General features: G+C 43.8%; 1 protein-coding gene across 1 annotated transcript; it reads left to right on the top strand.

The window, feature by feature from the left end:
* Window positions 1-27,461: 27,461 nt before the first annotated feature.
* PXDC1 (PX domain containing 1) lies at window positions 27,462-54,125 on the top strand. Its single transcript, XM_072853210.1, has 5 exons — window positions 27,462-28,032; window positions 41,303-41,394; window positions 41,679-41,796; window positions 45,720-45,831; window positions 52,450-54,125. Exons 1-5 carry the CDS (start codon window positions 27,777-27,779, stop codon window positions 52,565-52,567), a joined length of 696 nt encoding a protein of 231 aa, XP_072709311.1. The 5' UTR covers window positions 27,462-27,776; the 3' UTR covers window positions 52,568-54,125.
* Window positions 54,126-71,659: the final 17,534 nt, after the last annotated feature.

Genomic DNA, 71,659 nt, shown 5'->3' with positions numbered 1-71,659 from the left:
CTGAGTGACTGTTATTTCACATGCACCCCTTTTTTCCTTTGATCCAGATGCATAAAGGAATGCTCTCCAAGGGGTCTTTGGAGACAACAGGGCTATTTAAAGATATTTAAAGGCTATATAAAGATAAATAACATTTCCTTTCAAATAGTTGTAGCTCCAAAGTAAATACTTTGTATTATTATTAGTTGACTCACTATTTGAAAAGACCACTCTCCCTTTGTGTTTTGAAACAAATTGGATCTGGTAGATCATCAGATAATAAGCAACAGTGTATCTGAAATACTGCCTGAAACCCTCTAGCAGGTTTATCACTTAATCAGTGGCTTGCTCCCTCTACTATGGAAGAATAAAGGCATGAATCCCTTAGAAATAGATTAAAAGTAGATTGCTAAGTTTAATAGTGCTGGCAATGAATGGGGGCCCAGGCTTAGATTTTACAGCTTATTGGGTGTCCTTCCACTTTTTGCATGGCCTATGTGATGTGGATGGCTGAAGTTCACCTCAGGCTGTGACTCAACTGAAATCCCCTTGCACATCATTGAGATTTTGCTCCGCAGACCTAAGTTACTCTTGAAAATGACGTTTAGGCCTCTTAATGCCATGGAAATATCACCTAATTAGTTTTAAAAATTGAAGCTGTGGTGCTTTTCTCTGCTTTTGTGCCCAGCCCTCCCTCCTGTAATTGGATCCACTAGAAGTTAATTAAGTTCTCTGTGTAAATTACGAAGCTACCTCAAAGTTTGTATTAGGCTCACAAATAGCAGCAGGAGTAGGTAACACTTACTGATGACTCCTCCTTTCTGCCAGAGGGGAAGATGTGTTTACTACAGGCTGGGAAGGCAGCTGAACCCCTCCAGGAGGTAATGTCACTCAGCACTGCTCACCAAACTTGGCTCTCCCGGCTCTCCTGAGCCATTCCTATGGTTACCTACTCAGGCTTCCTCACCGTGTACTTGCTTTGATGCTAAGAGACAGTGATAATTGCAGCATTGTGAAATACTCAGAAGATTGGCTTGGCTGAAGGACATAAATCCAGGAGGGGAAATGCTGGGAGGATGAATGATTTCACAGACCAAAGGCTTCCCATGTTAACGTGATAGCAATAACACTTCTTAACTCCGAGCATTGCAATCTCAAGTGAAGGGAAACCCTGGCAGTCTTTAATGAGTGATGCATTCAGACCTCATTTTCCCTTTGCTTTGCGGTTGGTGCAGAGGATGGAGACTGGCACTAACCCTCTTCCGCATGAGTCAAAACAAGAGCTTGCGTGGTGGCTAAACCTGTGAGATCATGGAAGGGTGCAGGAGCAGCTCTGGGTTATTATTTCATCAAGCTGGCAGATGCGAAGAAGATCACACGATACAATTATCTCAGCCTCCAGGTAAGAAGCAGACACTTTGACTCCCCACTGTTGACTGCGTAGCATTAATACTCACTGGAGACAGTCTTTTCTAATTTCTTTTTTTTTTTTTTTCCCCCCTAAGAATTATGGTGTGAGTGCTGCATCCTGATGAAGCTTCTAGACTAATTACTTGACACTGAGTTACTGATGCCAATTGAAAACAGCAGGCAGAGAGAAATACTTAACAGAAGATATTTTTCTTAACTTGACAGCTGTTTCCCACAGAAGAGCAGCATGGTCATGACTTTTTCTGTTCACCTGCCAGCCTCAAGTGAGGTTTGTGATTCTTTGAAAGTTATACGAACTCTGGATGAGAGACACAGCAAGCAGCAAAAACTCACAGAGGAGGTTTGAAGTGATCAGGTTAAAAAAAAGTTGACTGTGCATCATGTGGGTTTTCCAGCAGCTGTTAGCAGTGATTTAGTTGACTTCTGGGCAATGTGTAGAGAAATTAAAACCAAGTACATCTCAAAATTCTTTCTTCAGTGTTTTCCAAAGCCCTTATAAGCTGAAGAAACTCAGCCGAGCTAATCCAGGCGTCTGTGCTGCCAGTTTTTATTATAGTTGTCCCTTGTGACTCTTTCAATTACAGGATTGCTGCTGCTACTCTAGCATTATATTTACCAACATTGTAAGATGCTCCATAGACACCGCACTAAATAATATAATGGTAGCCAGCAAACTCCTTTCCTCATATGTTAGTGTTTTTGAACAAACAAATTAACTGAAGTAAAAAATCAGCACATTTAAAGGTTCAACCAAGGCAACAGTCCCAAACATAGCACTTACTCTCCCTTGCTATAGTGCAAACAAGCAATTCACACGTCTTCTGAGAAGACGCACAGTTCAGTTAATTGTGTGTTTTGTGAATGAGATAACAATTCATATTATGGTAGGAAAACAATAATATGATTTCCCTAATGAAAGTGGCCATGGGAACTCTTTCTAATTCTTTGTCTTTGCTGGTGTGCCTGGGTTAGGAAGCTGTGAGTGGCAGAATGAGAGATTTCTTTTAGATTTCATTTCTGCCTAGAAAAATTTTGGATGCTATTTGTTGCTTGGTATCCTTGAGTATTAGTCAAAGTATTAATATAGACGAGTATTTTCCTCCCCTGTGGAAATATTGGTCGATCTGTGTTGGAAAAGCAATGTTCAAGCTCCTGCAAGCTATTCAGGAGCAAGGAATAGTTCTTGGTTTTCCTGTGAAGAAAGCATGGGACTCTGGGCTTGAATCTGGAGCTGCAAGGAAAGTGTCCTCAGAAGTTAAAGACGTTAAAAGAGGAGAAACAATAAAAATTGGGGGCTGCGACACCTCACTTTTCCCCATGCGGATCATTCACTATGGACAGGACAGCTCAAAACCAGTGTGGCTGCACAGTGCCATGACTACGAAAGCCATCACTGCCAGCCCTACCCTGTGGGGTTCGCTTTGAGCTGAGTCACTGAAAATAGTGGCCCCTTGACTGCTGGAGGAAGCACCTGCCTCCCCTGACCCATGCCGGCTCTGCAAAACAGAAAAACCCACGAAGCTGGAGGGCAGGAGTCAAGGGTGAGAACATTTCCATGAAATAAGAAAGAGTTTTGAAACCATGCAGAACAGGAGAGAAAGCAGGGAAGAACCCAAAGGAGGAACAAATAATAAAATCGAGGTTTCTCCAGAGCTTAGTTCTCAGGTATCTGTTTCTTGATTTTGTTTCATCAAAAATCTGAATGCTTTGTAAACTTCTTTACACAAGTTCATACTACCTGAATGTTAACTGTATTGATTTGAATGTGCTTATAAATGAATCATGTGGATGTCAACAGGCTGGTATCTCACTCTCATGGGGAAGTCCACAAGACAGGAACCACCTCAGCAAGCCCAAAGTAAAGGATTTGAGAAGGATATTATCTTGACTGCCTGATCAGAGGCTCATGACAGAGGGCATATACCAAAGGCTGCTGGTTGCAAGACTGTGCAGTGCATGTTTCTTTTGGCTTTCTCTGTGGAACTTGCTGGAGAAACATGTTGCAGCTCTTGACCCAAGGGCTGATAATAGTGAAATTATCCGAGTGAGCTGGCTGCAAGCCAGTGGAGGAGGGGAAGGGAAAGACCCCTGCAGCGATGTAAAACCTGCAAAGAGGAAAAGCTAGTACAACAAAGACAAATGCTGGTGCAGGCACTAGTGCTGTTTCAGAGGCTCCAAACTAGGATCTCAAGCAAAACATGGAAGTTTGTCTTTCCTTTCCTGCCTCAGTGCAGGAAAGCTCCAGGGGAGCTATGCAAGAAATCTTTTTTCTAATGGAGGTTTATTAAAGAGATTACATTGCCTGGGGAGGGCTGAAAGGCTATTTTAGACCATGGAGGACCAAAGTGGAATTGAGCCCAGAGACAGAGGGAGGGCTTCTTGTGGACTCTGCAGGTTTGGGATGGAGATATGAAGACAGAAAATAGTGACTGACTTTCTCAAAAGAGAGTAAGCACGCAGCTCAGAAGAGAAGTGGGATACCTGCTGTGGGTGAAGAGGCACGGCACCAAAGAGGGTTTCAGAAGGGCAGTGGGACTATACTGATGGATGCTGCTTCCTTTTCTAAAAGATTCCTATAGTTTGCAGTCACAGAAAGAGAGCTGCATATTCTAGATGCACGGAGTTGAGGTTTGAAATGAGCACAGTTATTTTTGTAGCATCTATTGGGTTCTGTTTTGAGGGTTTTCACATCATGTAAATGTAAATTTGGCATGGGTTTGGGAGAGCCGCCGTCCTAGACTTTAATGCCTGTGCCATATTCTGTAACATTTAGTCGTCCTAATGAAATGTGCTGCCTTCATCTTCTGTCCTGGACTGCAGTGCAGCATAATGAATTTGACATAAGAGATGTTTGGAAATCAATCTTTAGCAGAGACCTGAGATTTCCAGATAATACATTGCAGCAGGAACAAATTCTGTGAGGGACTTCCAAGACGAGTGAGACGTCCACTGAGGTTACCAAGCCAAAGTTAACCCTGGTGTGAATACCGTTCCAGCAGATGCAGGGGAAGTTACACAAAGGCTGTTATTTACCCTGGCATATGCAAAGTCCTCACTGCACCTTATTTAGTAAACTTGAAAATGTCTCAAGGGAGGGAAAGAGAGGAAATTCCATGCTTTCCTTTGCAGCTCAAGGAAATTACCATAGCTTGCCCTAAAGAAACCTGCAACAAAGGCTTGGCTGCACTGAAATCAGTGGCAAAGCTCACCTGATTTCGTGAGCCAGCGCTTCACATCTGGTGTTTTTCTTCTTGGCAATTAACCTCTCTGACTTTTTCTGTCACGCCTCGAATCTTGCTCATGACTGCACTTCTATTGCCTCCAAACTGGAAAGTGCTGTTCATGGGCTGATACATTTATTGCAACCACCTCCTCCCTATTTTATATGGAATCTCATATTTTTCTTGCCTCCTGCTATTTTCTTTTGCCCTGGAGAGAAATTCAAGTTGCACACTGTGCTTCTCCCCTGTTGCATACATACATGTATTTTTCCAGATGTCAATCCCCAGGTGCAGGTGGTGGTTCTAGGTAGGATCTGAAACTCTAAGAAGATGGTCCACCTCCTGTGGAGCTGGGGTCTGACCTGAGAGGAGCCTTGACACAGCCCTGGAAGTCTTTGCACAGTGGCTGTTGCCACCTCAGAAGAGTTTTCTGGAAGTCTTTGTCAAAACTAATCTAGAACCATATTCAGATTTAATCCTTGGTTTCCAGCTCTACAGCTCTGTGGCCTTTGTAAGATTAGCTGGACTGCAACGGCTTACCCTAAAAGCCTGTTAATCTGAACCTTATCTGAAACAAATGCTTTATTTTGAAAAGGTGTGTCATTTTCTATCCGATCACTGGTGCTGGCTCTTCCTTTGCACACAACTGTCTCATCTTGTTATGCATGCGTACGTACATCTAAGAGGTCACCTCCTAAGAACTGGCATAACTTGGTTTTGCATTTGAACTACAAGGTCACACGCTTTGTTGCTCTCATAGGCTGTATCTCATGGCACTTGGGAGGATTTTTGCACTGCAGTACTTCTTGTGACTACAAACTTTCTGCGTGTCTTACCATCCTCCTTTTCAGAGTGCGTGTCCTGCAGCTGCCTGGCAGGGGCTGTGAGCGCTGCCCTTTGCTGTACAGCAGCCTCCTCTCTGCTCTCACTGGGGGGGAGTACGTCTGTCTCTCACTGCTCCTTTCCTCCCTTCCCTGCTCCATCCTGACACGGGTTTCTGATGTGCCCCAAACTGCCCAGTTCTCCACTATGCCATTTGGCCTTTCAGGCTGTCACCTTTTAAAGCATGCCAGGAGATGAGCAGAGCTAAGGTAAGAGAAGGAGCAGTGGCAGACTGGTGTATTAATGCCTGCCGTTGTGTGATCTGCACAACTACAGATGTGGCCCAGGCTGCCAACAAGATACTAGCCATGCTTTATCTCACCATCTTGTTGGGAGGGGACCTTAAACCCATTCCCACTCAGATCAATAGGTTTCTGCCCATAGATGTCTCCAGCTTTCCTTACAGTGTTAGGACTGATCAAATTCAGCAGCGATGGAAGTTACAGAGCACCCAAGAACATCAGCTCGAACATGAGAAGATTGTTTCTGTGGGCCCTTCTGCATCAGTGGCTCTTAGTCAGTCTCCATTACTTAAGGTATCCAGGGCCTTCATGGAGACCCTTTTCATTTTAAAGCAGCAATAAGAAATTAATGGATATGGATAATAGGTCTCAAAAGGACATGCTGAATGTATTGGAATAAATGCTTTGCTGTTAGTAAAATTTTCAGAGACGGCATTTCTATGGTTTTCCTCTTGTATCTTACAACTAAACTGCCCCGTTCATGTTTGCAACAAAAGTGTAGGTGAATGTTCAGGTACCAAAAATGCCTTTTCATGGGCTTGTGTTAACCTTCTATGCCTTGTGTTCTAGGAGTCTTCTCTTTCCTACATTGTAAGCTCTGATGCTCCCTTGCATTACTAAGTTCACCAAGGCCAGGTTTGCAGTTGATGGCGTTTGCAGTTCTGCAGCTTGCAGAACTCCCCAAAAGCAGTAGGCCGATATCCAGCAGTACGAAGAGATCTTTCTTATCTTTCTTCCTTGTTTGGATTCCCAAATGTATACACCAGCAAGGCCAGTGCACATATTGTCCAGTATTTCCTATTAAAAAAATAGCTTAAGCTTATAACTGCAAATGGTCTTTACATGATGGTATAGTGTCCTCTACCATTAGACTTAAACTTTCAGAAGCACTGACCTGAAAATAAGCTCTTTTTGGATCAAGTGTCCAGAGCTGAAAGCTGAGTCTGCCACTGTTGCAAGCCCCAGAGCACCAACTGTCTTTGGTGGCAGCAAGTTCGAGCTGAAATTATAAAAGGTTGTTCTTAAAAACTCCAAACTTTCCACATTATTTTATTTTTATGCTGTTTTAAATTGTATGGTATGTGATGGCTGGCTAGGAATTATCAGAGTTGTGAGTATGAGTTTGTCAAAAAGCATCAATTCATCTTTTGCTAGACAAGAAGGAAGTGACATAGCAGCTATCAAAAAAACTCCCAAACCTGTCCTTGCAGAGTGGCCTTAAAAGAACTCTTTCAAATTATAAAAATCTGGTTTGTATATGTGCAAAGAACTTCCTTTTCCTCTCCTCCTCACAGAGGCATTCATTGTGGTTCAGCATGCCCAGGTTGGTTCTGCGCTGGACTCTTGGTGTACCCAAATACCTCAGTTGTCCTCAATAACCAAGATTCAACTTGAGAATAGTTTTATTGCTGTACATGGACCAAATCCCATCGTCCAACATGGGATGTTAATGCAATTCCAGGGATACATAGCGTTCCTCTGGATTTGCATCCATGAAGTAGAGGCTGAGCCTGACTTTGAAGGTGTTCCAGGCTCCTTTCTGATGTCGGCAACTATCACGCTTGGTGAGGGTGGAGTTACGTCCTTGCTGCTGAAGGCAGAAGTCACCCACGAGTCTTGGCTGAACACATATGAAATTTGAACCCCTTGAAATTTCAACCCTTCAGTTAATTTTATTGAAGAAAGAAGTAACGGGCAAAGTTGAATCTCTCTTTCTTTATGGAGCTGCTTACAGAGCAGGGTTGTGCTGTGCCTGGGAATGCTGCGTCTGACTCCTATGAACAGGAGCAACTTCTGATAAGGTGTTCTGCCAAATGAGCTCTCAAAATGCTCATGCTGTTATGGAGTGCCGACTGAAAATAGATTTCATTTTCTGCAAATATGAATAAAATTATGAAGGAAAATGAATAGGGTAGTAAAATGCTCTTAAATGTCCTAGATTTCTAAGGGAGAAGATAAAAGAGTCAGTGCATATATGTGTGTAAAGAGACCATAGTTTCCTTCTTTTATTTTATTCCCTCTTTTTCATTCCTGGTGGAGAGAAGAGAAGCTGGTATTGCTTTCTATTACTTTTTGTGTTCTTTTCCTGGAAAACATTTTGGATATGAAATTGAGGAGAAAAAACTTTTGATGGATTTCAAAACAACCAACCAAATACAGAAACTTGTTTTTCTGCTCCTTTTTGTAACACATCTCAAAATGAAAATGTAGGCAAATGAAAGTGGGAAGAGTTTCAATGAATGCTCATTTTTAAACATTTTTCTTTGGGTCTACAGAGGGAGGGGAGGGCTACTTCTTTGTGAGGAAAAGACTGCTTTTATCCTCCTTTCAGTTTTTGAAGGGGAAGGTCTTTGTAGCATTTACCACACAGGAGGGAGTTATTGCCCAGAGCTGAGCACAACTGAGAAAATAATTTTGACCTGATATATAGAAGTAGTGTCTAGACAGAGAGCATTTGAAGTGCTTAAGGGGAAACTCAGAGTAGGAACCAGTTATGACAAACTGAGCTTTTGAAGTGACAAATAGAAGCAAACATGTGTAAACTTAAGATCTGATAAAGTAAATGTGAGATTTGCTGCTGACTAAAATGAAGCTAGAATACAGGACCAGCTAAATTAGAGTGTGGTTTGTTTCTGCTGCCCTCCTCTTCCAAACAGGAGCCAGAGCAATTGCTTGCAGGGCTATGCTATGCAACCAGAAAGGTGAAACCACTTTTTTTTTACAAAGCCAAGGCTTTCTTCTTTTACCTGGTCCAGTCTGCAGTCTGGATTAGTCTCACAAGGATTTTCATCAGGATGACCTAGAGGTTAATGAACTGCTATGTGTGGGCAAGAATGGACCATAATGCACTAAACTGGGCTCTGCTCTGCAGGCAGCTGAAGGGAGCTGTATTCGTGGGGCCCTGAATATGCCATTTTCTGGGACGTTTTGCCTTAGCAAAGCTAAATGCATACTTCATGGTGCTGTGGGTTGTAAAGACACCAAGAGAAACGTTGCCTGCATCTGGAGGAATTGAACTGAAGAGTGATTTCTGACTATCCGTGCTTCTGAAATGTTAGAAGTGGAAATCTGTTATTGGGATGAGAATTTTGATTATGGAAGAGAATTATCAAAGGCAAAGTCCTATAGCCAAACCAGTCATTTGCACCCCCACAAAACATCCTGAAGTTTAGAGGATCACATTTGAATTCTTGATCTGTATCAAGGCATTCAGGCTTGGTCTCTGCTAACCTAGTGAAGAGCCTATGGCGCTGACACAAACTAAGGAAAGTTACTGAAATACTGGAGTTTCGTAGACTCCAGAGAAAATCATTTCACAGATAATGCTGCTTAGAAGGACTCATTGAAAGTTTCAGGAGAAACTTCTGTTGCTGGGGAGAATTGGAGGTCGATCTCCTTGATCCTAGTTCAGTGTTTTATTCTGAATCAACCTTTTAGAGTGTCTGTCTGTGTTATACTTGAACTACTTAGTGAGTAGGAACACTTGTCACTGCTAAAATACATTATTACATATGCTTTCTCTGTATCTTCCATCATATTTAATCAGATGTGGTGTAATTCCTTGAATGAAGGGTTTTACAAGTACATAGCATGATTATAGTTGGTATATGTGTAATTGTTAACTATTATTTATCTATTTCAATTTCCTTCTGTCTGAATCAATAACATAATGATGCTTTTATGAAATCACAATCAATTACTGTGGAAGTGAGTCAGATGTCATCTTCCATTCCAGCATTTATGACTGACTAAGTTAAGAAGGACATATAAGCTGACTAGACTCAATACTTGGGGTGAAGAAAAGCTCTTCTATTCCCATGATCTAAAAATACTGTTCCTAGTTTTATTTGCAAGGGGCACACCACAGTGGAGGTCCAAGGTGATACCAAGAGGGCTTTGGGGCTCCAGAGCAACTTCAGCCTTGTTGCTCTCCTCTCCTTTTGTCTTGTTTCCTTAACTGCAAAATGCTGATGATCCTGTCATCATGTTTTAGCCCTCAGTTTTGCCTTCTGAACTATTTAGGCCCCAATTAGGAAAGTGTTGTCTTCAGGCAGGATTTAAAAAGCGCATAAGCCAAAATCCAGTGATGTCAGAAAGATGAGAAAAGAGCATGCGTAAGCAGGGGTTTTGTTTATCTTTAAATAGGCACACCAAATCAGAACTTTCTTTTCTTTCTTTCTTTAGGCCCTAATGTCTTTATTATTATTTTTTTCTAGAATGTCTAAACCTACACTAAGACAAATAATAAATCCTTATGATCTTAATGAAAACGACAACATGGAGCATGCACTAGATACTGTTCTTCCCTAACTTCTTTTGGACCACATTTTTCTGCTGCTACATGGTATAAGGACTATTTAATTTTGAACTACAGTAAATTATTGAAGTTCTTGAGTTCTGACACTTTGTCAGATATCATCTTTAAGACTATGTGGATGTATTCTATCAGATGTCATCTATAAGACTATGTGGATAGTGGAAGATCTTGCACCCAAGCTTTTTGGTCCCTTTACTTCTGAGGAGACTGGAGCAGCAAAGGGAGAGGTCAGCATGAGTCTGGAAGCATTAGGTGATCCAGTGCAACATGCTGTAATAATATTGTATCATGCTTGTCTGAAATAACTTGATCTCTCATTTTTGGGGGGAATAGATGTCAAGGAAAGACCTTACTTCATTTATTAGTCCAAATGACCCTGGAAGAGTTAACATAGTCCAAAACCAGGACTTATTGCCACTTAAATGACTACTTTGTTATTCACAGTCAATGACCATAGGAGTTATGTGTCATTTAAAGCATGGCAATAGTTTAACAGAACCTGTTTCCTTCTATACTGTCCCATCTTGGCTTTCAGGGAATGACTTCATCATGTATCACAGGATGGGGAATGACCATAAACATGGCAGAAGAGAAGATGATGATATTACAGGCTTTAGCATTTCCGGTACGTTTAATTCTGTTTGGGTACAGCAGGGATATTGAGGTTTAATCCTTGAAAGCAGATTAAAATGAAGGTAAATTATGGGGCATGAAAGCTACCCAAGGAGAATGTCTTTGAGAATAAATCTAAGATTCAAATGATTGTAATATCTTGCTGAGATTTACTCAAGGCACAATCAAACATAACAACAACATAATATTGCCTTTTGCAAAATAGTATATAAATTATATTCCAAGTGCAATGTACTGTATTAACAGGTGCTTTTGGGTTGTGGCTATAGTCCTGTACCAGAATTGATGAGAGATAAGAAGGAATGACCTGAGAGACTTCTAAAAAGGCTTTTCCAAAACTGTATTATTTCTAGGCAGGTCTTGGTAACAATCCATGGCAGATGATCTGATCCAACCAGAATTACAGGGTTACGGGCATGATGCAAAACATAATTTGCAAGCAAGGTATGGATGCATAACAAAATATATGTGATACAACTAGATAGCAGTAGCATTAAAATGTGCTTCCTTTTGAACCAAGTGGTAAATACTTATCATGCCTGACCTGTATCACTGATCTTTAGTGTATCACTATGCATGCCTATACAGTATAACACATGATGCTGCATAGGCGTGACAATATGTTGTAATGACAATATGTTGTAATGTTGCTGTTCATGAAAGCTTTCACTTCAAGTATAGTGAAGGTGAAATTGCTCCTAAATGCAGCTGGGACCTGCTATTACATCATGCTTCGGGACAGTATGCGAGGGGTTGCCAGCAAATACACCACAGGTTTTCTTCTGCTTCCCACCATGACAAGAGAAACTGGTGCTTTCTCTTTTGACTTCCATTGTCTCCCTTTGCATGCAATATGTTTTTTGCAGACAAGCAAACCTGAGCAATGGGATTTCCCTTTTTAAATGTTATTTATTTTTCTTTCTGTCACTGATTGTTAGTAGGAACCCCAAAAATTCACACTGAAAACACTACAAGAAAGGGAAGAATTAAATCCTCTGAATGCTAATAGTTTCTTCTTACATTTACTAGGATGTACATACAGTGTAAAAATACTATTTTTAATCTTTGTTTTACACAGTCATTCATGAACATCGGCCTTCTTCCCCATTGTAAACACTAGATCTGTTTCTGGAACATCTTTCCCTGTCTAGAGAGGTATGTTGGAGACACACAGCACCCTCTTGAAAAGAATGCAGTCCATACACATAATAAAATTCTTCATTAGCCCCATTTATAACTTTGGTTATAGTGAATGATATCATATTTACTCTGAAGGAAAAAGTTTAATTATCCCTTGTGTTTTGTAAGGAAAAGCTTTGTAAACTTCTTGTAATTACAGGCTGCTAAATATTACCTAGAATTGACATTTGTTCTTCTTGAACATAACAAATTTATTTTCTGTTTATTGAAAATTCCTGTATTGTTTACTTAACTAAAGACTTGAATGTTTCTTTTTGGGTGAGGGTGAGGCAGAGGAAAAGAAGAGTTTTGCACCCAGGGTTTTTCCCTTTGAAATGTGGGAGTTGTGCGTCATTGCATGCCAACATTAAAACGAGACCTACACCAGCACGAGGCCAGGTTCAAGTCCTTGGAGTGAAATGCTAAGTGTGAAATCTTGTGGTAGAGCCCTTGTCAACTTCAGCAAAGCTGGAATTTTATCCCGAGGCTTTACCATCTCCTTCATGGTCATGACCATTACAGCTTTAAGACTCAAGGAAGCATGTGCTTTTTATTCCCCCTTATTTTGAATGATGGAGTATAATTACAGTCCCTATGCTCCAGATTCAATTTTTCCTATTTTGCAAAAGTGCTAAGACTTCAAAGCAGAGACGATTCATGGGCAGGGCTTTCTACCACAGAACTGCCAAAGAAAATGCCACTTTTTGACAGGCTGGTTTCTGAAAAGGCATTATATGATTTTAGTATTTTATTCTTCATGTTGTTGTTAAAGCTCTAATCCTCCTACAAATTCCCCAAAGCATTTTTCTTGTGGAGTGGAGGGGGTTCATTCTGGAATGCTTTTTAAAATACAGATGTATATGAAGGAGTATTTAAACTTGCATTACCCAAGCAGGAATGGGAGTTAATTTGAAAACAGAGTGTAGCATTTCAAAGCATGGAATGAGGTAAGTTTTCAGCACAGAGCTTACTCTTCACCCTGTAAGTTGCCATATAGACAGTCTTTCCAGATCAAAAATCTATAATACACCCAGAATCTAGTTTAAAACTCTTCGTCATGTGGAACCTGATCCTGCATATCTTTCTCAAGCTGGTCATCACCGATCTAGGTCATTATGAAGAATTAAACCAGGCCCATGGTTTTCAATGTTAAAAGAGCTAATGCAGCAGTATGAGTTGCAAGTGGTTTCTGACTCCTTTCATTTCTGTGGGAAGGCAATACCCTGTCTGGCCCTTTGATGGGACATGCAATAAGCACTCTGGACATTTCATGCATATCCCCATACAGCTGAGAGGACTTTAGAAGTCCTTGTGCAGATGGTGGGGAGCAGCCTTCCCTGCTCAGGTCCCATGGGCCCCTTTGGCCAACTTATGTGGCACATAAATTTAGGAGCCGAGAGTGTTATGCAGCTTCCTACCTGTGCCAACAAAGAGTGATATGCACTAACTGCTTTCTTTTGATGCCTTTTCATTCTTCTTAAGCAATACCTAGCTTGATTTTTTTTTTTCTTGTACAGCTGTTTGTGCTGAGATTCAGCGGGGCGTGCATTTCTCAGTCCCCGTGGTGTAGATCAAGAGGAATTTCTTTCTTGAGGAGTTGTTCAGACTCAGGCCAGTGTAAACAGGATAAGAATCTCCCTGGATGACACTAGTGGATTTAGTCTGGTTTTGTGTTTGTAGAGCAGGGGAGCAGGGATTTTCTTGGAATAAACAGGCAAAAGTCCTATTTCAAAAGCTTCAACAGCAGTTAAGCTTTAATAATACACTCCCTTCTTTGCTTTGCTATGAATACCTGCCAGAAGAAAGGAAAGGATTTCTTTCTTCTGAATCCCAAATGCATTAATTTCTGAAGTGACTGGTCAGGACAAAGTTTGAGTGTCAGATAATGATATCTGGAGTAGATTTTAGTATAATGGCTCAATATTACACATTGTTGAGGAAGAGGAGGGGTGTTTGGTTTTGGTTTTATAAATTGCATCTGAAAAATCCTGCTTCCTAAAACTTTGCAGTTCTACTGTGGCAAGGGGTGGATTTTTTTTTACTTGTTTGCGTAGATATCTTGCCACTTTTATTGCTTTGTAATTTTTTATAAAACCATTTAGGTTAGAAGGGATCTCAGGAGGTCTCTAGTCCAACCTCCTGCCCAAAGCAGGATTAGCGATGAGAACAGACCAGGTTGCTCAGGGCTTTATCCAGTCAGGTCCTGAAATCCTCCAAGGACCGAGGTTGCACAATCTCTCTCTTGGCAACCTGAGCCACTCCCTGACTGTCCCAGTGCAGAGTTTTCCCCCTTCTATCCCTGTTTCAATTTGTGGCCCTTGTTTCTCTGCTGCGCACCTCCCTCCTTATCTCTTCTCAAAGGTGCTGGGCGTCTGCTGTCAGGTCCTCGAAGCCATCCCTTCTCGAGGCTGAACAAGCCTTGGTCCCTCAGCGTCTCCTCACACACCTGTGTGCCAGCCCCTGGCCCTCCCCTGGTCTTGTCCTACGTGACTGTCCTCGTTCTCGCCCTGGGGCCAGAACTGGATGCCATATTCTAGGTGCAATCTCATGAATGCCAAGTAAAAGGAAATAATCGCTGCCCATGATGCTGCTGGTACAGCCTGGGATGCTGCTGGCCTTCCTGGCCAGCTCAATACCACTCCCAGGTCCTTCTCCGCAGCACTGCTCCACGGCCAGGCATGCCCCAGCCAGCACTGAAGCCAGGGGTTATTCCTCAGAGTATTCCTCCCTGGCACAGAAGCAAGCCCTTGAGCTTTCTGAAGAGCGTTTCTTTAAGGAGTTAAGAGCTCGGTGATGCTTTCTGAGCACAAGAAACCTGTGGCCTAATAACTGTGATGAATTCTTTCCAGCAGTCTTTCCTGTCCTTGGGAACAGAAAGGTGGTGATGCCGCTTCTGTTAAACACGTGTGCCCTGGGAATGATCTCCGTGGGAGACTGAGATGATGCACAGCCGGGGTTTCTACTGCACACTGTGTTTCTTGAATCCTATTAGGAAAAGCAAAGCAAAGTGTTACTTCTGTTTCTAAAATTATCATTAGTTGTTAAAGCTAGCATTACTTTCCAGAAATACCATGGTGCTATTAATAAGGCAAAAAGTACGGCAAAGAAAAATGCACTTCTAATTACTTATGTAGAGATGAACTCTTAATTCTGTAACTGGCTTCCACACTTTATTTTGAAGGAGCGGGAGGGCTGCCTGGAAAGCAATGGAGAAGAATGAAAGTCTGAATTCTGACCTCGGTTATGCCAGCTAGTATGCAGGGCAGCTTGGATCCAAATCTGTTTTAGGAAGGACTTCAAGATTTAGCTTGTTAAATCTGTACAAAATGAATTACTGTAACAAAGGAAGAAAGCAAGCCTTGTAGTGATAGGACAATAAGGGTTTTATTCCTGTTTTTTTCACAGAATTTCCTTGGTGGTCTTGACATTTTTAGACTGTGTGACTTGGTCAAGCTTGAGTGCCCGTGGGTAGGCACCAGACATTCATATGCAGAGATGCTTCTAGTAAGTAGCCTGATTTTGAGAGAGTTTGATCATGAAACCTCCCAGTTCTCAACAGGACAGAGGATGTTGTCCTCCACTTGGCCTCTTAATTTATCTGATGTGAGGTGGTCTAACCAGATCTCCCCAAGTAAGCTGCTGATGCTTATACAACCACATATATGCTTTGTGCTTTCTTGCAGAAAGAAGGACTGATTCAATGTGCAGTTCTGCCTTGAAGCCAGACAAATAGGATTTGGCCCTCCAGTCCTGTTCGCTGTTTTCAGAATTGGTTTTTCAAGTTTCTGAATCAGTTGGAACAGCTGATATCTTGGATGATCCCAGTGCTGAGTGGGAGACTCAACTGAGTGTCAGCAATGTGAGAGAAAAATAAGAGATGACACTTCACCTTCTTCTCAAAGAAGTCAGCCTCAAATCTACTACTTTTTTTAATGTCCCCTGCTATCAGAGGAAATCTGAGCAGGATTTGAAGAGGAAGACCTTTATAGGGGAGATCTTATCATCTGTATTGAAGCAAACTGGAAAGCATTATGTATTTTTAATAGTTTTATGCTGACAATGGTGGGAAGTAAGCTGGAGACAATGGCAACTTTATAGAATGACATAGCCTGTTATGTATTCTGATATTTATTTTCCTCAGTCATGTGCTGGGGTCTCTTGTCTGGTAGTGGCAACCACGTGAAGGAGTAGCTACTCAGGCTCTGTCTTCCATGCTGGACAGCTTTGTCATTGCTCCAGGAGGCAAAGAAGTTGTTTTTCTGGGAAAATTAGGCCAACTCATTTGAGTACCAAATATGGCTTTGGAAAACTACTATGGGATAAATAGCTTTTGGGCTTACACCGAAAGAAAATGCTTCTCAGTTTTGAAGGTTGTGATATAACATTGAGAAGGATATGAAGACTAATGACTCTAGGGCCACCCTGTTTCACCATCTCAGCTGTTATGGCATCACCAATCCTTGGAACTGAAATCAAGATGAAAAATGATGGCATTGGGAAAAATGAGCTCTTCTGTTTTAAAACACACTGTGCCATGGTTTTGGGTTGTACTGTGGTAGATTTCTTTGTAGACCTTTTTATTCCATCCATCTGGTTTTCTTTTTAAAGGGAGATCATTCTTGCTAGCAGTCGTCAGAGAAGCTAAAAGATAAATTAGTTGGTGATTTTCAGCACTTAGAATTACTAATACTTTTCTGCTGTAACAGTTATGTGCTGCTATTATATACTGGCACTTCTCAGTAGAAGATAGCAATGCAAACATGTATTTTAGCAAGTCTCTGCTGCAGCACCATTGATTATAGCCAGCTATTGTTCTCCCGAGTCCTGCCTCAGACAGGGAGTGAGAAGTTTCCTGGGATTTAGGTCCAGACCTTTTTCACGGGAAGCTGGGGAACAATTAGGAGGCAGTTGAATCTCTCCACACACACACACACTTTTTTTAAATGAAAACTGTGGAGAAGAGGAAGTCGAAAGAGTTTCCCTTGTTTTACTCAGCTGCTGCACAAGGGGCTGGCTACAGATAAAATAGTTATGTTCTTAACTCCTTTGAAGACAGGGTTTTTTCTGGCATGGGGTGTAATCAAGCCACTCTGAAGAGAGAAGTTGCTCATCTTCTTGCCCAAAAGAAGGTGGCATTTGTGAGTCGAAGCAAGGCAGGAACAAAAGCTTGCTGCTGCCCCACCTGCCAGAAGGACGGGCTTGTGTCCGTCCATCACCTATTGGAAACTATGTGACTGGCAGCTTCCCCCCAAGCAGATGGCTGATATTTATGCTGTTTTGCCTTTGTCTTTCTTGTTTCCTTTCAGGATAGGAGGATACAAGGCCCTAGCATTGATTTTTCTGTGCAGCTAAAAAGACAAGAGAGCTGCTGTGCTTTTGAAGCTTTAGACCGTCGGTTTTCTTATTCCCTGTAGGTCTTCCCAAGGTCTCTCATCTCTTTTTCTTCTATGCAGATGCCTCTGTCTTCTCTAGATCCTTCCTGGAGACTCCTTTCAGGAAGGAAAAGAAAACTGAAATTCTGGTCCCGTTGAAGCATTTTGCTACAAAGCTTCAATTCTGTGCTTAATTCTGCATGGGCTTAATTGGCATCTGTGTTTAATTGTGCTGACACATAGTTGTACATGGGAGCGATCAGAGCTCCCTAGTGATTTGCACTGATGAAGCTGTGTTTGTGTAGTTACGTCACTGCAAAATGTTCAGAGGCAGAAAACCTTCCAATTCTTATGGGGAATATCTTTAGGGCTGAGGCAGAAGGCATCCCCCATTGCCATTAGTCCTCACAAAGACTGTTCTCCCTCTATTCTCATCCAGTCCTGCAAGCCGAATTATTAGAAATTTCTTGCAGCAACTAACAAATACTGTTTTGCATTTGGGACCCTGTGAGCAAACAGTATCCTTATAATATTAACAGTGCTTTTAATTCCAGATCTTTTTGTTCAGAAGGTTCACTGCACAAGCAACATTATGGGTTTTTGATCACAAATGCTATGAGAAAGCAATTGAAATGCAAAGAAAACAGATCCTCAGAAAACCATTACTTTTTTTTTTTTTTAAACAGAGCATGCACTGGGAATATACACTGTCAAACAGGTTTCCAAAAGTAAATACAATTCAAAGAATACTGCACATAATAGTGGAACGTACATCTCTTGTTTGGATAAGAAACATCTGGCTAACTGTATGTACCTCTCACTTAATCTTAACTTTTTTAGTAGGCTAAGTGCAGTAGTTACCATGAGATAACATATGAACTAACATAGGATGTTGACTAAAGATTGGAGGAGAAAAAATAAGAGTACTAGTTTAGCAGCTACAAGTAACCATTCTAGGCAGTTTTTGTCACCTCAGCTTGAGCTAGGGTAATGGGAAATAAGACAACTGAGAAATCTAAACCATAGGAGAGGAAAAACAAGCCTTAGTGTTTTGCAGGCAATAACTGAAGAGAAGCAGCTGGATCAACAAACTAGCCAGGAGATGCAATTTTTACCATACTTAGATTAAGATAATATTGTATTATCCTATTCTTTGCCTCTACATTAAATCATTTAATGTTAGTGATGACACTGTTGGGGTGTGGCATAAAAGAGTCTGGCACTAAGATGGTGTTCCTGCAGCAATGAACCCCTGTTCATGCAGAGTTCCCATCTACAGAGGTTGTGAAAATCTCTTTGACAGTTAGTCCCTGAATTGAAGTTAAGTAAGGTTTTCAGCCCTCATTGGTAAATTCCCTACTAGAGTTCTTCAGAAACCTGTTTCTTTTATCTTTAGATATTTATGATTTCTTCTTTGTTAATTTTTGGTTCTGCTTCAACAATATGTATTTTCCATAAGAAGTCTGTATTGCATCATTCTTTGCTTACTCATTGTATTGCATCTTTATTTTTTTTAAGTCAAATTCTTTTTAACTATTCCCATTAAAACCTAGTCCTTCTAGGGGAGGGGTCCTTGAACTCTCTTAATTTCCAGTTGTTTTCTGGGGCCAATGATTGTATGCACAACTGCCAACTTCTAACACAATTAATTTCTATTTGTATTAGTTTCACTGAAGCAACAGAAGAGATGGTCTTGGACTGAGGACTGCATTGGGCTCATATAGTGATGACTAGGGGTAAAACTGTGCTGGGGAGGCCTAAAGAAAACATGCATTGCATTTACAGTAATTTTGTAGTAGGATATTGCAGCAATTTCTGCTGCACAGCCTCTGCTTGCAACAAAAATTTAGGACTTTGACTTTTGACATTGACCGTAAAGACCCTCCCTCTCCCACAAGATGAGTTGGTTTGGTGCATCATGTTGCAGTGTTTGTTGGCTCTGTCCCATGGGACGTGACAACATTGTGTGCTGAAACCAGGAGGCTTCTGTAGATTTTTTAGCTGGTCTAATTTGGGCCTGACTGCATTTCAAATTTAAGCTGGTGTCCAATGGGATTAGCACTGGAATACAATGAGCTTTATACCTGCATTGAATGGAAACAAGAACCAGACAACTCCCACTGGCTTTGCGTCCCATCTTCTCCCAAATAAAACAAATAAAATATCATTAATGTTGAAACCTGATGGATTTTTGTGCTTGGAGCATCTATGTGATCAAGCCCAAAGGTTTTTAACATGGGTAGAGGTTGTTTTTCCGCAATCTGTACTAAAACCAATGTATGTCTTTTGCTTCATTCTTCATGTTCCTCTGAGGCTTCGCAGTGTGTTCAGTTGGGAGTCAACCCTTGGTTGAAGTAACTGACCTTATTTGTTTAAGGGAAAAACCGTCACTGTCCTATGCAAACACAAAAATTTTGTGGGTTCTTTGTTAACCTCCTTATATTGAGAGTGATAAGAGTTGTCCATCAGATCTTGTACTTTATTTATAAGAACAAGGTGCTATGTTACCTTTCATGACCTTTTCCAGTGTGTGTTAAGTATACATGAACCAAACCATATGTATGTTTAAGGTACTCTGGTCTTTATAATATGACAGATAATATGCCCAAGATGATGCCCCATCTCTGGAAATGTTCAAGGTCAGGTTGGACGGGACTCTGAGCAACCTGATCTAGTTGAAGATGTTCCTGCTCATTGCAGGGGGGTTGGACTAGATGACCTTTAAAGGTCCTTTCCAACCCAAACTATTCTATGATTCTACGATTCTACGATTCTATGATTCTATGAATAAAAAGGGCTTTAGGGAAAATACTTATCATATGTCTGGCTGTAAGGGAAAAAATACATAAGGCCAACACAGTAATTGACTTAGGACACTATAAAGGGAAATATCTTTTCTCACAGAGAAAAGAGCCTCGATTCACACATGAGCTGCGCCAAGTAGAACTGATGAATATAGCACAATAGTCCTAACAGATTCACTACAAGCCCTGTCCTGAATAAGAAGAAAAAGAAACAAAGAGGAAGGGGGCAGGGAAATGGTTTCCTTCTTGCTCTTGGGAAGAGTTAGAAAAATAGAGTGCTGAGCAATATAGGAAAAAAAAAGGAAAAATAGTCACATATTATTCACGCTTCACTCAGGTTTGGTACATTCACACGGGCGTATTAGGCATGAAAAGAACTCTGAAATGTAAATAGAGACATTCATTGTGTGGTTTTACTTTATTTTTTAAGGAGGAAGGGAACAGAACGAATGGACTCCCCACTCCGCTGTTTCTCAGAAGGAATCCCTTCTGAAGCCATTCTGATGAAAGCATAATTAACGTTGTTTTCATTAATGGGTCTTTCCTTTGTGGCTCAGATAACGAAAAATGGGGGAGAGCATGGGCCACCCTGGTGATCAAGGAAACATCATGAAAATTGAGGATGAGGTTGTTGTGCACAAACTGAACTACCAAAGGTATGATGGGCTTGAATTTAATTCCCATAATTATACTAATGATGCAGAATATAGCCAGACTGAAATAACTCAGGTAATTACTTAGCATATTGCTCTAGTTTCTGCAATGGCAGTCATTGTTTACATCTCTAATTATGCTCTGTAGACACATCAAATCACTCACGCTTGTTTTGACTTGAAGTATTTGAAGCAGCAAACACTGATGAGCTGTATCTTACGGATGCTGCTATGTGAATGAATGCAATTCAGTAATACTTGTTTATCAGGCTCAGGGTCCAATCCTGCATGTCTTTCATACTCAGCATTCCTGGTGCTGTGACTTCCTTATGTATTTCTTTCATTGAGAACTTCTGCTTGCCTTGAGCAGATGTTGAAGGGCTCCATATTCACATAGCTAAGCACTTAGCGTGCCCTTAATTTTAAGACCACAAGTAGTCTACTGCAGGTCAGCTGGACTGCTCATATATTTTAAGGGAGAGTTACCATTGGTTAGGTTACAGACAGAGTTTTCAGTGTCTAGAACAAGGCCAATTGCTTTTCCTGGGGTAGTGTAGCAAGAGCAAAGGAAGAATTTGTTCCAATTACTAACAACAGTAGCAAGCAAAAGCCCAACTTGAAGTTATTATCCTCTGCCTACCATTTTTAAACTGAGTGATTTTTCTTCACAATAATGAGAAAAAAAATGGAAGAACATTAGACCAGCTTCATCCTTTAAAAAAAAAAAAGCTAAGAGTTCTTAGCTTGTGCAAATGGCTCTGTTGTGCATTTATGGCTCCAGTGGACATATGCAATGTGATTTTTTTCCCCCCTGCAAAACAGTATGTTCTCTAAGGGTTGCATACAAGCCCATGTGCCAAGCGCTACAAATACTTCAACCTTTAGGACAGCCTCTTTCTGCAGTCCTAGGCAAGCTGCTTTCTCTGCTCTGTAGCTCTGTCTCCCCTTCTGCAGACTCAGAATAATAATGCTCGCCTTTTTGAACACTTTAGAGCTTTCTATTTTGATGTGCAATACACATCTGCAGTGTTAGGCCATACAAAGGATCACTACAAACCATACTGAAGGCCAGTACTGTGGACCTTTTATCGCCTAACTGGCTGATTGCACTACGCTAAGAGTCTGAAAACACAGATAAATTTTGTCTTGCATATTTTTATGCCAGTGGGTTTTTTTAGTAATCTGCAGGTATATTTAATTTATTTTGCTCTGCTGGAAACATAGTAAAGTTATACTTTCTGTGTTGTCTCCAGATAAATGCTCATAAAGGGTAAATTGTTTCACTAGAAATATTCTCCTATTAGATGAAGCCAGTTTACCCTTTGGCAGGAATATACCTAGCTTTCAACTGCAGTTACAGCTTCTTGAGCATTTATAATACACTTTTTAATGGAAAGAATTTCAGGCTCTTCTATTAAATCAAATTCAATGTCAACTCTGAGGGAGAGGAAGGGATCTTTCAAGCAGTTTTTTACCCAGAAAACATGTTACAGATTCTAAAAATAGGTTGTGCATACATTAATGGCTATATTATGAGGTAGCCAAAGCTGGAAGGATGTTGAGCACTTTTTAAACTCCCATTGGCTCCAGGAGGGCTCAGTACTTCACAGAATCAGCATGGGGGAGAGAGGAGGAGAACAAAGTGAGAATACACAGTCCCAGCAGTGCTCTGGCTGTGCATGCAGACCTTTTGCACTCAAACTGCCCCACAGGAGCATGAAAGGATGTTTCAGTCAGTAGCTCCTTTCATCAAGGGCTCCCTCTCACCAGAGGTGTTCAGAAGGGACGATCTTGTATGAACTAAAGACTAAAACGTGAGGATCTGCTTTGCCTTTGGATTGCACATTAAAAAAACCCTTTTAACAGAAGGGTGCACATCCTGGGAGAACAGAAAAAGGGTGCCCACTCCACATGGTTGGCAGGTATTACAGAGATGTGGGCTGCTTTTTAAAGCTCATTATTGTCTTTTTACTGTTTGTGTAAGTGGATAAAGCTTCAATCCCTCTTGCTTTCCAAATTATTTTTGGTACTGTTGAGCAATAGGTGATCGTTTCATTTATTCCAACACTGCACTGGCAACAGAGCAGAATGAGCTAACTGTGCATCTTTGCAAAGGCTCTGGTCTCCCGTGTTTACCAGGCTGCTAGCTGAGGCTGGAAATGTGACTCTGTCCTTCACTGTAGAGTCCAGGCGGTCCATGTTTTCACGACAGGAATGATGTTACAAAGTCACCAGACGAGAAGTGACTTTGGTGATCCCAGGCTTGGGAGCTGTGACTGCTTTTTGACTTGTTAAGTGGCTTGCTGAAATCTTAGGGTCTTGAACACTTGTTCCAGTTAGAAGGAGCAATTATTAATGGAGCCAGGCACCTTGGATGCAATTTTTGCTTATTTACAAGAATGTAGAAAGTCAGCTTCCTTGGGCAAAGGAAGACTTGAACAACCAGAGAGCCTCTTCCCTCAGGGCAGGCACTGTCCCCCTCCTGCCCCTCTCAGACTCTTCCCAGCATGGTGCACCAAAGCTATTCAGACTCCTTCCTCAGATCAGTATTTTCCAATACTTGAGTTTTGGTGGCAGTATCAGCTAAGGGAAATACCTCCCCTCTCTGCCCCAGATGGTTCTTCCTGCTCCATACCTCAATACTGTGGTTTTAACCCAGATCACCTGGCAGGGGTAGTCACTGCGGTGCAGAAAATGTAACTCTTTGGCAGTGCTGCCAAAGCCAGGCTGCCTTCAGATCACAGCCTGCCTCTGTCCTCGAGCTCTGACTTGGCTCTTCCATGAGAATCATCGCCTCTGGGTGTGCCTGCCCCAGAGAGACTCTGCAATACCTCTCACCTCTGTTTCAGCTGGAGGTGCATGTTGGCTGGTTAGTGGCTGCTGCTATTTCAGCAATCTGTTTCCTTTAAGTAATGGATAAGTTCCTTTATTTCCTTTAGAGTAATGATCTAAACTGAGGTAGTGAAACCTGCAAGCTTCACTGGTCGCACTCACAAAAGATATCGTGTATTTTTTCCTTAAGATGAAAACTACTTTCTTTATCCCCTATTTGCAGTAGTGGATACTCCTTATTACTTTAAAGCCTATTGCCACTAATAAGTGGCCAAGAAAATGCATGCATTCCTGTAGTATTTTATGACTCCAATGAGACAGTAAGATCACAAAAATGCAAGGGGATAAAATACACACTCACCTGGCATCTTTATTCTCTAAGGTGCAACTGCCACTCATTACTTTTGTCTCAAAAGTTAAATATGGAAAATAGTAACCCTACATGTCACACAAGAAGCAATAAAATGTGTTTTGATAAAAGCCTTTCTTTAAAGAAAGGCAAATACGTTTCCCATTTTCTGCTGAAGAGCAGCTGCTGCGCAGTGCCTCTGCCCATGCTGCATGCACATGAAAAATTCGTCAAATGCAAATGCCCACCCTCTATGTGCTTTTAAAAGTGCATGACAGATACAATTTGTAGAGCAACAATAAAAGGTGCTAATAATAAAAGATACTTTCATCTGCAAGATGTGTATGTCCCTTGGGACTATCCGTCCTTCCTGCACATCCATTTTACATTCCATGCTGCAGATAATCTTGCGAGTCCTGCTGTCCTCCTCGGCACACCACTAGACTAATGCAAACATTTATTTTCTGTGCGTGAGCATTTTCCGGCAAAACTTGTCTGGAGCCACACAGTAACAGATGATTATTACTAACCCAACATTCATGAACAGCAGTTGTGCCCAGATTTAATGGCTGGCTGGCATTACACTGCTGTAATAGGGATGCTCAGGACCGTACCCGGTAGGTGAGAGGACATATGTATGCATGTCCTGCCACCTGAGCAAGATTAAACTCCAGTGGGCTACCGACTCACCCACAGGCAACAGGGTGGCCATGCCACAAGTGCTCAGTGGCAGGATTTAAAGCTGTGCCACAGTTTTACTTTTCACTCCAAAAAGGGGATGTTGAACTTCTGTACTACTGGATTAAGAATCCTTTTTCTGGAACAGAATCGTACTCGGGGGAATAATGAACTGATCCTAGAAATGCTGCATGTGCAGCGTTAGGCATAGGAGTACTTCTACCTTTTGGACTCCTAAAATTCAGGATGTGGCATCAATATGTCAGCTTCAAGCCCTTTAGATGTAAAATTTTTGACATAGGCTCATTTTCCATGAGCAGGCAGTGACAGGCACATAGGGTTTTATGTGATTTTAATATTTTAATTAAGTTGGAAGCGTGGCACCAGTCAGACCGAAAGAGAAAAATAGAACCAAACATTTAATGCTCGAGCCTACAGGACAGTGCATGCCACCCTTAGCCCAGCAGAAGTTGCGGATCCCCAGCCAAGACCTTGCAGAATCCATCTGAAGTCAGAGCTCTGATAAGGTGCTGAGAGCACACTCGGAGGTCTGCTAATTTACACACAGTTTGTGGGGAGGCTGACAACGGCAAAAATCATTCTATTGCAAAGGCAGAAAATATCAGTAGGAATGAGCAGAAGTCAATTGCTTTCCTTGCTTAAGTAGCTAGAAGCAACACAAGGCTAACATCTTTAAAAAAGGGAGGTTACTCTCGCCATTCTCTTCCTAGAAGTTTCGCTTCCTTAGGATATGTGGTTATTTTGGGTTACCCCAGCAACTGTCAGAAGAGAAGGCATTTTATTTTATTTTATTGTTTTGTTTTTACACGGAAGAACTGGGGAGACCACCATGTACTGGAACAAGAGGAGGGATTACAAAAGCCTGCCCCGAACAAAAGGAGCTGTGTGGAGATCTTCCTACAGTGCAGAGGTTCACAACAATTCCTTTCCAGTGAAGCCACACTGAGTACTCTAAACAGCTAATATGGGGTACTCAGGAGATGTGTAGCCCGACAGTGATGTGAAAATCCCTTCTGTGGTGATCCAAGGTGAAGTGAAGGGCCTCTGCCACGGGCTTTGCTCTGGGTAGAGGTATGCAGCTCTCCTTGGAAAGTGTGGGCCTTCAGGTTGTTTGCTTTGGTTTTGTATCGCAGCTATCAGCTCAGCGCTGTTCTGGGTGAAGTCGGTTTGGTGGGAATCGGTGCTGAGCGCCTCGGGATCCGCTCTGACATCTCAAGTATCGCCAGTTCTGTTTTGAAAAATTTTCTCTAAGATTTCTCTAAAGAAATGTCTGCAGGTGCTGTAGAGTGAGGCTACAGTCCACAGGCACGTGCCTTTCTGTTTGGAGAGATGGGGCTCAGTTGTTTGCATTCTTTACATATGACTGTGCTTCAGAGTGAACTAAAACCAGTTTTGTTATGTAGCAGTTAAATCGAGAAAATATGCAATTATATATTTGAATAGGGAGATTGGGACATCATTGCATTTGCTGGTTTGGAGTTGGTTTACCGTAGAGGCATGTGGCACCTGAATGATTTAGGCAGTTACTAGCTACATGTTATCTATTGAAAAGAGTGTGATTTAGTTATCTAATTATGCACTTTACAGAAAACTATTAAGTATCTTCCACCTCTGTGCCCCCCTGCTGTATTTATTTGTACTGTCCCAAGCTGATCCAGCTGTGATGTTCTCCACGCACCGCTTTTTGGCTGATGCCTGTAACAGTGGTCTTGCTGTTGGGCTCTGCTGATTTTTCTGAGCAGTTGAACAGCACCCGAATTGTTACCGTGTGAATTCCTGGCCTCCTGAGCCACAGATGTCACGCTTGCGAAAACCAGCTTAAATTTTATAAGATGTAGTGTGAGTGCAATGACCTCCGACCTTGCCAAAATACACAAATGGGAAGGGTCTCTCCCACGCCAGGCCACAGCACGACCCCGGGAAGTTGCCCACTACCTCCCTTCGCCCCGCCGAGCCCCTCTGCAGCAGAGAGCCCGGTGCCAGAAGCCACTGCCTTCAAGCAGAGGCCTGTCCCGGACGATGCATCCCACGTCACCGCACTGTCATTCGCTTCACCTTCGGTATGTATATCTTAACCCTGCAGCTTCTAGGCATTTTCAGGCAGCCAGGTATCTCCCACACACTTCCTCGCTTCACAGTGCGTCTCCGGTTTTGCCAGGTGACTGCTGCTGACTGCTGCAGCCCCCGCCAGCTCTCCCAGCGCCCCGCTCTCTGTGCGTTAAGACAGAGTCTGGGGTCCCCGTGGGAAGGAGGGGCTGTATTTGCAAGCAGAGGCCTCCCCGCCGCCCTGCCGGTATGCGATGCTGCTGGAGGCTCCCTCAGGGATGGCGTCCCATTAAGACGATTAAGAAAAGGCCGAAGGAGTCCCAGGCACCAGCCGCGTACTCCCTTTCTCCTCTTTTCCTCTCTGTAACGGACCTCCCTCTCCCCAGAGATGCCGGCACGGCTGTCGGGGTCTCCGTTTAGGCTTCCCAGGGCACAGAGAGACGCTTCTCCACCGTGCGCGCTGCTGGGGGCTGACAGCCTCGCATGCCGCAGCTGGAGGCGGCGTAAGCAATTCCCCCTCTTCCTCCCTCACCTGGCCGGGCTGGAAGTTTAAAAAAGAAAGAAAGAAAGAAAGAAAAAAAAAAGAAAGAAAAAAAACTTCTGGGGTCACTGGGAGGGGAAAAAATTTCCTCGTCATGTCTGTGGCGTCTGCGAAATCGTCCCGAGAAGGAAGAGGAGGATCCCGCCCCGGGGACCGCGTGTGTTTGGCGGAGGGGGTGGGCGCCGGGGCCGGGGGGGGTCACAGCGGCCGCGGGCAGCCCCGCTCCCCCCCGCCGTGGACGGGAGGGGCTCTGCCTTCCTGCGGCGCCGGGGAAGAAGGGGCCGAGCCACCCTGCTCCCGCCCCGGGAGGGGGTGAGACCCGCCCTGCTCGGTGCCGGCGGCTCGGCGGAGCAGGGGCTGGGGTGCCCGTGCCGGCCCCTCGCTGCGGGCCGCCGTCTGTGAGGCGCCGGCGGGCCCTCCCTCCTGCGCCGGGAGGCGGCACAGCCCCGGCGGGCAGGGCCGGGCCGGGCCGGGGGGGGGCCGTGCGGCGGGTGGCACCCCCCTTCTCCCTTCCTCCTCCTCTTCCTCCTCCTCCTGTTAACTTGGCGGCGGCGGCGCGGGGCGGTGCGCTTCGCCCTCCGCCGGCGGCGGCGGGATGGCCTCGGCCGTGTTTGAGGGCACCTCGCTGGTGAACATGTACGTGCGGGGCTGCTGGGTGAACGGGATCCGGCGGCTCATCATCAGCCGGCGGGGCGACGAGGAGGAGTTTTACGAGATCCGCACCGAGTGGTCGGACCGCAACATCCTCTACCTGCACCGCAGCTACTCCGACCTCGGCCGCCTCTTCAAGCGGCTCCTCGACTCCTTCCCCGAGGACCGGCCCGAGCTGTCCCGCTCCCCCTTGCTCCAAGGTTTGAGCAGCCTCCGCGGGCCCGGCCCTCGCTGCTCGGCTGGCGGCGGGTGGCTTTCGGCCGCTGCCGCTTCCCCGGGGGTGGCGGGGGCGGCGGCGGGGCGGGCGGGCGGTCCCCCTCGGCGGAGGGAAGAGGGATGAGGAGCCGGAGCCGCTGCGGGACCGGACGGGGCGGGGGGGCAGGGAGGCTGCGGGGGCGTTTTGCCGTCGGAAACTCCTCCCGGGCTGTTGATTTCTGTCGTATTCTTTTGGTAAATCTAGGGTGGGGGTGAAGGGCTGCCCCTCGGCCCGGGGGGGCGAGCCCCGCGGGCTCCGGACTCCCGGAGGAGGGAGACCCCAGCCCCGCCGCCGTCCGCGGGGACGGGGGGTTCCGGGCTGGGCTGGGCGAGCAGAGGGGTCCCTGTTCACGCTGCCCATCCCCGCTGCCTCCGGCCTCCCCGAGGCTTCCCGAGGGAGGGCTGGGGGGGTTGTTGGCAGGAGAAGGGCTGTAGCTGAAAAATCTCCGCATGTTGGTATGTTTCTTGCCACAAGGAGAGGGGGAAAAAAAAGAGGCAGCGGCGCTTGCCAGTGGACGGAGCGACTCTGGGAGCTGGCATAATTCCTCGCATAACTTCTGCAAAACAGGGGAATTGCACCAGCGGTTAGAGCTGTGTTTTCTCTTTTCGTTTCTGAAGTGGATTAACCCAACTCGAGGGATGTTGCCCGTGCTCAGGCCTGTCTGTGCAGAAGCAGAACGTACCTGTTAAGCTGTCTTGCAGTTTGGTTTTAATTTGTTTAACGTTTGGGGTATTTTTTAGATACGGTTGCGTGTTTTGCTTTAAAACATTTCAAGTGTGTAGAGTGGTGCGGAGCATCTGCTCGTCTGAAAATGGATGCGTGCATAGCACTTCCAGTCTCCCCAGTTGTTTGAGTAACCACGTAAATTATTTGATTGAACAGAATACCAGAGAAGCTGCTATTTTGTGAGTGTTCTCCTCTGTGAGAGGATGGAGAAGTTCTCCCCTGCTCTCACTTCGCCTCACACCTTGCTAGTGTCACCTTCCCCTTGCAGAGGTCTGCGTTTTGCCATTCTCGGGGCTGGTTCTCCGCCCTGCATACCGGTGTAAATCCACCGGACTTACTCTGGGCTCTACCTGTGCGACAGCGGGCTCTGTTCCCGGAGAGGGGAGGCAGCTCCAGCGAGTCTCTCCCGGGCTGACTCGCCAAGGATGTTTTCTGGCGAGTGCTTAAAGTGAGACAGGTCTTTTTGTATTGTCCTGCCAGATCCTTAAACTCTGCTGGTGGGGTAGGGGGATTTTTTGTGCCTCGCTTAAAAACGCTTGTCCCTTGCCCTCTCCTTATCTTCTCCCGGTGGCGGCAGCCGCAGCCCGCTCCCCGGCGGCTGTCCCCGGGCGCTGGGCTTTTCCCCTTCCCGCTGCGGGGAGGTGGCAGCTCGGCTCCGCCGGCGCCGGGGATGCTCCGCCGCCGCTCGCAGGCCCCGAGTGCCCTCTGCAGACGGCGGGGATGGGCGCAGGGCTGCCGGGGTGGCGGCAGCCTCGCCGTCCCCTTGCTGCCCGCCCCGGGGCGCGGGGTGGGAGATGCTTGCGGGCGCTGGGTGCCGGAGGGGGGCTGTCTCCCCCCACTGGGGTGCAGGCTGGGAACGGGGGAGTCCTCGGGCTGTTCCGGCAGATCCCTGCCCCCCCGCCTCTCAGCCCTGCTGTGGGCCCGGCACAGCATGCTTACACGGTGTCTGATGCAATTAGGTTGCTGACCGGGGATCTAAAATACTGTGAAAATTTATTATCCATTGCGGGTGCTCTACCTGAAGTACTCCAAGCATGATTTTTAGTAGCGCTCAGTGGCAGTATATTCTAAATAACGTGGCCTTTAAGTCTATATGGCACCTGGGCCCCGGCCCAGGATGCTGGGTAGGTCTGGAGCGAGCCTGCCTGTGGCCTGCAGGGCACAGCACCTGCCAGGGTCACTGTGACTAAAATTTGTCTTACCAGGGTGCCAGTAGTCCTTGTACTTGTTGGCTTTATGGGGCTCTGAAGAGTAGCTTGGCAGCTGGGCTGAGCCTGGCTGCAGACGGACTCGGTCCTTGCTGGCCCTGGCCTCCTGCCCCTCCCAGCACGCTCCTTCCCCGTCGCTTAGGCACAGGAGCCCCTGTGCGTCCTAAAGCCATTCTCATTCTTCAGCGCCTCTCTCAAGTGAGCGTGGTTCCTCTCCTGTCTCAAGACCTGCCACAGCTTTTGCAAAATATTACACTGTTTTCACATCTCTCTGAGGCATCATTTGTGCAGTTGGAGCCAGATGGGATTATAGTCACTTGCACTGGCTTTACTTTACAGTCCCAAGTAACGTACACTGTTAGTGCATGAACAACTGGGAAAGAGTAAGCATCCTCAGCCTGTGGCGCTCAATTCCTACCTAAGACCTGGAGCTAGCAACCTTCACTTACCCTTTTCTCAGGAACAAGCGCACTGACTTCAGTAGAATCAGGAATGAGCAAAGCATCAGTCCAGAATTTAAAAAATCGAAACCTGATATAAGCAGATCATGATCTGTTCAGCTTGGTGAGGGGGTGAGGGTTAACTTTGCAACAGAGAATAAAAATCAGGAGTAGTTTCTAAGCAATCACAGCATGCTTCACAATTTCAGTAATACTCTGTTTAAAATTACGCTGCTCCTGCTCTAAAGAAAATTACTTTGCAGAGTGTGCTTCTCTGCATAGCACTTCGCCATACCAGCATTTTAAAGTGAGTGGCCACATCCTCGTGTAACTTCACAAAATCGAAACATAAAGATCTCATTTAACTAAGTGACACTGATGCAAAGCTTTGGGTGTAAGAAGAGATTGCATGGAGCATGTCTGGTCTTTACAAAACTCATGGGGTAAGCATGGTTTCTTAATGTCCTGTTTAAAAACAGACATCCTGCTGCCTATAGTGAAGCTCAATATACTTAACCCAACAAAAACACCTGACAAAAGCACACTCTTGTGTGTGTTAGCAGTCAGTCATAAATGTTTGTGTGTGAGTATTTTTATATACATACAAATGGATATGCATATGTATGTGAGTTTGCATATATTGTGTGTGTTTATCTTAGGCTTTCTGAAAGAAGGTGAATATTAACTGCCTTTTATCTGAAGGAAGTGGTAAAATGTTGCAAACCAGATTTGCATTGCATTGAAGGACTCCAAGGTCGCTACAGATTTGCCTAAGGAGCATTAAAAGGACCAGCATTATCTTACAGCTCAGTCAAGCTGCAGTACGCTACATTTAAGGGATATGGTTGAGGAGTGAAAGCTTGAGCTATTTGATGTTATTAACTTTTAAAAAGAATATTTTTTTTTTTAATGTCAGCAATATTAAAAAGAGTTGGTTGTTACCTTATTACTGGTTTAAGCAAACAGCTCATACTGAGCAGGAGTGTGCTCCTTTTCTTGCTCAGCAACAGCAAACCATCCTCTCCTTTCCTTTCCTTTCTCCACCCCTCGTCCCCTTGAACTGACTTCCACAATGCTCTCTCTCTCTATTTCTGGGAGCTCTGAGTGCTTTGAGATTACAGAGGAGAGGATGGGAGGTATAGTTTTCTGCAGTGGCTGTTCATCTTACTCTTTCTTTGATATGAGAAGAGGGGAGGTCCCGGGGGGTGAGTATGACATTCATACAATCTGGTCTTGTCTTTGATAACTAATAAGAACACATGGCAAAGTGCACTCTCTGCATCTGGAGTGTACTATGATGCTAAGGCCAAGGACATTCCAACAACACAAGGCATCCTACTAGTAAGCTGGTAAACACGGTTAGATATGTGCATACCTGTAAGGTGACTACATGTGATTCACTGTGATGTTACCAGTAACTTGCTAGTATTTTATTTGTGTTTGAATTGTGCCTATCCCTTGCTCTAGGCAAATGCACAGAAGAGGATCACAGAAAAACACAGGCTAGTTCGCTCTTAGCAGAGCTAGAGCACAGCCTATTGTTACTACACTATCTGTTTCTATATGCAAAATAAACGAGTTTTGTATTTAAATCAGCTTTCATGAGAAAGGCAGCACTATGGACTTAGAAGCCAACTTAAAATTGATTATTTGGAAATAGTTGCAACAGACCCAATAGACACTGGAAGTGAAATATAAACCTGGAAAAGTCCACAGCTCCCCCCCCCCCCCCCGCCCTCTTCTTTAAATATTACTTATCCTAGAACTTGATCCAGCTTCAGTGCAGTCAGCAGTCAGACACCTGCCTCTGACTTCAGCGTGGGCAGGATCAGCCCCTTAAGTGCTGGGCAAGGAAGCCAGACAAGCGCGTTAGCAGCCTTTCAAAGTTGGGGTTTGTTTTGCCCTTGGAATGGCAGGGTGGTTTCTGGCAATCCTCCTCTGCCACTGTTTTGTTGCCTTTGTCGTCAGAACAGAGGCTCAGATGCTCTTCCAGTGTCTCTGTTCATGTTGTGCCTATGTGTAGCACCTGGTCCTGTTCTGATACTCTGAGCCGTCAAGTCAGAAACTCTCTTCAGTCTTACAGATTTTTTTTTTTTACTAGATGGCCCTCTCTTCCCAAAGTGCTCATTTTCCTCCCCCTTCCTTCTTTCCATGCCTCCTCTGACTCATTCTGCTCTGTCATGGCCTTTTTTCCCCTTGCTCTCCTTTCTGTTATTTTTCTCTCTCCTTCTCCAAGTTGCTTTCCCTGAGCCACTTTCTGTTCCCTTTCTTTGATTCCAGGTTTCCCTCACCAGCTTGCTGCCATCTGTGGTTATCTGTGGCTCTCCAGAACTTTTCTGTTCCCTTCTGCCTTGCTGGCGCTCAACCTCTGTCCATCCATAGAAGTTCTCCAGTAGTGGTGGAGATTTCCTATAGAAACTTTGTGTCTGTAGCTTGCCTCATAGCGTAGAGGTAGTCACTTCACCTGCAGCAGATCCTGAGCAATGCCTCCCAGACAACTAACGCTGAGCTTTAGCTCTGAGGCTTGTGCCTGCCCTCTGGCATGGTTGCCTCATGTGGGAAGCAGATGATCGGCTCTTTTCTGTGTCCGAGTGGCTGTGCACCAGGAAGCACATGGGAAGCTCCTCCAGGGCTGCTGTTAGGAAGGACTTGCACAAAGCAGAAGGCAGTTCCTGAAGAGCCAGCCCAGGAACATTATGTATGTCACATTCATAACTTATGGTTTTCTATATGCTGCATTATAGTGTTGTTGTTGTTTACAAGACCATCTGGGAGTGTGATTTATGAGAAGAGGGAGCTCTACAGAAACAGCATAGTGGTTTCCACAGGCAGCAGCTGTTTCAGTGCTGTGACAATACAGATAAATACACTGCATCTATTGTGCTCTTTTCATTGTTGACATTGTCAACAGTTCATTAGCGGAGCTTGCTCAGAGCTTCTGTCTGGCAGACAAAGGACGCAGCTCTTGGTTATCAGGCTCTAGCAGCGCTGTATAACCAAAATTAAGTTTGGGGCTTCTGGGTTTGTTTTTTTATTAGCTGAATTTCATGGTTCATCGGTAATGATGGAGATAAATGAAGCTGGCTGTGTCGTTATAAAGCTAGGCACAAGTTGCCTTTTTGTGGTGGACGGAGGCAATTGTGCCTGAGAGGCTTTTAGTGGAAAGGAATGGAAATGAGGTGTTTTTTTCATGACAGTTCTCACCTGATAAGAAACTAGCACTAAAGATGGTTGTAGGAGCTTGCATTTTTCATCAGGCTTTGACTGCTTTGTTCACTTTTATCTTGTGCTTCTTTGACATCTTTTTGTTGAGGCTCATCAGGCATCAAGACAGGGAGATCTTTGGGAAAAGCCTGTCTGCTGCATTCTGTCACCAGGAGGTGTCATCTCCCCTCCAGAAATCCTGGGAGGTCCTGTAACTAATAATACATATGTGGAAAACCCATCCACTGGAGGGTCTGGACTTTTCAGCTTTTAACTTGCCCCCTGGGTATCCGGGTGTGCCAGCATCCTCAGGTGGTCACGGTCACAACCCCTGCTCTGGGGGATTTCAGTTGGACAGTTGTTTGGATAGGACTTTGCTCTGTCTGTGTTTTTACATCTGCTGCATATGAACTGCAAAAGAAGAAATGGCCTGTGTTAGAGCTAGGTGTGCGCAGTGCAGGCAGGGCTTTGAAAGCTCTCTGCCTTTCTGCATCTAACAGATTTCTCTCAGTATCTTCAACATGCTCGTTGCTACCTAGTGGGACTTATAAAAGTATGGAGTGACTTACATGCACTTTGTGTACGTACTCATACCTCTTAAAAAAACCTGTCCCTATTTTGTTCCTCAACATCAAGCTTAAGAAGGGCAGCACAACATGTAACAAATTTCAAAAATCCACTTCCCTGCACCCCTCTTTTCAACTCCATTGTATCCTTTTAGCTGCTCCCTGAGCAATGCCACCAAGATACTGTGTCACGTCAGTGGTATTGCACAAATAGCGATCCCTTTGTAAAGGCTCTAGAGACGGTAGTGACTCTTGTCATATCAGATGGATAAATTTCCCCATGAGGGGAAGGGGCAAGTGTGTCTGCCCCAAGAGAGGAGTGTCGTAGAATTAGGCAGGAGGCATCAAAGAGGAGTTGCCAGAGCTGCCAGACAAAGTCAGACCAGTGCCGTAGCTAGCTCTGGGATCCTGTCCCTAATGCTGAGAACCAGATGCTGCAGAAGACAGCATAAATAACTGGCAGAGAACAGAATAGTGATGGTCCCGGTCTCTAGTAATTGGAGATCTGATATCCCTGATTGCCTGTAATTATCTGCCCTTCTCTGGATCTTATCAGGTCTTTGGACTTAAAGGATTCCTGTGGTGTTATTTCTGCAGAGTTATTGAACAAAGGTTGTGTGAAACAAGCTTTCCAATCTGCTGGTTTTTTGAATTTCCTGTCTTTACATACCACTGAGTATTCCTCTGTCCTTCTAACAACCCTTTATCCTATTCTCCTCCATCAGAGAGGAGGCCGCTCTAAGTGGGAGTTGTTTTGGCCTTCTCAGAGTCTGGTCGAAGATGGCTAATGCCGTAGTCCCCAGGCAGTGCGGTTCAGGGAACGTGTGTCTGTGGGGAGGAGGGATGCTACCAGGGCAGCTGCTGGGGGTGGGAAGAGGCATTGTGGCCATGAAGCAGGGAAAGATGCCAGCTGAAGTGGTATTGAGAAGAGCCCAGTTCAGCAGAGGGAGGAAATGGGAAGCAGTGCAAAGGAGGACAACAGCAGAAATCATTGGGCTGAGTTGCCACTTTTCAGCCCTGGTCCATGTCCCAGCTGGGTAGCTTCAGTTTCTGCATGATTCTGTGGAATATCAGTCCTTGGGGATATTCAGAAGTCACCTTGACATGGTGACATGACATGGCAGCAGCCTGATCTGACTTTGGTCCTTCCTGATCTGACTTGGTCCTTCTTTGGATGAACCAAATCACTGCCTGAAGTTTCTTCCATTGGAGATTATTCTGTGGTGATTATTTTTTTTTTCTAATACCTCCTCTTGTGGCTGGGACCTTCCTGTTATTGCTCCATCTGCATCCTGAATTGTGTGTGTGTGCACATGGGTTAGAACATACCTGAAGGAAAGAAGAAGGAATGAGAGTACAAGATAAAAAAGATTGAGCACTGCAGTGTTAATGAATACTGTAATTGGGGAAAAGGAGCATATCGCCTGTTGAAGCCAGACAGGCTGGTCAGGAGAGAGAGCAGAGTAGCAGTCTTCTGTGCAAGACAGCTTATGTGTCTTCCCTAAAGATCTGAAATCCCTAACTGCTGCTCATGGGCTTGTGCAGAGATAAGGATGGGCTCAAGATCTGAATCTATAGGCCTTGAATCTTTCTTGCAGTGTGGGTTAGCGGAACACAGTAAGATTTCTCTCTGGATTTATTTGCTACTCCTTTTTCCACTTTGATACCTACTCTGTAGTCTTTCCATAGGAGATGGAGAGAGGATTAGGTGAGGAAGGCTCAGTGCAATATTTTAATCTTCATGTGCATACTAAAATACACAGCATTTAGGAGTATCGCCATTCCACCTTGCACACGTCTTCAGGAAGTACACCTTGGCGTCTGCTCTTGCTCAGCCTCCTATATATATTGAACTGATTTTGAGAAAGTAGGAGATCTCTTGGACATTCTTTGTTCCTGTCCTGACCATAAACCTGAAGTGGAGTCCTTCGGGCTGGAGAAACAGGGTTTGCCCACAGTTTGAGATCATGTGTACATAGCAACACATCTCCAGAAAAACAGACTTCTATGTGTCATCATTGAGAGATGGCATATGAGACATACTTGACTTAGGCATGAACTTACTCTTCCTTGGAAGGCACTAGAGGATTGTTGAGACAATGTGCTCATCGTGGACACCCACCGTCAGGACTGCATTGTGATTTCATTACGAGCCATGGAGCACACGCTGCAATTCCTGTCCCGCTTCATTTGGTAGAAGCATGCAGCGCGTTATCTGTGGTTGTCAAAATGTCATTAGTTGCTGATTTGGTGGCTCACATGGCAGTAATAGGACAGGCTTACCAAGGCTTGTGGGTTGACATCAGGAATTGGCTCCCAGTTCGTTCTCCTCCTCCGCTGAGCTCGTTTCCTGCTCGTTTGCAGCTCTGGGCCCCTCTCCCACGCCGTGAGCCAGCATGCCAGGTACACAGCTGCTGGCCTGCTCTCTCAGCCTCCTGCAGCTGCGCCGGCACCAGGGTCCCGAAGCAGGAAGGTTGCTGCAGGCCTCTGGTGCTGTTTGTGCCATGTTTTTCCAGAGATCTGTTGCTATGCGTAAAGTTGCTACGTATGCGTGGTCTCAAACTGTGAGCAAATCCTTTTCATCTGGTCTTAAGGACTCTGCTTGGGGCTTTTGGTCAGGAAAGGGGCAGAGAAGCCGTCAAAGGGATTGCCTCCTACTTTCTTAAAATGTGGTCGCTTACTACGGAGGTTGCGTGCACAGCAGAACCCTGCTAAAAGCAAATACCCTGCCACCCTGGGTTAGGCGGTGTGCCTGTATTGTCCCTCCTGTCACCCAGCATCTGGGCTCCCTTGTGGGCAGGGTGAAGAAATCTTAGACGTTTGTGATATTTGGCAACATAGTTTGTGGTAAAAAAGGAGCCAGTAGAGCTCCAGTTTACCTCAAGCCCTATAAGCATATGTGTTTAGCATTTAAATCACTTGAAATGATAGTTGATTGTCCAAGCACAGTACGGGTAACAAGACAGAGAGCAAAGTTTTCCTGGGAGGAGTTTGCACATGTTTTCCATTAGCAGTCAGACAGGGGCCAGGGCAGAGGAAAAGGCATGAGAACAGCCTTTCGCCATGACCTCGCGAAGAGATTTCCCAGCTCTGAGCTCAGCTCTGTTGCATTACTGAACAAGTGGCAGAAAGCGCAACTGGTTCCAGGCTACTGGTTGCTTTATTGGTGTCTTATTTTTATTTTATAGCAAACTGTCTGAATAAGGGCTCTTGGGGTCTAAAAGCCCCAGATGGAAAAATAGGTACGTATTTATGGTCTGTGGGCAGAGAGACAACAGCCTCAGGACGTGTTGTAGCTGCTGTATGGATGCTGCATACGTGGCCAGGGAGCCCTGTGTGCTCCAGATGCATCCAGCTTGTGGTGCGTTGGTGTCAGGGTTCATGAATGTTGGAGGTGCTGCGGTCTGTCTGCGGAGTCGGCTGGCATGTGTCTCGTGTCTGTTTGTCCAGGCGTTTCCAGCATCTGGAGATCCTATACGAGTCTCTGGCTTTTATTTTTTCTCTCTCTGCCTCATCAAAGCTTCCGAACAGGAAAAAGATGACAGCCAGGGGACAAACCCCCACAAAGTGAAGAATAGAGATGGAAAGCTCGAGTTCAGTTCTGTGGCCCTTCTTTACACAAGTCCTGGTTCCTGTTCCAACTCAAGTCGGGCTACTTGCATGAATACGTAATGCCTGGGTGAGAAAGGTGTTTGAGTCGGGCATCCTGACCTGCAGTCCTTGCTGCTTCTGCTAAGGCTGGGGTTTCCTGAGGTGAAGCCTTTGACAAGAGCAGTTCGAGGTATTCCCCGCTGCTCACCTGATTGTGCTGGCAAAGCAGAGGCAGCCCTGTGTTGCGGTGTGGGAGAGGAAATGAGTTGCAGAGGAGGGTGAGAGCACCTTAAACCAGTGTTGCCACTGGAGACTTCACCTCGTGAAACCACAGTGTTCTTCATGCACGTATGTGCTGTGGTTGATGACAGCAGCCCGTTAGCGAGTGCTGAGAGGGAGTGAAAGGAGGGACTGGGGCCTCCGCTCCTCCGGGCTGCTTGGGCAGGCGGTGCCTTGCTCCGGGTAGCGTGGCTGTGGGGTTGTGAGCAATCTCTCGGGCTGTGGGATCATAGGCTGCTACTAGCTGAAAACCACGAGGGCATCTGTTAACTCTTAAAAACAGACTTGTAGAATTAAGATAAATGAGGGCCTTACAACCTTTGTGGCTATTGCAGAAGAAATTACAGGGTTCAATATATATATATAGCCACTCAAGTGGTTTCTGTGTATTTGGACTGTAGACGTTTGAAAAGGCAGGCTTTAGCCCAGCCAAACTGAATTCCCTGTATGGGGAATTCATGTAAGGTCAGCAGCTTTACACCCCAAAGCTGTGCATCTGTAATCATTAAGCACGTATATAGGAAGCCGTCCAGGCAGATGTATCGCTCTCCTTCCTACGCCGTCTGCCTTTTGGTTTTGATATTACTAAAAGCTTCAGTAAGGAACAGTTTTTATTGTGTCAGATGTTACAAGTCATCTGTGCCAGTTTCCAAGGCGGAGTGTAGATTTGCATGGCTGGTGCCTTTCCAAGAGCTGGAAGGAGGAATATACCAGGGCTGGAAATTCCTGGTGAATGCAAGAAGCTGTAAAACCTCTTACTGGGTGGTCTGTGGCAGTGGGACAGGCTGACAGCCTTGTCCGACTTCTCTTGCTGAAGCATAAAAAGGCCGTGTGGAGCTGCAGATGCTTTCTCTGATTACTAATGAGAGAAAATCCTAACTGCTTGGCTGGTTTTCTTCAGAGGACGAATGCTCAGTGTTGTTAGTGAGGTGGGTTTTTTTTTTCCTTTTTTTTTTTCCTTTCCTTTCCTTTTCTTCTCTTCTTCCCCCTCTCTGGTCTGAATATGTTCATTTGTTTGAGAGTATCCCTCTTCCTGGTAAAATACTAGCTTCAACAGTAAATGCTTATTTGGGAAAGGGTCTGAGGTCGAGGGCGGATTTGAGAGAGAGCAGTTGAATGCTGAATCCCAGGTGGGTCAGCGATGAGGTGTTTCCCTGCAAGGTGGGAGCTGCAGTTGGGCAGCTGCTGCTCTGACTGTGTCAGTATTTACATGGGCTGGAGCAAGACCAGCAGGAGAAGTGGAGGCACCCCACGGTAGCCAGCACCAGGGTGGCTAGCTCTGTTTTCTCTGATGTGGGCTACGGCAGGGTGACAGCGTGTTTCTAACATCATAGGTGGGTGTCTGAGCCGTGGGGCCATTGGCAGCTTCTTTTTAGGGAAGATGAAAACACTTTTTTTTGAAAGGTTTGAACTTCATTCAGATGTGGGATGGGAACATATTTGTGGAGGGGTGAAGCAGATCCACCCAGGCCTGCTCACACCCGGTAGTTAGGAAGATGAAGGGTGCTGGTCTGCAATTCAGGTCTGTAACGTCAAGCACAACCCAGCTAATACGCAGTCTGTGGACCCACGCAGATGAGTTAATTCACTTTTACAGCCTTTCAGAGACTTTCCATGCAAAACTACCCAATTGTAGTGTATGTCAGTCAAAGCAGGGTACTCTGCTGCCTTCCTTATATGCCTGCTGGTATCCTCTGCTCTGCTGTCGTAAGAGGGAGCGAGCTGTACTGGGGTGAGGTGGTAGCGATGCGGACAAAACCAGGCAAAATGAGGGACTGTTGAGCAATAGAAAGGCTTATGCAACCCGGCAATTTTTGGGGGACAACCATCAAATAAACGTGATTGCTCCAGAGACAATCTCTGTTTTATTTAGAGCTGTAATTGGAGGAGAGCTGACAGCTTCAAAGTCACACTTTTGTCTGGAAAGTTTGTATGGGATCATATCTTGTTGGTAACAAATGCCGAGGGTCGATGCAGACTGAAACTGTTTGTGGATGTTGTCCTCACGCTGTGCATGTTTGATGGCTCTTTCTGTACGTTTGTCTTTTGAGTAGGGAGATGGAGATGCACTTAGAGTTTAACACAATTTTAGTGTATTGAAGTGGTTTCTCACAGACTGCTTTGCAGATTTTTAATTTTGATGGTTTTGATTTATTGGGTCTTTTTCTGCTCCAGCTTTTTGTATTTTTTTTTTTTTTAAACCAGTGAAGCTTATTAAATTTAACAGTCTCTTAGGAATTTAATTTTCATGTATATATTCTGTTCCTTGGAAAAGCTGCCCAAATGTAGAGGTGAAACGATGATTCGGTTAGAAAAAGTATGTTACAAAGATCAGAAATAAAAGGGCTGCTAGAGGGATGCAAGATTTTGGGGTTTACTTCTCCTATATTCCCTGTATGTGCATATAACCTGTGCTATATTTCCTAGAGTCTGCTAGAGGAGAGGGAAGTTACAGATGTCCTGCAGGTTATACATATGAAATAGGGTATTACAGTTAAAGATCCCCATATTGAGCAATTCAAAATTAGAAGCATTGTAATGCATAATTCTGGACACCAGACAGCAAAATTTCCTTTTTAATCCCTTCTGCAGCACTGTGATAATTAAGTGATTAAAAAAAAAAACCAAACAAACAAAAAAAAAAAACCCAAAAAAGTTGTTTTGCACTTGAACGTGGTACTGAGAAATCTTCCTTGGGCCGCTCACTGGGGCTTACATTCAGAGAAATACAAGACTGCCCTCAAATCCTTTTGTTTAGCTTGTGTTTAGTCTTTTCCTCTTATCTGTGGGTTGTGTTTTTTTGTTTTCTTGGGTTTTATTTTGCTTTTTATTGACAGCAAAAAGGATGAATCACAGTTCTTGGAAGCAGAAAACAGGCTGTTTGATTACCACTGCTGGGAATGCTGTGTAGTGAAACTGTGGGTGAGGGCGTAGGTGGTTCTACTTCTGCTCGTCTTGCAACTCCTAAATATGATCATAAACAGCTGAACTTGTGTCAGGCTTGCAACTCCGCTTGTAACTACACCGACCTTAGTTTGGGGTACACGCTTCATCATCAGTGTGGGTTAAAAGACATTTCTGGGAGGCATGATATCTGAGGCCATTCCACATCTTGAGCGGCTGCTTCTGGCTGCTGAAGTGTGTGTGAACGTGAAAGGGTGCTTTTGTGTATGCCGACGATCTGTTTACTTTGTTTCTAGGGCTCATCACAATAAAAGAAGCCCATGATATAGAAGCCAGACTTAATGAAGTGGAAAAGCTTCTGAAGACTATTATAAACATGCCCTGGAAGGTGAGTAAGCCAAGTTCCACATTTAGCCCAGCTTGACTCCTCCTTGATGGTGACACACACTCTCATGCAGATTAGAAAGTTTGGCTTTGCCAAAACTCTAAAAGAAGCAGCAATTTATTGAGCATCTTGGAGAAGTGCTGAGTGCCAGAACTGTGTAATGATGTCTCCAGGCTGTTGGTTGTAATAAGTCTTTCTGTTGTACTATGAAGGGGTGGAAAGGGAGAAGAGGGACAAAGCAAACTACTGGTAAAAACAGATGTCTGTTTCTTTTTCCTCTTTTTAAGTATTCAAGATCTGAAGTTGTCCTCACATTCTTTGAGAGATCTCCTCTGGACCAAGTTCTAAAAAATGACAATGTCCATAAGATTCAGCCAAGCTTTCAAAGTCCAGTTAAAATATCAGGTAAGAGTTGTTAGCTTCCTGCGTTTGGCACAAGAATTACAAAATGAAAATTACTTTAGTTGCTGTTCCCCTTATTCTTTCTCCACCAACAATTCAAAAGATAGTTCTCCCATAGTCTGCTTTATAATATACAACATATAATTAGCCTTGACATAATATGCAACATGCATTCAGGCAGTAAAGTGGCAGACAAAATTGGAGGTTGATAAATGCAAAGAAGTGGATGTGAGGAAAATGCAGTCCTCAATATTGTCACATATGATAGTGTTGTTACCACTTAGGAAGGAGATTTTGAGGCGATTGATACAGTTCTGTGAAAACGTAAGCTCAGTGCCAAGCAATGAGCAAAACCAGCAGTGAGAATATTAGATATTATTAGGAAAGGAGAGGAGAACAGAAGAAAGGAGCACCACCCCATCTTGAATACAGTGTGCGCAATTCTGGTATCTCCACGTCAGAAAGGATATAATAGCATTTAAAAGCATACAAATAAAGGACAAGGATTCAAATCGTTGAACAGCTTCTCAAGAAAAAGGTTAAATAAAGAAGGACACTTCAACTTTGAGAAGAGATAACAGAGTGGGGATATGATGAAAGTCTACAAAGCTGTGAATAGAAGGAGGTCAATTACCCTGTACTTCTCATGAAACAAGAACTATAAGTTATCCAATAACATTGACAGACAACAGGCTTTAAACAAACAAAAGAAAGGTTATAATATTGTTTTGTTTTCATACGGAGCACAGTTAAGGAGTGGAACTCATTGTCATAGGATATGGTGGAACTGAAAGCATAAATGACTTCAAAAAGGAATTAGACAAGCAAGTGGAGGAAAAGTGCATTTGAGACCTGTCACAGGTGGAGACATAGGAAGTTTCTAAACCACAGACTGCAGGTAAAATGGAGAGCAGTATTACTCTATCCTTGCCTATTCTTTCAGCCTCTCCCCTCTTCATCTTCGACTGACCATTGTTAAAAGGTTTGTGAACTTTTGGTGTGCCTGATTCTGTATTTCTATACTTGAAACATTTTGCTTGAGCGTAGTGGTAACTGCTGGTTTTGTGTCACCAGACAAGTTTATTTCAGAGAGTGAAATAAAGTGAAATACTACATAGTCCTCCCAGGTGCATGAAGTGTTTAGCGTGAAAGTGCTATCAGTTTTCTTGGGTGCTAACAGTATATCGGTTAATGGCCAGTCAGAGTGTCAACATGCTAAAGGTGTAAACAGTGTGTCTTAAGGATCAATCTTATACACAGGGTAGACTTTTTGTAATTGATCCTGAGCTCTGGTTCTAAGTGAACTGGTCCCCTGTTAAATAAATATTCTTTTAATTAAATGGTAAATGGTTTACGAGCCCACCAAGAACTCTTTAGAAGTGTACCATGTAAATACAGAGCCTCAGTGACAAGCATGGTCTTGCCAGCCCATCTGGGCTGGTGCCTTCTTGTAGGGCCCCCTGAGCCCCGGGTGCAGTGCAGCACAAGGATTGTAAAGAGCCCCCGCGGCCCTACTGCAAAAAGGGACTGACATATGTCTGGCTTCCTGGGAGCAAGAGACGGGAGCCAACGTGTGGCTCACACCCTGTCTGTGGCTAGGGAGGTTTGGATGATGTCTTGAGTTGATATGGAAACCTCAGGTAAAATTCCTCATGTGTATGTTCCTGACATTAGTCATCTTCCAAAGGCTGAGCGTGGTTACTCACTTTGCTCCTGAATGCCAGGACGTGTTCTCAGCACTGATCCTTGAGACCATATTCACTGATTTTGTCTGAAATATGTTGCTACTCTGTGACCCTGGGGCTGCAAAACGTGTCCTAGCACCTGCCTATTATGAAATGAAGGCTCCCCAAACTATATGCTGTAAAAATGTTCCAAAGGGTGACTTCTTTTCAAGTCCTTGTTCTTTTTGCAAACAGGCAAGTATCAGGAATAAATGTATCTGGAATTGCATTGGTTAGAAACTGCAGTGTTGTTCTGGCTTGGGGCTTTTTGCTGTTTGGAAGGGTTTCCTATAATTCTTGTGAGGGTGTGTACCCCCTTAGGGCACACATACTTTGTGTGTGCATGACTGAATATGTCACGTGGTGGGTACAACAGGGAGAACATGGTCAAGATGAACCTAAATTCAGAGTGAGGGTGCCTGGCTGATGGACAGAGGCTAGCAGGAAAGGGAACCCTCCTGCCAGCCTGTATGTAGAGGAGCTATGGAAACCACATTAGCTGAATAATAACATGTTTTGTTTTAATTCTAAATTAATATTGGTAGAGTCAAGTCATATACCTAAGTAATTGGAAGAAGATTTTCCTACCTATGCAGCTATCCAAAAGTATCTTGTGGTAATTAGCTTTATCATTTAAGTGATTGCTGCAAAGAATTTAAGAACATAGGTGGAAATCTGATGATAATTGATATTTGCCTCCTCTGAATGTTGCACACTGGAAATGGTTTCAGTGTCTGGTGACGTTGTCAGTAGATGGCAGTAAATGTTAATGTCTAAAGCAGTTCACATAGCAATGAAGTGCTGTAACTCTTACGTCGTGTCAAGGACACTAGGAAAACATTGTGGTATTCATGTTAGTCATAGCGCAGCTTTCTACATGGTTTGCAGACTTAGAAAAGAAGGCAAAAATGTTTTGTATTCTGAAAATACAAACTGTCCCCCACATGGTCCTGTTCAGAGTGGTAGCTGATGGAGAAGAGAGAAAGGGCCGCCCTCCTAGATGAAAGCTGAATTTGAATTTATGGTGTAAATCTTATTCTGCAGTATGATGTTGGTTCAAGAAGAGTCATGACTGAAGAGTGGTTCTACTGGGATTCACTCCCAAACGTATTCTGCTAAAGTGAGTCGCAATAAAATACAGACTAAAAGTCAAAGATGACTTTCTCAGGAAAAATCAGGCACACCTCTCTTACTAAGGCTTTACCTTAATGTAGGAACATGTAAATGTACACTTAAAAAAAAATCACCTTTCTTCTTTCTCATCTCCTGCTCATTACTTGAACTGTATAGTTGAAGTTGGTCTGTTTGAAGCAAGGTCTTAGGGGTTCCCTGTACGTATGTTTTATGCCTACCATATTTTCTGCCACAGACTAATTTCCTTTTGTTTGTGCTGATAATGCAAGGCTGTAACACAGGGTCCTTGTACCTTGAGGCAGATTATGAGTCATCCCACTTAAGTCCGTGCTGACTTATATAGCGATGTATGTTCATTTTGTGGTGGCCCTAGCTTCATCTAAGGTTGTGTGACTGAAAGAAATCCTTGTGACTTGCCTAGCTTGTCTTTCCATGTAGCACAGGCATGGATTAACTTCTCATTTGCATCAAATACTATTCTTTAATCATAAACTCTCCCCATGGTAGTAAGTCAGTGGAATTAGGTGTAAATTTTAGCTATTCTGGATTGGAGGCTTCTTACACAGTGAGAAACAAATAAACAGAGTTGAAGGCAGCGTAGAAGATGGTATTGCTTTACATGACTTAAAGATGGTGGTTGAATTAACTTGGAAGGTCACTTTTTATTTCCCTTTTCCTGTCTTTTTGATTTTTTGCTTAACTGGCTTAAGCCTGGGACTGTCTAGGAAAAATACAATTATGTTTTGGTAGTGGTAGCTTGCAATATATGGATGGGCTGCCATTCTGCTAAGGGTGATGGGAATTTTGCCACTTGCAATAACAGGGCTGAAACTGGCCCTTGCTTCAAATGCTCTCTGTCATGAATTGATTACGTGAATAAAATTGCTTAAGCACTGGCAGTTTGCAGATGTAAGAAGCTATGAAACCAACTCTTCATTCCTGCTTTCATGTGCAGATTTTCAACGTCACGCACACATCTCAGTTCATAACCATGTCAATTACATATGATATGCAGTTGTTTTCCAGCTTTTTTTTGTATTTTCATCGTTTTCTTTCTTCTCCCAACAGAAATCATGCGATCAAATGGATTCTGTTTAGCCAACACTGAAACAATAGTCATTGACCACAGTATACCCAATGGAAAAGAGAAGCACCTGGACGTAGATTCCGCAGAACACTTGTAAGTGTGGTTTGTGCATGAGTAATGCTGTCAGCTTTGGATAAACTGTATCTTTCCCACCCCCCTAGCAAAATGTTATTCTCTGTCTAGGAGCAAGACTGGTACAGCTGTCATTCTGACTGGTTAAACATTACTGGGCCTGATTGCTAACGTTTCACAGCTTTTTCTAATAAAATGGATAAAATGGCTGTCAGTGAGAATGATTGACCCCAAGGACCTCAGACCTCTGTGTAGGAAAAAAAGCTGTGGTTGTCACAGGGGTCCTGCCAGGTGAGAATAGAGGAGTGTTTTTTCTTTCTCTCATGACTGTGATGAGAGCTGCTTTGAACCCAAATTTGGAAACTCAAACATCCTTGCAAATGTACTATCCTACTATGAAGGGTATGCTTTATTTGGGAAGCAAAACACCATCCTCGGAGGAGGGGAACACACCTCTGAACGTAATCGAAGGAAGCTCAGCAACTGCTCAGGTGCTGCGGCATGCTGGGACTTGGAGGTGAAATACATAATGTGTATTTCATTAGTCTAACTTCCCTCTCCCCTAGTCTTATTTGTAAATTCTGCCTCCTAATGCATGTAGGTATTCTGGGGTCAGAGACCTGTAACCAGGAGGGCTTTCATGTAGGTCTTAAGTCAGTGACTGTATTGACAGATTGGTATTGATGGAAATCTGCTCCTACAGATTTCTGTCATGGCAGGCGATTGATATTTCAATGAGCTTCCGGTAGTGAAGCATTTACATCTTTTTAATGAGAAGCATTGACCTACTTTTTCATTAGAGCAGTCAAAATGATGGAAACAGAATACTAGAAGCCTTATGGAGGCTTTATCTTTGAATGCAGTGCTCTGTCTTGCCACATTTGAAATGTGGTCATTGCCAGTCTGTGGAAAGGTTTAGAGCTTGACAAGATTTTGTCAGGGGCTGGAGTGTAACTCTGGCTTCAGTGTAATTTCTTGAAGTCTTTCTATTAACTTATCACTTCGTGTTTCGAACCTTGACCTTGCTAACAGCATTTAAGCTTATAAGCCTGTATTAATGAGGCTGAAGCAACACACTGGAGGTAATTCTGTAAGGCCAATGTTTGGAAATTAAAGTTTTCATAGTTCACTCTTTAGTACCGAGAGTAACAAATAATAGGGGCAAATTACCAAAGAAAGCCTTTTCCTGCCTTATTTTGATTAAAAAATAAAAATCTAGTTTTGATTTTAGAAATGTGCTGCAGCCCAAGCAAAACTTACTGGTCTGGAATCGGCAACTGCCATCATCTAACTGTCATCCCACTGAAGTCAGAGACTGTTAAGACCAGAAAATCCTAATATGATAAAAACTGTATGGTAGGCATGGTTTCCCAGAAACTGTGATGGAAGAAATAAATCTAGCATAACAGCCTGGCTTTGTGCATTTGTATTTTAACTTCCCTGAAGGAAGGTAAATCAAGAGTCAAGAAGCTAACAAATTTCAAGTGTCTGTTTTACATGGTGCCCTAAATTTGCCCATCCTGTAGCTGTATTTTATAGCCGAGAGGTAATAGCTAGGAGATAGTCACTTGTGTAGCACAACTGTTTTGTAAAAATTGCACTTTTTTTAAAAGCAGAAGTTTTCTATACTGTTGCTTTAAATGTAGGTTAGTAGCCCAGAAAGGAAGCTTTAAAATCTTTCCAAATCCTATGCAGTTCCTTTTTGGTCTCTGTAAAATTGAATATATGGGATTGGTGTTTTCTATTCTGAAATCAGAGTTAATTCCTTGTGGACTTGTATACCCTCAGATGGAAAATTTTTCCTTTCAGCAACATTAAACTCTATGACTTTTGGGTTTTGGCTGCCGATGTACTTGAACCAGATGTTTTGCAAAGCAAACCTGTATTTTTTGGAGGGAAGCACTTGGAGCTCCAGCAGGTAGCATTCATTCCCCAAGGTCCCACTGCACTGGTTAGCTGTTGTCGCCTGCAGTGCTACCTACCCAGCGATCCATCAGCTGAAAAGTCTTGTACTTGTTGCAAAAGAAACTATAGCGTTTTTGCAAGTTGGAGTTGCTTACTCTGTTGTTCTGAAGTAGTTGCTTTCTGCTTCCTTCATTTTCTCTCTAATTTTAGTTGACAGTACACCATACTGTTGCAAAATGTGGTGAACCCAGTGTGCTCAGCATCCACGTGGCGTAAATAGTCCCTTTATGCGTGGTTCTTGGAGTACTCTGCAATCCTTTTGAAAAGAGAGGTGGTAAATCAATGCGTTCGAGCTTATGCTTTGGTTTTGTTAAAGAGATGCCTTCCCCAGCCAGGACTGTTTGCACTTCTGTCTTTTAGGCCAGCAGCAGAGGCTGTGGCATTGGACATGCTGCCTTTTTGTCAAATTCACTCTAGTACTAGATGTGCATTTTCAGGACAGTGCTACCATTGTCACAAACATCTTGCAGTCCACGGGAGAGACTTTCATGGGTGGCGATGCAAAAGCAGCACAGAGATGGTGAAATTAGATACAGAATTTTTCTAGCAAAGCAAAATCCTACTCTTGACAGGAAAAGGAAATGCTTCCCCTAATGCTTTTTAGTCTTAAATGGGAGGAGATCTGTTCAGGTACTGCTTGTGCATAAGGTGATGAGAGGAGCTGAGCTGTTGTCTTACAGTGTTTACATTGGGGTTACTCCTGTGAATTAATGAGAAGCATCATAGAATCATTTAGGTTGGAAAAGACCCTTAAGATCATAGAGTCCAACCTAACATCAACTAAACCTAGCACTGCCAAGTCCACCACTAAACCATGTCCCTAAGCACCTCATCCACATGTCTTTTAAATATCTCCAGGGACGGTGAATCAACCACTTCCCTGGGCAGCCTGTTCCAATGCTTGACAACCCCTTCAGTGAAGACATTTTTCCTAATATCCAGTCTAAACCTCCCCTGGCACAACTTGAGGCCATTTCCTCTCGCCCTATCACTTCTTATTTGGGAGAAGAGACTGACACCCACCTCGCTACAGCCTCCTTTCAGGTAGCTGTAGAGAGTGATAAGGTCTCCCCTCAGCCTCCTTTTCTCTAGGCTAAACAACTCCAGTTCCCTCAGCTGCTCCTCGTAAGACTTGTGTAAGACTCCTCGTAAGACCTGTCGATCCAGCCTGTCCAGGTCCCTCTGCAGAGCCTTCCTACCCTCAAGCAGATCAACACTCCTGCCCAACTTGGTGTTGCCTGCAAACTTACTGAGGGTGCACTCGATCCCCTCATCCAGGTCATTGATAAAGATATTAAACAGAACTGGCCCCAATACCGAGCCTTGGGGAGCACCGCTTGTGACCGGCCGCCAACTGGATTTAACTCCATTCTCCACAACTCTTTGGGCCCGGCCCAAAGTTTTTTACCGAGCAAAGAGTACGCCCATCCAAGCCATTAGCTTCTATGTACCTTGTTTCCCTCTTCTTCCTAGCAAATATGAGCAGCAACTCTAATGCATTAACAGAGTTGCATTAAAATGATAAAGTAGGTTGTCTTACAGCACAAGAAGTAGGCCCTTGTGAAGGACTCTGTGTCTGTCAGGGTACTTGGCAGGAAAAAATAGTAAGGGCAGCAGTTTGGCCATTTAGGAATCTGCATGTCCATAGTAGTTTGCAGAGTTTATTTTGGGAAAAAGATCTGTTGGTAACAGCACAAAAGCATTTTGACTGTTGGGTGTCCTATACAGCTGCTAGCTGTAGTAAACAGTCCTGGTTTGAGTTTGGTTTCATTTGAGCACTCTAGAGCAGTGCTTTGCAGACTTCTGTGCCCATGCTTCCTTTTTGGCAGCAAGGAAAGCTTTCTGTGTAACCACAGCATGTGAATGTCACTGTACCTCACATGCTGCTTGTAGTACCCTATCAGTGAGGCTGAAGAACCACAAAATCTGTGGGGCCTTGCAGTTGTAATAATCTAGTTTTATACAATTAACAAGAGAAGGAGAGCAGAATCTGAATAACCTTCTTGACTCCTCTTCTGCTTTCTTCGTTCTGTCTGCTCCACTGGTATTTCATAATCTGTTGTTTCTGGATCACTAGCAGTCCGTAAGACAGCACAATGTGATCTGTGAAGTGTTTGCGAGATACCAAGTCAACTCCCTTCTGCACATGTTTCCACACGTGCAGGCAAGCAAGCAACCTGGAGGGAGTAGAGGAATGAGGGTAACAGACATTCAAAGTTCAGTCTCATTTCTGTTTTGTTGTAAATAAAGAGCATAGCAACAGCACTGCAGGAGAAAATCTATGAGTTTCTGCTCAAAAAACATTGTGGTCCTCATAGTTAAAAAAGAGGTGAGAAGGACCAAGTAGGAGTGTGGAAAAGATGGAGCTGTGTCCATACATTGCAGGATGTATAGACCATGCTATCCAATAACCCATGATGCTTCTAAAGTTTTGGGGAAAGATGGGAGTGGGAGATTTATCTGTTTACCCTACCACTCTTCTTCGGGTCCTCTGAAATACCTGACTCTTAGGGCTCTCTAGGGTGAGGTTAGAGGGATGTCTACAGTTGCCTCACTTAACTAAAAGAGTCTTAACTAGTTCATGTGTAGGTGAGATGCAGTTTTAAACCAAATTATTTTAAGGCTTCATCTGTTTATCTGCTATTCAGAGAGCTAAAGTATGCCAGCCTAAAAAGGTGTTAGAGACACATCCTATGGTCAGAACTAGGTTAGAATTTCTTTTTCCATCTTGTGCAATTTTTCAGTTTCTATTTGACTTTTTTCTCACTCTATCAGAATGAATGCAAGTTCTTGCAAAATATTAAAGAGAGAGTGTGAGGAAAAAGAAACATGACAGTTCTTCAAGTCCCTTGCTTGAACTATGATGAGATTTAATCCTTGGCCTGCAGTTGACTGCCTTTAACTGCTATGCTATCTGGGAAGAAGCAAAATGTTTTCTTACTGCAGAAATTCAAGCCTCCTTGGAATGGGAACATGTATAACTGAGGAAAGTGTAGGCTTTAACAAGTTGATGCCTTCTGGTTGAGAGTAGGCATGAGACAGTGGGTAATCCTTGCAAAAGTTCAGGTTATAACACAGGAGTTAGGAAGTGGGAAGGAAAATACCAAAACAAGTGAAACTAAATTTGGGAACCTCTTTATATTCAGATATTCTCTGCTTGTCAAAACCTAAATCTCGTGCCATGGGGAGGACAGCGAGGCTCTGGAGGAAGGACACTGTAGTCATTGTTTCCTATTTGTGTTAGACATTTGGCCTCATACAGAAGCCAAAGCAGGTACTTGTGAAGTGAAAGGGTGAGAGTCCAAGTTCAGACAGGAGACAAAGGCAGTTTCCTTTCCACTTTTGTGTGGGAACTGAGGCATTTTTGTGTTGCTGCCACATGCCCGTGAGAACAAAATGGAAGGATGTGGACCTCAGCTGCATGATTCACTCTTCCAGAGCTCACTTGCTGGTTCCTTCCTTCCTCACTGGTAGCTTTAAAAGTCAGGGGTAACAAGATGATTTGCTTGCATGCACCATGGTTCTCATTGGCCTATGGTTTATTCATATACACAGGGGTGTGGGGAGGAGGAGGTCTGGATGGGATCAGCTCTGAGTACTTTCTGTGAAGATTTTCCCATACCACAGTGAAAGCTCTTCTATACTCATAAAAATCTCATTGTAGAGGTATCCAGAATTGCCTGACAAGAAAGGCTATGTCCTGGGAAATCATTCATTTGTTAGTAGGAGGGGAGCCCTGGGGCCTGAAAACAAATTAATAATGTTTTTGATCTGGCTCATCTTAAATGCAATGTGGTAACCAGGTGTCATGAGATATGAAGTTCAGGTATTATGACAAGTGCTGTGAAGAGTCGGTGTCATACTAGAGAGGAGTCATAAAAGTCCCTTTCACTGAAGGCTTCTATCTAAAGAGATGAGAACTTGCTCTCCTAGTATGCTGCGCAGCTGTGTTTTAGCACAGTTTTAAAAGGGAATAGCCATCCTGTTTTACTGAAAGCAAAATCTTCAGCCCATTCATTTCCATAGGTTATAAAGAAACAGAAGGGCTTTCTGTTTATTTAAGGACATGGAGAGCAATAGTTTCCATTTACTTCTCAACTCTTGCTAGGAAGTGTTGAATCTTAGTTTATGAAAGTGACAGTAGATGCCATTGCTGGTGTCTCCAGTAGGTTATGCTAGCATAATGATACATAGGCTGATGTTAGAGAAACTATAGCTCCATGATTCATAGTTTATTTGCATAGACCTTCCTTGACAACTTCTAGCATAAATTTGAATTTCAGGCTGCCAAGAGAGGGAGTGAGATACTGAAGCTTTGGAAAAAGAGTTGGGACTTTAGATCTTTGTCTTGCAAACTGAGCTTCACAAAGCTGAAGCTGCAAACTACCACTAGAAATACTTTACTGTAACACTGCTCTGGTGTGAAGCAAGTCCACATATTACATTTACTCAGAACTTTAACTTGCAGTACTAGCAGAAGCATTCTTGCCTGCAGCTGTTTTTCTAAGTAGTTTCCTCACAAAGATCTTTTCTCAAAATTTCCAGGGGTCAGTCTTCAGGTATCCTAGCCTTCTCCCTCTCCCTCAGTACTTTTCTTCCAATTCCTTTGACTTTGATTTTCTAAATGAACATTAATGACTTTTGGTGGTGTTTTTTTTTTTTATTTCTCCGTAGGTTCGAAAGTGTTAGTGACTTTACCTCAGAGCTAGAAGACAGTGAGGATCCAACAGCTTATGTCACCAATTTGACATACTACCACCTGGTCCCATTTGAGACTGATATTCTGGACTGAGGCTACTCAGTGATGCCGTCAGCCAGCATCCAGCCGACCTCTTCGTCCATAGGCTCTGCTATCTCTGGCGTTGCATCTCTGTGAATAAGGCTGTGCGGGCAAGACCAATAGCAGAGAAGTTGCAGCAAGTACACCACAAAGCTGGTTTTGTAGTCTGGCCCTCCATTGTGTGTTATGGAGACATCTTGTCAACAGCAAAGCAGTTACCTCCTTGCAACAAACTCGTTTTCCATGAAAGCAAGGCAGCAGCATCAAGGAAATCTCTACTATGTCTGTGGGAATTGACACTGACGAAGCCATTGGAAACTTGTGCTGTAGTACGTTGTCACCCATGCTCCTTGGCTTGCAGTGCAAGTTGAGGCTTCCTCTTTTAGAATACCACCAGAAACTTCCCCAGATGGCACAACCACACTTTTTATGCTATGTAAGCGAGAAGGCGAGCAAACCAGCTGGATTTTGTCAGTTCCCTCTGCGGTTGCTTAATGGAGGTCGCGCGGGTCACTTTTTGCTCAGCTATCGCGTGACTGGTGCCTTACACGAGATGTCAGAAATACCGTTGAGTGCCTCCAGGAAACAGAACACGTGAGCTGACCGCTTTACTTCTTTTAATCATGGGCTTTTATATAATCACTGAAGAGGCAACCACTCTTTCCTGGAACAGTAAAGCAGACAGCAGCTGGCATTGCAATGGACTGTGCGTGATGTTTGGGTACCCGTATGATTTCAGAGATCTGGAAAGCTGATGGGAAAGATGAGCTGCCCTGCTAAGAAGGGTCAAGGCTATGGCAGGCACTTGGATATGATTTTTTTCATGTGGACCAGCAAATGTGAATGGTGCTTACAGTTGTTTACATCAGAGAGATAATTCCCTATGCATATTTCTCCCCAGAGGATGAGGAGGAAGACAATGAGACTTATGTTGTGTTTGGACTGAAAAAGAATGATAAGCTACAGTGTGTCTACAGTGGTAGGAAAAACACTCTCTCCACTGCCAGCCTGGCTGAAGGAGTCTATCTAGCTTGCCGAGATCCCCCTGCGGGGCTGGGTGCAGGCTTCATGGTCATGTAATGCCATGGATTTCAGTGGAGGTAGTACAGTGGGAGCAAGAGCGGGATTGGACCCTGCAGCCTCTTGACTACTGAGTAGTGCAACGTTAAAATCTCCTCGGGGTCTCTCTCTTGCAGAGCACTCCGAAATCCCGGCTCTCACTGTGAATGCTCAACACTTGCCAATGTGACCTTTCATTGAGCTTTTTGCAATCTGTTTGCAAACATGAATTTGAAGGGATCGAAATGGGAGGGAATGCATTTTGGACTTGCTTGCTTGGTCCTGAAGAAGTTGATACAACTCCCTTCTGCAGACTTTTCATTTCTATCTATAGAATAACAGTTAAACGGAATTTGCTAATGTAAATAATAAATTATTGAGAATCCTAATTCTTTACACAGTATGTTTTTAAAATATATTTTAATGAAATAAAATATGACTCACCTTCAGTACACTTCTGCAGCTTAAACCAGTGGCTTCCTTCCCCCCCCCCCGCCCCCTCTCGTTTGAGGATGTTTTCCCGGCCATGCCAAATCCTCTTTCTAGTAGTTTTGGAAACATGCAGAGTTTTGGCAACTCTTTCTGTGCTCCATGTGTTGCCTATACTGTAGATATGGTGTATACCCATGTGAAACCTCTCCGCCTAACTGTTGATCTTGTGTCTAGGTGTATGTGGTTTAATGCCACTAAGTTTAGTGGAGGAATTCTGCATTTTCAAGACCATAAGCGAAATCAAATCTGGCAGTTCTTTTTGAAGATAAAGCAGATTCTTATACGTTAAATATATGGAAGAGAAAAGGATATGTTCTCACTCATGCAAAGGCTTTCTGAGCAGCCTCTTGAATTAGAATTGGGGAGGGTTTTTTGTTTGTTTATTTGTTTTACTCTCATTAGTTTTAACTCTTCTGTCAGTGCTTTCAGTTAACCATGATGGGGTAGAAATAGCATCTACTAAACATGTGCATTGGATTGGGAATTGGAATATTTGATTTAAATTCCTGTCCCTGCTGTGAGCTTACCATGTTGCTTTGGGTAATGCTACTTCATCTCCCTATCCCTGAGTTTTCCTTGACTAATATTTTGAAAAGCACCAAGTGTCATTGGCTTTTGATGCGATATTGTCCTCTGACTCATATGAATTTTCCTATGAATTTTTAACCACATCATAACTACTTATCTTTTTTTAAAGCACTTTAAGATATATGGATTAAAAAATAGAGAAGTATTGCTAATTTTTAAAATGTACAACCGCATTCCTCATATGAAAACCAGCTAAGCTGCATGCACAGTAAAGTCTTCAGGGAAGGGGGAGTCTAATGCAAAGGAACTAATCTACAAACAGAAGTTGCACCCATTTCACTTGGATTTTTCAAAAGCCATTTTGATCAAGTATTTTCCAGATATGATGTCATGTGATCTATTTCATGTGATTATGTTTATTTGATAAAGGAATGCAAATGACCATGCATATTACTTTGTCCATAGAGTCAATTTAAAAACCCTTCGTTGGTTAAATCACTGCAACTTTCTCATGTGGATCAGGTCTCTACAACTGGGAGAGGTTCAGAGTATGAATTATGCATATGGTCCATTCATATGTACAGATACCTTACTGTTGATCCAAAAAAAAAAGCCTAGTTTGAACACATGCTTGAAAAGGAACACAGAGAATTTTCTTTTTTTTCTTTTCAACGAGATCTAATTATAGACTAGTAACATCCTGCAGGAAGAGAGTCCAAACTCATTGTCCATGTATCATTCCGGTAAATTTTGTCTTTTGAGGTAGCAGAATGCTCAACTTTTCCAACTGTGCTTCAGTTTCCTTTCTTTTTGGTAGCATGTTGTGGCAGTGCTGTAAAGAGAGCATCGCTTACAGCAGCACGTGGGTTAATATAGTAATTCTGAACGCTTTAGGTGTGGAAGGGATGTTGGATCCAGAGGACAGGCCTATAGTGTAGCAGTTTAAACATAGGTAGTTATGAAAAATCTGCAGTCAGAAGAGGGTGTTTTGCCATCAAGGCAGAATAAGGCCTTGGTGTAAAGCTTATGGTTAAAAATGGGGTTGGCTAAGCCAGTGCTGAAGAGTAAAGATATTCCTCAATCAATATAATGTGATAAAGAGCTAACAGTATGAAGTAAAAATGTATGCACAACTACAAATGCATGTGAGTGCTGAATAGTGTACTACGATGTAACCCTATTACTCATTAAAGATAAAATAGCCCTAAGCTTATGTGTTAGTGATGGGAGAGTGGACCTGGCCCTCTTGGAGAATTTTCTGGGGAGCAGAGAGCCTGTATGAGCAGTTCTTGCTCTGCTGAGAAAAGGAAGGCTCCAGCTGAAATGTTCCCTCTGGCCGTGCCCTGGTATTGTCTCTCTTCCATTCTGGGCCAGCAGTTCTCCAGCTCACTTTTTATAATACTCTGAATTACTCTTTAGGGCTGGACTGGCATGCGGTTCACCCACAATGACAGAGGGCACAAGACCACTGCGGAGCAGACATGCACCTTCTGCTGTGTCCTGCCAGCCCCTCACGCAGGGCTTGGGCCGCTCTTTTTGGCTTCCCAGTAATGTCCTCTGCATTACACAGGAGCAAGAGGAGACCTGGGCCTGCGGTACCTGCCTCAGCTGAAGCATCAAGTGCTCAGAAGCAAATAAAAGATGGCAAAGTGGAACCCCAAGTGCTCATTCTGTGGGTCGAATGTGTTTCCTCTCTTGGAGTGACTCTCTTCCAAAACAGCCTTGCAAATGTCTCCCGGGGGGCAGGAGGGTTGCATGCATTTTTTCCTTCCACAGAGCCCTTTTGGGGAATTTTTAAGCCAGAGGACTTGTGTCACAACAGAGCCCCTCACAGAAGAAAATTTATTTTTCAGCAAAGCAAATACCTAAAACCGTATCTTAGCTCCTTCCTCTTCTTTCACCTTGGTGACTGCAAAAAAACATTCCTATCTTCTTGCAGCTGCTTCTCTGGTGGGGGGGGATTAAAAAAAAAAAAGGTCTTGAGAAACAGGGATGCATCCTGAAATCTCTCTTGCTTTGGGGATTTGCCTTAATTTTTGCCTGTGGTTGGCTGTCACTGGGCTGCTGGCACTGCTTTCTGCATCCTGTCTGTCAGAAGGAGCGTGTGTCTGTGGAGATCATGGCTGCCTGATTGCACCAGAGCCCCAGCTTGCTGCTTGGCTGAGGTGGGGGGCACAAACCGATCCCCAGGCAGGGGCAGGGGGTCCTGGAGCACAGGCAGGCTCTTCCCTCCCTTGTTTCATGGTAGCTGGTGGGGAAGTGGCCATTGCCATTGGCTGGTCCTGCTGAAAAGGAGTAAGAGGGTGGGTTTATACATGACTTGTAGTGGTGGTGGTGGGCAGTTAATGCACATCTGTCTGTATGGGTATGCTCTGCCCGTTTATATGGTTTTATATAAACAATCCTCTTGATGTACTGAGGGCATAAACACGCGGGCAAAAGCTATCAGCGAAGCATAGTCCTGCTGTTGCTGCACAGCGACTGTCACATTAACTGGAAAGAAACATCTCGGCAAGCAGGCTGAGCATGCAGGGCTTCCTGCACGCTCAGTGAGTGGGAGTAAAGTAATCACTTCCCTTGCAGTCCTTTGCTTAAGTGCTTAATGTATGCTATGGTAGCTGGTTTTCCCTTTCTTTACTTGGGCATGTTGGGTTTTATTCCTTTTCTTTCCCGCATTTCCAGCTTCTCAAGCTGAATGTCAGGGTGGCGCAAGGGCAGGTGGTGGTGGGGGCTCCCCATGGGGCCATCAGGGCAGGGGTTGGTAGCTGGGGTCTGTCCCACCGCCCTGCCAGGAGCAGGGCGCTGGGGGCATTGGGGCAGCCCCAGACATCGGGCACTGCCCTGGGGACAGGTCAAGGACAGGCTGGGACACGGGCCCGCTGCGGTGTCGCTGGGGCAGGGGCTGGTGGCCCTGGGGGGCTGACATGGGGACCTGGGCTGTGGGCAAGTGGGGGAAGCCCAGGGGCAGGCAGGGACAGCCAGGCCTGTGGGTGCCCTTGGGGCCTGGATGCTCAGGATTTTTGTCCTGCGTGTTTTGGAAGTACACTTATTTTTGCCACAGTTAAACAGGTACCCTGATATTCTGGGGATGTGAAACATGGTGCAGAATTCAGTTATTGCTGCAGTACTGCATTCCAAAAAAACCCCAAACAAACAAGCCCCAGTCTTTCATCATTTAAGAAAAATGTAGCTGAAATAAAATTCCATCTCTTAGATTTCTAAACAGGACCTCTCCCTTGTGAACCCGTTGTGGCTGGTAAAATCCCCCATGCCCAGGTCTGCAGAACCCTGCGAAAAATGTCACGGGGGATGCGAAGTGTTGCCATCCATCTCGGTGGTGCATTTCTTCAGAAATCAATGAACATGTAATTTTCAGCATTATTCATTAGTTACCATCTTATGATTCTAACAGAAGTGGGTAGCACAAGGATTTTATCCCCAAACCCCTCTCCACGATGCAAAGCCAATTCCTATGTAAGCCACGTTGTTAAAAAGCTGGTCTTTATTTTCCCTGCAACTTTGGCTTCTCCCTTTGGCATGCTGCATGGGGACCACGTGTGCCAGTGCTTGCTATGAGCTGCATGAGCAGAATAGAGTTGAGGTATGCTGGTGTCAAGGGAAGGAACAGGAGGCATGTGTCTCTTGGGAGGAATAGTAATGACAAAATCATTTGGTTGTTATTTTTCAAGTCATGAATTATGCTGGCATTATAAAGTTGCCAAATCTTAAGAGAGTTAGGGAAGAGAAAAGGTATCACACTACACTGCGTCTTGCCTACTAGTCTTTTTGTTATTCTTTGTTATAGTGAATACTTTTAAAAAGCTCAGCCTTGGATTCCAATATCATTCTTTATAGCAATAATACTCTATAACTCAGCATCAACCTCTTTAAAAATATATATATGAATGTTTTCTAATTGCTTCCTATGATAATGTTCATTCCTATTCGAGTCAGCTGTCTCTGAACTCCCTTCCGCATGCATACACAAACTATTCAGGTTATTTTACTGGTCAGCTTTCATCAATGTAATTGCTTTCTTATGGAAATATTCACACCCTGAAGTGCAGTTCCCAAGTTTTATAGCACACAGAGCATTCCCATTTTCAGTGTTGTCAGGTAATTTCTTCTTGCTCTAAAACCATTCTCGTTATAATTAACATTGTTAGTAATATATACATTGGGGGATTTAGGTAAGGGAAAAATACCAAGGTAATATTATACACAATATATCTAGATCCAATAAATGGAGAATTTGCATTCACCTAGAAGTCCACAGCAGCAGTGAAGATATGGAAATTGCTTGGATGCATTTAACAATTGAATTGGATGAATTCAGACTTTCTTGGGGTTTCCCAACCCATATTACCACGTCTGTGTTTCTTACAATTAATGTGTATAACCCACCATGCCCTGGTGAGAGAGAGAACGGCTTGAACTTTCATATCACAGAAGGTGGAACGCAAAGAGGTGGCTGAGACAGGATTTTGCAGTGCTTAGTTTTTGTCCTAGCAGGACATTTAGCAGGCAGATGACTTGCACCATAGGACGGGAGTTGCTACAGAGGTTTAGATTGTTGTGCTTCACGTTGAAAGGCTGCTATTAAGGGAACCTGCTCGGGTAAGGATTTAGAGAAAAGCTCCTTATTCTCTAAAGATGTCTTTTCAAACTTTGCATAGTAGTAAAATTCATGTTCTGCTGCCTGGTGAGGCTACCTACGTGTCTGAACTGAAGAGCTGGCTGGTTCCAGATTGGCTCTCAGCTGCACGAGGACCCGCTACTGCCAGAAAGGACTGGATTAGACCCCAGCCCCTGCCTTCAGGAGATGCCTTCAACACCCATCTTCTAGTCCTCAAATTCTGCTAAACAATTTTCAGAAACTTTAGATAGAAATGACAGCTGATATACTGGCAAGAAGAAAACCCAAATGTGAACATGGAATCTTGATTAAAAGCATCCCAGCATCAGCTCTGTGTGTTTTCAAGTGAACTTCAAAAAATAGAGGATTCTTCTCTAAAATCTTTTACAGCATACGTTGGAGCTCCATGTAAGACCTTGCATGTCCCTCTGGTTCGACTATTTCTGACACAACCTGGCAAAAATCAGTACTTGGCCACAGTTGCAGCATGTGTGTTCATAAGGTCTGTGAGCCACTGAGCCTCCTTTGGCTCCCGTGACATCTCACGAGAGGCTCTCAACTCCTCGGAGGCACTGGTCCTCTCTACAAAGTTCTGTGTCGCAACCTTAAAATGCCTCCAGCATTCTGGGGGGCTTCAAGCAGCTTTAGTAATTTGCATTAGTAAGTTAGCTTCGTTTAGCATTGTAGTTTAGTTTGGAAACCATCTGCAAGTAATCACGACCTTTTGTCTAGCTGTATCACCTTGTACCGGGCAGGCTGGAGATAGAAATAATTACAGGTATCAGAAGCCAACTTTGTTACGTAAAATGAAAAAAAAAAACAACCAGCACCACCACGAGCAAAACAACCATTGTCCATTATTTTCCCTTGTAGCTATTAAAATTAAGTTGAACAGAGTCCATGACTTCTGAATGAACATATGCTCTTTTCAAAACAGATATTTCCCGAATTTTGCCAAGTTCCTTTTGTCTCATGGGAGCTGGCTTCAGTGGTTGAGCACAGCGATACCACATGCTGCATTCAGCCATCTTGAAGTGACCTTCAGATACAAATGCAAGCAGTGGGTGTATGTGGAAGAGGGGGCAGGAGGCTCTGGGAAGGCTTGGAAGGAGAGGGATGAAGAAATAAGGGAAGGATTGTAGTGCAAACAGATGAGATCTCCAGGGACAGTTTCAGTCTTGAAGCTGCAGTAAGTCATCTTTGTCAGAGTGAGGGTGGGCTTGTGTGCTCTTGTACTGGCAGTGTCTGGGGGCTGAATCATGCTGTTCCTCACCTGCAAGGAATGGTATGAGCCCTGCTTGGTTTTCTTGAAAGGAGGTGAGCTCTGTGCCTGATCAGGAGCCCTTGTATAAAATGGGTGTGCTGAACTTTTTGGAAACAGACATTTTGCAGTGACAAAATTTATTGTGATTGCTCCTTTAAAGCACCGCACAGCTAATGTAAAGGGTTTAACAATTCAACTTCTATTTCAATTAGTCCCCCGTGCATCTTACACTGCACGCTTCCTTTCCATATTTTAGGACTAAAAATGCACATGGCTGCAGGTGTGAGGGCGTGAGGGCACTAACAAGCTTTGCTTACCCTGACCACCCTCACCTGGGAGTCCACCCACACCCTCTCACCGGGGGCTCTACTTCAGCTCCCCCTGGGGCCGTTACTCCTTTCCTAAGATGGGCTGCAAGAGTGGCTGCCCTTCGTCCTGCTCCTGAGTTGTGGGGATTTCCTGGGCTGCCCTCTGACCTGGCGTGTACGTTGCCTGATGCTCGCTGGAAGGCTGATGGGAGGTGTTGCTGCCACCACCCTGCTCCGCTCACAGTGAGGTTCCCCTGTTTCACTTCTTGTGATAAACCTCATCTTTACAAGCATCTCCTGATACGAGCATGAACTTCCCTGTTACAGGGGAGCACTTCCCAGAGGTGTCAAAGGAGACTACGTGCTTGGGAATATATTCTTTGTACGATACATGAGTTAATAGTATTGTTAGCTTGGTCTGGAGGGTGTAGCTGCTTGATGGCTCAACTGCTAGAAACCACTGATGTGACATTGATACTTATGAGGAATTAATGATGCTCTGGGTTTTAGAATAAAACGATCAAATGTGTTCATGTGTAACTTCCAGAAATAATCAATTTACAGGCTTTAAGACTGGTGATTGGTTACTGGGAAATTTTCTTGTGATTCCAGCCTGTATTGGTAGAGACTTTATCAATGGGCAGTTCACTTGAAATGGCTTATTGGTGTCATATCTCTGTAGAATGAGTAAATATCCAATTTGGGCAAACAAGCTGGCATTGTATTAATTATAAAATTGAACCCATATTGGCCATATACTCAGTGACTCCAGGTGGCAAATATGATCATTGCAGGAGGAAGAGTGGAGGTGTCCCGCGGCAGACAGTCCATAAAAGTCAGGGTTTTGATAGGTGGGACATCACTATGGAGTCTGCACAGTCGCTGCTGGTGGTGTTGAATGTGCAAGCAATACACTTTGCAGAAAGAATGCTTTTGATCTCCTTTCTACTTAATGATTACTGAAGTGCAGATGCGAAAATATCGTAACACCTTGGGGTTTGGTTGTGAACAGGTTAAGGGAGCTGGGAGTCCCACTCTTCAGGTTGAGGAGACAGTAGGGATATTTAACCAATCTGTACTGAAATGCAGAGAACTGCAGTTTCTAGGCTGTAAGAAGACTTGTGATTAAATTTGTCTCATTTGCACATAACAGCCTGAGAAATGATGAAGGAGGCAAGCCAGCTGTGGAGGATGGGTGATTAGATACATGACTGAGGGGAGAAAAAGGTAGCTGCTAATGGGCCTAAGCAGATGTTAGCAAAACAGGAGCAAGAATGCCAGTCAAGGGATATAGTAACAGGTACTATAGCAATATATAATGAACTTACTGGGCTTTGGCTTAAGCTGTCTGAAGCATTTACATGGAAAACAGACATTATTTTCCATAGGGCCACAGTGCCAAACGGGATTTTTATGAAGCAAGCAACAGGGCAGAGAAATATACAGCTCAGTGAGTCAGGAGAGAGTAGCAGAGCAGTTACATGGCCATGATAAATAGAAAAGATGGAATTACCACTTTAGGCGGCTCTGAGATTGCAGATCCAGAGTCAGGGTTTTAGGCTGATCAGGGAGTATCAGGCACTGTAGTGCCTCCTAGAAGAATAGGTTTTTCACCAGTAGAGTGCTTCAGGTTAATGAGGGAAGCAGGATGCAATTAGAATTTAATGTGCAAGTTTATTAGGCATCTAAATGGTGATACATTAATAGCTGCGAAGGAAGATGGATATATTTTGTATTTTATGTGCAGTTAGATGGTCTCACTTGGGAACCTCCCCTAATACATTTGATTAGCCTGAAGAGGGAAAATATGCTCCCTGTGCATGGTACTGTTACCATTCTGGTTGGTGAAGCAGCCCCCAACATAACACACATCAAATGCGACTCCAGGCTGCTGTGCTAAAAATAGCTGCATAGCACTTAGGACTGCAGCAGAGGCTACGGTTACAGCCTAGAAACATAGACACCGATAGTGCTTATGAATGCTGAATTCTTGGGTAAAGGAGATGTATGGGGCATACATTTGGAAGAAGTGTTGCTCAACAATTAAAACCTGTAGTGAGCTTTCTAGAGCGTAGGAATAGTTTCCCCAGGTGGGAAAAGCCAGCTTCCCACCTGGCTGTGGCCACAGTTCAAAAAGTGATGAAATTTAATTTTCTGCTTAGACCAGGACTGGAGATGTCTCTGCTGTGCACTCCTGCATGGTATTTAGATCCAAATAAGTCACCTCTAAATTAGTGTCAGCACAAGACTTGTAGCAGGATCTGCTACTTGGTCACCCAGTGTAGATGCACGACCTTTCATGCACCACCTTGCAGATTTAAGGTAAGGACTGTTTATCTCTCTCTTTAGATCCAGCGCAACAATTTAAACCTTTTGAAAGGCAAGGGCCTGGGAGAAAAGATGTGACATGCAAAGAACAACACTGATTCCTTAGGGCCTTTTCCTTTGACTATGATCTGTTGCCTAAGTTTATGTAGTAAATATTAAGCCCTTTCTGGGAGCCTTTTGGACCAGGATTCCAAGTCCTTATTCCATTTAATCTGCAGAGCTGAGGAGTGTCTTGTGATGCATTGCAATTATTATCACCACCACTACTCTGGGTAGATGCCGTATGGAATTCCCTATTCAGAAGCCAAGTTGGAACACTCAAATGCAGGACTAATGTTAAAGGTTAAAAGTGAGGAAATTACCACGCCTGTTTTCATTTTACCCTGTTAATGCCAGTGCTGCTTAATCTTAGAGATGACACTGGAATCTGATTTAAGATAAACATTTTAGCTGAGCTAAACATAAATAGATATGAATGTAGGTATGCCAACTTTTTTTAAGAGGCAAAATTTGTAGGGAGTTATGTTTTATTAAGAGCAACTGATATAGATGGGGGGAGAAAAGGTGAAGCTTTTAGGTACAGACTTCCTTCATAAGCCTTACTATGTTCCTAAAAACTTTGCCAACTATATCTGTTCATTTAAAACAAAACAACCCACAAATATTGTTTCAGCCTCCAGGCCTGGTTTTCCATGTATTCCTATACCATGATGGCAAAGCAATTTTTAAAAGCAATTTTCACCCTGAACAGTTTCATTATAATAAGACATATTCTAATTTTTCATTTTTCCACCCTGATGTTTGTATCCCAGTTTTTCTCACGGCTCCTCTCTTGTCACTTTACCCCTAAGAAAGGTGCAACAAAAGAGAAGGGAAGGAGAGAAAGGAAAAAACATACCAATTGAAATGTAGAGCACTGTAAAACTGCCTTAGTTTTCTTAAATGGAATCAGGAAAAATGACAAGGTATTTTAATGTCACAGGGGGGTTTTATGCCAATGAAACCTGGTGTTCTGACCTCCTGCCTTTCCAAGGTGCTCTCCCTGCTTCTGCCCCCCGTGCAGAAGTTCATTTACAGCTTGCTGAAACAAGACTATAGAGCTTAGGTTGAGTTTTATTTCGAACTTTCTGTGCCTCCACGTGTATCTCAGTGTACAGTTGTCAAAACTGCATTAGCATTCTTTTTGAAGGCCATATTGATAACTAGTATTGTAGGAGAGCTTTTTCTAAAGCATAGTGAGTGGAAGACTACGGGTCATCTCCTTTGTAGCTTGGCATAGTAAAATTGTTGCCAAAATACAGATTTTAAAAAGGAAAGCCTGCTAGCTGAGGCTACAAGCTGGCTACATTGACACAAGCCACTTAATGCATTATACTCACTAGTAAATTTTTGGTGCTTCAGGATGAAAAGCTGCTTTCTGCAAGTTTCTAAGTGTATTTTTACAAGGCTTGGGAGTGATATCTGATGCCCAGCCTCATGTGCTAGTGTCTTTATATATATTGAACACAGAGGAGGGCCAAACTCTTCTGTAGTTCATCTTGTTGCTGCTCTGTAAATGAAGTCTCTTTCTTAACTTGCTAAAGTTAATGGCAAACTTCCAAGTTTTTCCAGCTCCAGTCAGGGCTGTTGCTGTTGACATTTGTTACAGGGAGGGAGGAAGGAAGGAAGTAAGGAGCATTCTTTTGTTCTCAGGAGGAAAGTTTAATCCTTTTTTAGAGCAAGAGAAACTAACAGGGAGCAGTTAAGCAACCAGATCAAGGTTGTGCACAGGGAATGCGTGTGGACTACACAGCTGCTGAGCCTCCTCTGCTGATACCAGCATAAACTGGAGGTCCCTGTTTCTCCTCCTCTCCACATCTCTCTCAAAAACCATTCCTCGGGTTTAGTCTTCACGAGTTTGAAATGTATTATCTTATCATAATGCAATATCTAAATCCAAGGATCAGCTAGGTAAAAGAATTGGTCCTCCTTCCAGCCTGTCTGCCAGGCAACCATGGGGCTGAGGCTGCTCCACAGGGGAAGGGGAGCCGTAAGTGAAGGTGAAGAAAAGCAGGTAGGACAGTGTCCTCACGATGGGTCCCAGTCCCACAGTGCCCTGACAGAGAGAGCAGAGTGGGTCGGGTGACAGTGACCTGGGGCAGCCAGGAGTCCAGCTTGCCAGACGAGTCCGTAGTGACAAGCAGGTCCAAGGCTGGGAAGTTAAGTCATTGGGTCAGGGTCTGGATTGCTGAGGGGCAAGGGTGGGCACAGGGCCACCTACAGCACAGCTTGGGCAAGGACCAAAGGCAAGGGCTTGAGCTTAAATGCCCTGGAAGGAGCAGAAGCCCCCAGTGAGGCTTCTCCCAGCTCTGTTCCCAGCAGTCAGGTCCAAGGTCACACAGCTGCACTGTACCAGAGCTGGCCTTGAGCAAAGGCTATCAAGGCCCTGGGAGGGGGAGGAGAGGTTTCAGGGCCTAACACCAAGAACAAAAAGTCCACCAGAAAGTTGGTGGGGCCATCTGATAGCCCTGTGGACAAGACTACTGCAGAGAAGATAATTAATGTGTGTCTGCTTGCTGTAGAAGAAGCTGAGGAGATTCCCTGTGCCATTCTTTTTAGCAGTGATTCAGCAAATCATCAGCCAAAAATTTGAAGAAATTATGGAACAGGTTGAGGTACAAATAAACAAAGTGAAAATTAACTGATTGCCAGGGCAGGTGCTAATCACCCAAGTGTTCTGGAGGAGCTCAAGGGCAGACTGAAGAATGATCTGCTGAATTTGAGAGATGGATAATAAGATAGCAGATGAAATTCAGTGCAGGTAAATGTAACTCCTGGGTAAAAGTAATCCTGGCCTCACATACTCAATACTCTGCGTTATGACTTCATTATTTTTACTTAAGAGTGAGACTTATAATAATGAGGGTTTATAATAGTGCCATGAAACCAACAGCTTAGCACTCAGTAGAAATGGAAAAAAAGATGAAATATTATTACTTTCTGGGAAAAGAATAGAGATAAAAAGCCACTGCTTGACTCCAAGGTTCACCCCCTCCATGCAGTTCTGGTCCTCTCATCTCGAGATCTATTACAGCAGGAGAAAGTCTGCTCACATGCATTGCCTTTCTTCAAAAGTATGAGATGATCTGTTCAAGGAACAGTTAAGTAGGCTGAACTTTACATTGTCCTTTTCCAAGGATGGATGATATGATGGAGATCTACAATGCATAAGTGACATGGGAGGGGTGAATAGAGATTGATTGTTATTTCTTCTAGTACGAGAACAGGGGGCCATCAGGTGACACTAGTAGGAGGTAGGCTCAGTGCAAACAGAAGGTGGTTGTTCATGTGGAGTGAATGAGGCCTGTTGCACTACCTGCCAAAGGATGGTTTGGGAAGGAGCCTGGAGAAGTGTTTGGAATAGAGCTTCTTTGAGGTTTACTATCTAGACAAACCACAACAGGCTCAGGGAGTCCCCTGAGGCTGGGGAGAGTTGGAGATGGGGAGAGTATTAGTGTGAAAGTGCCTCCCGAGTGGTACTTACTCTTCCTCATTTACAGGCACTGTTGGAGGCAGAAAACTGAACTAGGTGGACCAAGGTCTACTCAGATAAGACTCCTCCTTTGTTGTTATGAATTTACACAGAAGCATACCTTTATTTTTTACTTTTGAAGACAAAAATCTAAGTTACTTTTCTTAATTCAAAGTGCATCTGTCCTAGGCATGATGCAAAGTTGTCATATACTGCTAATGAAAATTAAGTACTGAGTCCTTTGATCCACCAAATGTTCAGAAAAGCTTTGACACTGCATGCGTGCAAGTCTTCGCAGAGTACAGCTGCGATGCTAAAGAAAAGCGTTAGACGAAGTCTTCTTTTTTATTGTCCAGTGAGGAAGGCAAGCAGCCTGACAGCTGACACTCCGGCATCAAGAAACTGTGTTTTTCTCCTGTCCTGCGTATTTCCCCAAGCCATCGAGAATGCTTCTATGAATATAAGATGCTGTCTCGCTCTTTGTGTACAACCTTCTTAAAATGTGTGTTCCTTCCCATCCTTCTGCTTTTGTGTTTTGAAGGAATTTGCCGGGAGCGGTTTCCATGGTTACAAGGATAGGGCTGCTCTTGGAGTGAGAAATCTGCAGAGAGCAAATACACAAACCAGTGCATCCGGGACAGGGGAAATGTGCTTTGTATCTGTAATGGCCATTCCACCCTAGGTAAAAGCCCGTGTGGAATTAGAAAAATAGATGTTATTCTTAACCCCCTTGTTTTACTGTGAAAAGTAGTGCTCTCCTTTACCATTAGGTCTGTTTAGATTGCTGAAAGCACTCTGATTTCTGTGGTCTCTTGAGCATTAAAGGGCAGGAAATGGGCTGTGTTGCAAAATGTGCTACTAAACCAAGTTGTGCAATTTTCTTGTGTAAGAAAAAGTGCTTTCTCCCTCCTATTCAGAATTGTACACTTCCATTTTGTTCTTTCCTCCAAACAAAATGGGGGAAAAGTCCAGAGTTTTGGGAGAGATGCAATGGTTCTCTCCTTGCCTTTAGACTCCGTGGTAGCATTGGCAAAGTATTTGCAGCTCTGACCAGCTCTGTACAGCACTTGGTTTGTTGAACCCAGGAATAGTGTTGGACACATCTATAGGAGTGCAAGGCATGTTGTTACTATGCACAAAAATCTTCTTATGAAGAAGCTGTATTGTCACACACACAGGTTGCTGTAAACCGGAAGCAAGCCTTGGTCCCATGACCATCACTGAAGAACTCATTGCCTCTGCTACAAAATTTGAGGAAGCTTTCACTGCAAATGCAGAGGGTGAGTTAGCAGGCCTTTCTGAAAAGGCCAGCACAGGGCCTCTGCACACATTTGTAGCCTGGAGTAAGGAGCTACTAAGTCACTCTTTACAAAAAGTTTTTAATCTGGAGTGGCAGTTGCCAATCTGGTAATTGCCAACCAAATTGCCAACTTTGGTTGACGTTCTCCTGCAAGTCCTGACTGTAGTGAAGAGAAAAGGGAAAGAAAAAGCAATGAAGGAAGAAAAATCCTGCATTAGAGATTAAACTTGGTGACTTCTCTTGTTCTCCTCCTCCACAGTGTTTAACTGTAGTTCTTTACCACTTTAACACAGAACTGTTTATTTGAGCAAGCATCAACAAAATTTCCAAGGTGAGTGCAGCTGCATCTCATGGATGCTGATAAAAGCACTCGGGACTAACTGATGTTCCAGGTGAGACTATCAAAGGATTTATTCTAATTTTTTTAAATTTCATTAATTGTTATAAATCCTTCATTTAACTACAGATAAAAATGGGCCTTTTGGCTAAATATACCCAAAAAGCCACCCCACTTTTAATAATGTGTTTTTCCTGCAAAGCCCAAATTGCAGATGTCTTTGTTTGCAACTTCTCCAGGACAGCTCTGCAGTACTCAAGAAAAATAAAATGAGTTTTTGATGGAAGAAGCGGCTAATCATTTCGGGGAGCTTACTGAGCAGTAGAACATTGCAAATGGCAATAAATATTCAAATCCCAAAGCAAGAAATTTCCAGGCTTCCATATTCCAATAAAATGATTAAAATGAATGCCTTGCTATTTATAGCGGGTGGCAGCTTAACACCATAGGATATTCATATTTAATAGAGTGCTCTTGTAATGCCGTCAGTGCTGAAGAGTTAAGGAACTACTTGCTGTGATGGATGGGTTTCAGCCAAGCATGTGTCTGGGCACAGGTTGCTGCTGATGCTTGGCCACCACAACAGCCACCTGCCAGCCGTGAGGCTCTCCTGACAAGGCAGTGGTCCCTTGATGGGGAGAATTTCTGACAGATATTTATTGGTGTTCTTAATCACCTGATAGAGATGTCTATGGTGGTCACTTCTTACACTTCTGACAGCCATAGGGCACAGCTCTAGTCAAACCAAATTTGGAGAGAATTGTGACTGCTCTGAGATATGCAGTAGTAATCGTATGTGTGCCTCTGTCAACTAGCATTTGGCTGGCTCTCTGGGGTTTTGTCCCTTTTACTTCATGTAAATAACCTCTTACAGGCTTGCCTTCAGCTTTGAGAGACATGTAGCAGCCCTGGAAAAATGTGAGGCTGTGCTAACTCCACAAAAATCAAGGTAGACCTCTAGGAATCAGTGATGGGGAAAAAAAAAAAAGGCAAGTCAGCTAGGGACCCAGAAACACTTCCGCAAAGGACGGTTTAGGTCCAAGCAGTATTTGTGGTTGGTTCCTCTTCGCCATCCTACTCTGTTGTGATAGGAACCTCTGCCAGCTGCATGTTAAATGAGAAGACTAACATCTGCCACATACTTATTAAACATCTCACATTTATGATACACAACCCTCTGCCAAATCTATTGCTAATTAGGATCTGTAATGACTGTTATTCTCCTCTTAATTAATATGAGCAGGGTAGAATTTTCAGTAATACCTAAGTGACTGAGGAGCTCACATCCGCTTTTCCAAAAGCGGCTTAGAGACAGAGAAGCATTTCATTGGACTGAAATGGCATGCGAACAGCAGTAGTAGTGGCTGCTTTTGTAAACTGGGACACCGACCTGGCTGCACTGGGGCTGTTGACTGGCTTACGTGTGTGATTCTGCTACGGTGAGTTTGGTTGTCACTGGGGTAATGTGATGGGTTTCCTTCGGCTAGCTCCTTTCTTCTGGCTCGCTCCCTCCCCTGAAACACAGATGACACTATTTTGGAGAAGTACTGCATGTGAAAACTGAGTCACTATCCCAGATTCAAATCTCCGTCCTTTCAAGAGTGTCCACCCAGATGGCCCTGCAGTACTTGAGTTTCTCACTCCTAAGCTGCACTCCAAATTCCCTGTGGTACAGGACCATGTTGTTAGAAGGTCTTCTGGTTGTCTAAAGGCAAAACTGCAGAACATAGTAAGGATAGCTTTATTTTTTTCATTCCTTCATTTGTCATTCCTTCTGACCGTCAGTCCTCTGTGCCACTACTTTTTGAATATTAGGATCCTTATAATTCATTTGAAAGATGGTCACTGAAGCACTAGAATATTAAGACTGTAATGGATGTCTGCAGCTGTATGGTAAACCCATTGCATCAAATGCTTCAAGGATGTCAAGCTGTGATCTGGTCTGCACTCGAAATTATGTGGAAGGAGGAAAAAGCTCCCTATTTTCATTTTACAGAAGACACTTTTTAAGATGCATCCAATATTGAGTAGCAGGAAATCCATGGAAAATTGGTACTAGAGCATGTACGGTTGTGATTCAGAGCATAAAGTTGCATTACGTGACTCCTGCTTTGTATAAACAAGAAGGAACTGCACCTTTTCCAGCTGGCCTAGTATAAAAGATCTGACCTTCTCCTCTGGCAGAGAAAAAAAATTAATTTTGAAAAATGTTTTAAATGTCCTTTTTACATAAATTTTTTCAAACATTCAAATTTTTACATATATGTGTGCAAGCTGAAAATTGTCCCAGTCAAGAGTCAAAGCCCCATAAAAAACACAATTTCCTTTTTCTAATTGAAACATTTTTAAAATTGCAGTTCCAAAAGCAAATATGAAAAAAACCTAGGTGTATAGAAAAATCTGTAGAACTTAAAAATAAAGAGCCGATAGAAAGAGAACATGAATGCATGACTGCTCTTGTTCCATCAATGTGCCCACCTTTCTTCCCTGAAGCTTGACTACAAATCTTTGCAAGGTCATTTTAGCTTTTTTCCAGTTGCAGCAGATAAAAAGTTCTGTGCAGTTTTCACCATAGGGGCTCTTGGACCAAAGCTGAGGTCTTGATCCAGCTCTTAGTGAAGCAAGTGGAAAGATGCCCATTAATGTGAGAAGAGCTTTAGATGTGACTCTTGGCCCATGACAAAAGATTTTAACGGAGCCTTTTGTAGTACCTAGGTTTGCTCTGACTTCTTTGTCTATAAAATAACTTTGTCTTCTAATGTGTGCAGTTCACAGGCTATCAACAGTGCTCCTTTTGGGGGGATGGGGAAGAGGTATTTTTAAAATAACTCCAAATACTTAGGAATTGAGAGTTCTGTGTGCATAAGCCCTTAAAAAGCACAGTCTTTAGGGGGAAATAGTGGAGACAGGCCTTCTAAAGTCACAGGTCAGACAGAGGCTCAAGGAGCAGCTATTAAGTAATGAGAAAACCTGCTCTGTCAAAGCCATTAAGGATCAGTACTGTCAGTGTGCAGCATATGGTCAAGGATGCAGCTCAACAGTGACAGATACAAAGGTTTGACTGCCAGACAGAAACTTGCCCCTACTCACCTGCCAGAACCCATCCTGGATCTCTCTTTCCAATGCAGAGCCTCCATGTCATGGCTCAAGCTGGGGAGAATGCATGTATTCTGGAAGATAGAGGATGCCCCCAGGGTGTGACTTAGACCACTTAAACTGGAGCCAGTGAAATGAAGATGAGCTCTAAGTCATATCTGAGAGGCAAGATTGTGTTTCTCAGGAGAAGCTGGTTTATTTGGGAAGAGAGATCCTAGCTGCTGCTGGACCTGTGCAAGTGGATG

This window comes from Ciconia boyciana, chromosome 2 (genome assembly GCF_034638445.1).
Source record: "Ciconia boyciana chromosome 2, ASM3463844v1, whole genome shotgun sequence".
NCBI classification, from domain to species: Eukaryota; Metazoa; Chordata; class Aves; order Ciconiiformes; family Ciconiidae; genus Ciconia; species Ciconia boyciana.
The sequence above is the reverse complement of the archived record's forward strand: the minus strand, read 5'-3'. Positions and strand labels throughout refer to the sequence as shown.

Bases quoted from the DNA above. Each gene is read 5' to 3' on its own strand.
- PXDC1 (XM_072853210.1), top strand. From the start codon at position 27,777: ATGGCCTCGGCCGTGTTTGAGGGCACCTCGCTGGTGAACATGTACGTG. The intron at 28,033-41,302 runs GTTTGAGCAGCC...CTTTGTTTCTAG, and splicing joins CCGCTCCCCCTTGCTCCAAG to GGCTCATCACAATAAAAGAA. The intron at 41,395-41,678 runs GTGAGTAAGCCA...CCTCTTTTTAAG, and splicing joins TTATAAACATGCCCTGGAAG to TATTCAAGATCTGAAGTTGT.